Source organism: Anabrus simplex, chromosome 3 (genome assembly GCF_040414725.1).
Source record: "Anabrus simplex isolate iqAnaSimp1 chromosome 3, ASM4041472v1, whole genome shotgun sequence".
Classification (NCBI taxonomy): Eukaryota; Metazoa; Arthropoda; class Insecta; order Orthoptera; family Tettigoniidae; genus Anabrus; species Anabrus simplex.
Genome location: NC_090267.1, coordinates 403,793,693 through 403,865,781, shown reverse-complemented (window position 1 = coordinate 403,865,781; position 72,089 = coordinate 403,793,693).

The window sequence follows — 72,089 nt, the reverse complement described above, 5'->3', positions numbered from 1 at the left end:
GAAACCTTCCCCGGGATGCGTATACTCTAAATATGAAGATTCGTTGAGATCTATCCAGCCGTTTCGACGTGATGGTGGAACAGACAAACAGACAAACAAACAGACACGAAAAGTAAAAACCATCGATTCTGTCTTTAGTTGACCCAAAACGGATAAATATCTGAAAAATTGCCAAAACAAACGAAATTACAGACAGCGGACTCCCTACAGCTTTATTTATATAGATAATCTATATTCTCAAAATTTGTATATAAAATACCAGGTGAAATTAGCATTGCGAATATATTGGGTACCAGCTTTACTTGAACCTGTTGAAGATTGGACTATTAATCTAAGACCCATGAACATCCGTGTAAACGAATAAACGTGCATACGTGTACTAAGCTATTCGTATCTCAGTTACGTGTACCAGTATGATTCAGGGTTTATTGATTAAAACGATTCCACGGAGAGTTTTAAATGTGTAGTCAGGTTTTGAAGAACGTTTATCCAAGTTGAGGCGGGGAAAGGGGAGGAGGTTACGTCTCCAAATTGTTGCATTCCCTTTTCTTTCTATATTTCTGTATCTATCTTAAAACTTACACCGTTATTAAGCTTGCGAGGCAACGTTGTACTCTCTTGAAATATGTATATTACGAAGTGTTTGAAGAACGAGAACGTTATTAAAGTTTAAATTTTCGTGCACCACTATTTACTGAAATGTAATGTCTATCGTTCTGTTTAAAACACTGTAAAAACGCGTTAAATATTCCGTATACTTGAAGTATAAGTGTTGTGGTCTTTCAACCTGTAATTCGGCCGTAGATTCACTTATAATTGAATTGTTTGTTCTGAAAGGGGCACTTGTCCACATCAGTCAATTTTTCAGGAGAAACCAAAACTGAGTACATTTCACATATAATAATTTTTACATTATATTTTACTTTCCCCGTAAAAAAGTATAGTACATAATGCGGTATAAGGTATTATTCATACAAACAAAAAATTTTCTTTCCAATAAGGGGTGTTAAACTCAATGGACATGTGTCTCTTTTTAAATAAACAGAAATATTTACGAGTTACTCTTTAATATTATCAAAGTCCGTAAGTTCACAATCAGCTGCTGACCGTATCAGAATGTCCTTGTAAAATTCTTCATGCTCGTGAGGGATATACTGCAACACCTTGCTGATATTTTGCAGTTTCTTTTAATTAATAGGTGTTCTCTGAGTGTAAGCTTTTGAAATTGTTAACTGTATCTTAACAATATCCCTTCAGAGGTTTTCAACAGTCCGAAGATGTTCCTTAGAAGTCCACCGTTTTACGTGTACGACTCTGCGGTTCTTCGTGCCTTTTGGCAGTACACACAGTTTGAAAGTTGGCTGATTGCAAAATATTGTTTTAGATCTTTAGGAATACTTTTCTCCAAAGACTGTACAGAAAGTATAGGCCTATACTTCATATAATATTTTCTTCCACCATCGTTTATAATCATTCATGTATTCAGTTTTCATCAGTTTTACAATAAATGCAGATTTACTCCATTCTACGATCTTTCGAGCATATTCTTCTGGTGTATAAACTCGGTCAGTTTGTCGCAAAGATCCTTTTATAACTCCAAAATCTCTATCATATGGGAGGAATGTGTGACTCCTAATTGGAACTATGTTATCATTCGTTTGTTTTTAAAACGGAACAAATGCGTAAGGGGTGTCTTTTTCAAAATAAACATGGTTTTGCTGGCATGGACAAACACATAAGTGTTGCAGGTAGATTTGCTTTTCTTCACAAAATAAGTATTTAAGCGTAAATTGCGTACTAAAGATGTTAACTTCGCGGAATTGTGGACAAGTTCCCTTTTAAAAACGAACGATTCAATTCTAGTTGCTCCCTTCTAAATAACTTTCCATTCTAATGACGAGAAAAGTATAACGAAAAATTCTTTGGTCAAATTCTATTATAATTTTAACAAGAATATAAGAGTTTGAAAATACTGTAGTAAAAAGAAAAATGTGTCGTTTCTACAGGTTTTTGAAGTGACAAGTTTTATAGATCGAAAAGATACAGCTTTATGAAATGCACAGATAAGTAAACTGCTATCTGCAAACGTAAATGTATACAAATAAAGGAAGTACATGACACAACAATCCATTAGATGCTTGTACTGCCAAGTTGACTACTGCCCCGTCGGAAGGACTGAAGATGTTGCAATGCATGACTTCACCCCCAGCCATATTCGTTGGCTTCCTTCACTGGTTACACTACTAGCCTATCCGGCAGCACCTGATTTGGTCACGTGAGTCTGAATGAGCCCCGTTCCAGCCCTTAGTTTAAGATTGAAATCCCTGTATTTTCCAGGATTCGAGCTCGGATCCTCCGAGTAAGAGGCAGGTACGCATGCTCTAAACCACGAGTCTGGCATAAACACGTAAAAGCATATTTTCTATACACGGAGGATTGGTACAGTTTTGCAATGAGGCTTGATAACCGTTAACCTTATCCCTATACTGAGTCCGGCAACTGAAGCTCCTAGGACAGCCAAAGGGTATATTTCAGATTTAAAAGATGTAAAGAAACCTATCTAAATTCCAATATGGAAAAGGATAAACTGATTGGTTTAGCGCTGATCCATATCCACCTCAATACTGAGGTAACTTCAGAGGAAGTAATTCATCTTTTCGCAAGAAAATACAAAGGGATCACAGCTTCATTCACATATAGGCCTAAGTTACAAAATTACGAGTATAAATCTACAGTAAAATTATTTCCTTCGCGTGCATAATTTCTTTGTTTTTAGAATGTAGACAGTATAACTCACTGATGTACGAGGGCGAATCCAAAAGTAAGTTACACTTCCAAGTTATTGTCATTTATGAAACCGCCTACACATAGGCAACTCGGCTATGACAACATACAAGGTAAGTTCACTTTTCCATACAGCCCCCAAGAGACTGCAAACATTTCTCGGAACGGTCAACGAACATTTCCATTCCGGATGCGTAGAAATCTCTTCCAGCGGTATGTAACGACCTGCAGACAGCTGCTTTCACCTCCTCATCGTTTCGGAATCGTCGTCACCGAGATCCTTTTTCAGCTTGCCGAACACATGACAATCACATGGCGCTAATTCTGGACTGTATGGAGGATGTTCCCATACCTCACACCTGAATCGTTGCAGCAGTTCCGAAGTTTGGCGGGACGTGTGGGGTGTTGCGTTAACGTGCAACAAAATCACACCGACCCTCGATTTTCCCCGCCGCTTTAATTGCCTTACGCAGACGTTTGAACGTTTAACAATACGAAGCCGAGTTGATTGCCGTGCCTTTCGGCATGAATTCCACGTGTAACAGACCCTCCATGTCAAAGAACACTGTCACCATTACCTTTCCTGCTGAAGGTTGGACCATCTCCTTCTTTCGTTGTCATGATGTGGGGTGCACATTCCATCGATGTTCTCTTTCTCTCAGGGGTGAATTGGTGGACCGACGTTTCATCCCCTACGAGGATTCGACGCAGAAACTCGTTGTCCTCCAGAATACCGTTGCAAAAATGGCGGTGACGATTGGAAATGTTGTTCCTTGTGAACATCTGTGAACAGATGTGGGACCTATTTTTGACGCAGTCTACGAAAACCAAGGTGCTGGTGAGCAATGGAGAACACACTGGCATACGAAATGTTCAGTATACCGGCAATTTCCTGCAGTGTTATGCGCCGATTCTCTCTAATGATCCCATCCACACGGTCAACATTTGCAACGGTACTGGACGTTGCGGGCCGGCCTTCGCGAAATTCGTCCGTGAGATCCGTGCGTCCTGCGTCGAATTGTTCACGCCACTTTACATTACCTGGGTGAGAAATTGCACGCTCACCATATACAGCAGTGATTTCACGACGAATGTTCCTGAAATTGAGCTTTTTAGCCCATAGAAATCTGATCGCTGCACGGACTTCCAGTTTGGAGTAAACATCCAGTTGAGGCGCCAATGAGCCTAGCCCGCTTTGCACACCCGACACGACGGGATACCACACCAACCTTTCTATCGGACGTGTCAGCAGTTATTGTAGCTTGCTCCGAATTGGTCACGGTCGTGACACACAGCGAGCTCTCACGGCGAGCTAGTGTAACTTACTTTTTGATTCGCCCTCGTACTTTGTAAACACTGGATATTTGCCAACAGTCTCAAAATAAGCTATGAGAGTACTATTCGGCATTGATGGATTACTCACGAAAATTATTTTATTGCACACATCTATTACCGCATCTTCACATTTATATAATTTGCCTCAAAATATAAAACAAATAGCTAGGAATTGTATTAAATTCACAGAATGTATTCAGGAATAGTGAAGTATTTAACGAGTCAACTCTTCACAGTATTAAAACGCTTAATTAGATATAAGATGTTTGCTATATGTTTAAGTTTTCAAATATCCTACCATAATAATAATAATAATAATAATAATAATAATAATAATAATAATAATAATAATAATATTAATAATTAGTGTGTCTATTGCGAACGTGGTGCGGCTCGTGTAAAGCAGACCGTCCAACGACGGCGAGGGACGTCTGCCACTTGTAGGCAACTGTATACTTATGTTAAGGAGGATAACGTTGTGTGTGGCGTGCGAGTTCTATGAATATTGGGAACAACACAAAATCCCAGTCCCTAACCCAGGGGAATTCACCGTTTATGGTCGAAATTCCTAGACACGGCGGGAATCTAACCCTGGGCCCAGAGAACCGAAGGCAAGGACGCTGATCACTCAGCCAATGAGTCGAAGAATTAGGATAACATCAGGTAAGTAGTGCAGTGACATGTATGAATACAGATTTTAATACCTCATTGAAAGAATAGCATTAACTAGCCATGAATATGGTCTTGACATTAATATAAAGAAACCCCAAGTTATGGTGATAAATTCAAACGTTATCCCTGAATGCCATCTAGTAATTGACCATAAACCTGTTGAACGAGTCCGGAAATACACTTATCTAGGCACCATCGTTAATGATCAATGGGATAATTCGATTGAAGTGAAGTCCCGCATTGGAAAAGCAAGGATTGTGTTCAACAAAATTGGAAAACTGTTTAAAAGTCGTGACTTAACACTAATTACAAAACTGAGACTCCTTTGCGGCTATATAATTATATTTTGTTCTCTATTAGAGTGTTGAAACATGGACTTTAACGAAGTCGCTCAGTAAAATATATACAAGGCCTTTGTGATGTGGCTATACCGAAGGATGCTAAGAGTGACGTGGACAGATCATGTCACAAATGCAGAGATTCTTCGAAGAATGGGAAAAGATAAGGAACTACTGACCACAGTAAAAACGATAAAGCTACAAAACCTCGGTCACATCATGAGAAACAGAAGCAGGTACCATCTACTGCAAGAAATCCTACAAGGAAAGATACCTGGAAAGAGAGGTGTTGGTAGGAGATGAATCTCCTGGCTAAAAAACCTCAGAGACTGGACTCTCAAGACATCGGCAGAATTACTCTAGGCAGCTCACAACAGAGAAGACACTGCCAAGATGGTTGCTGACATTCGGAGCGAATAGGAACCAAAAGACGAAGAATATCCTCGGCTGAAAAATGTTTAGTTTCATGATTATGATTACGTGCGCAAGTAACGTAATCTCTATAATTTTTCAACGTACACTGAGATTCGGTTTGGTTTCGCAATGTCTGTTAATTTTTATACGTGGATATTCGATTTGTTTGACTGCAATGTTTTACTTTGCTTCAATCAGTCATATTTGCTTTTAAGGGACAAATTATGTATTATTTCAACAATATATATAACTTTTAAGCGGAATGTGTCTATTTCGCAGTCAGATTCGTCTCTCCTTGATAGAGCCGCCAGTTCGGTGGCGGACAGTACGTAATGAAACCACTTCACCGAGGAAAGCACTCGAGATATATTTCTTGTTCCACTACTTGGAGAGCTAGTCCTGTCACGTTCCGATGTCATCTTCCTTATGACCACAGTCTTGGCCGCCTCTAATTAAATTGTCTTCTTCCTTCATCCGCTTCACTAACTTTCGAGCGACTATGAGGCGTGGGTGAGGTAGAATGTTTCGTAATAGAGATAACGATACCGGAAAACAAATATGTCCTTTCCAATTACAAGCATATCCAGGAAGTTCGATATTTCTTGGAAGATGAGGATCTTCGTTTGTAAACAAATGTATACACTAGTAGGCCGTAATATCACACTAAATCACATCTTTCAAAACATACAATACTCTACTTGATTACGTAATTAAATCCTTCAATACGCATGATAATTCACTATCCTGAAAATTCATTTTGTGATTTGATGTAATCTGACTTAAAATAAAGTTTATAAATACCGATATGGCTAGTGAAACTGCTGACAATGTCCATCGTTACTCTCTCTGCAATGCAAAGAACGTTTTACTACAGATTTTCTTATCACACAGTTGTGGATTATTATCGAAAGTGTTACTGAACACTTCGTCAATCAAGCAGCTATTCAAATGTCGGAGTAAGGTCTGGTGATTTCGCAGGCCACTCCGTAGTGTCATGTCAGTCTAATAGAACTGTAAAATTATTATTCAGAAATTATGGAAAGGGCCGGTGCTCCACCTAGTTGGCAGATAATTTGGTGCCCTTTATCTTCAAAAATTGAATTGTGTAGATTAATAATAATCCAACATATCCCTGTATTATTTTACAAGTTACTTCACGTTGCACCGACACACATAGGTCTTATGGCGACGATGGAATTGGAAAGGTGGGAAAGAAGCGGCCCTGGCCTTAATTAAGGTGTTGCTTGGTGTTAAAATGGGTAAGCATGGAAAATCAATGTCGAGGATTCCAACGGAGGGATTCAAACAAACCTTCTCGTGAACGGAAGCTCATAGCTACACGACTCGAACCCTGGGGCCATCCCACATGGTGATAATAAAATGTATGTACGTAACAAAGCTTTAGGAACATACAATCAAATATCCAAAATGGATAGAGGCTAAGGAATCTCACGTGCTACTCTGTACAAAATATTTTAATTATGAATAAGACCGGGCGAGTTGGCCGTGCGATTAGTGGCACGTAGCTGTGAGCTTGCATCCGGGAGATAGTGGGTTCGAACCCCACTCTCGGCAGACCTAAATATGGTTTCCCGTGGTTTCCCCTTTGCACACCAGGCAAATGATGGGGGTCTTAATAAAGGCCATGGTCGCTTTCTTCGTACTCCTAGGCCTTTCCTATCCCATCGTCGCTATAAAACCTATCAGTGTCGGAGAAACGAAAAGAAAATTGTAATAAATAAGGGATGAATCAAGTTACTCTTTATACTATGTTTTTCGCAAGCATTAGATTTTGCAGGAAACACGTTTTATGTTCTATTTAAACATATTTGTATTGGATAACTTAGTACTAGTGGTAGAATATATCTTATAAAGTAACATACCGGTTAAATGTGGTCACAAAAGCGACGATATCTTCAGGAGAATGATTCAAATTAACACCAACCAACTGCTCACCTGAAAAGGAAAGAAAATCTCAATTAATAAATTAAACATTTCACAGCACGGGTTATTTGCAGGTCAGAAAATATTCAATCTGATTATAGAGGGTATGGGAGATGAAAGAGAAACTAATGACATACAAGAAAATGCGTTTTGGAAGAGAAATTGTGTAAAAACTGACCTGATTTCCTGAAGACCTGAAGTTTCATGACATGTCTAAGATCCAGATCCTAGTTGTGGATTTATATGAGTGTGATCCTGTCTCTTTTTTTTTCTATTTTCTTTACGTCGCACCGACAGAGATATGTCTTATGGCGACGATGGGATAGGAAAGGCCTAGGAAGTGGAAGGAAGCGGCCGTGGCCTTAATTAAGGCACAGCCCCGGCATTTGCCTGGTGTGAAAATGGGAAACCACGGAAAACCATTTTCAGGGCTGCCGACAGTGGGGCTCGAACCCACTATCTCCCGATTACTGGATACTGGCCGCACTTAAGCGACTGCAGCTATCGAGCTCGGTTGATCCTGTCTCAATTCTTACCGGCTATAAACAGAGCTATCTGATATCTACCGCCTTATCAATACGTTATGAGCTAAAGCGACGAATTACGAGCGAATTGATAATATTGTTATTTGTTGTAGTACTAAAACTGTTTTCATTCCGTACCCTAAAGGGTGACGGCGGGTCATCCATGGCCACTTGTTGGTCGAAACCTGCTCTGCATCCGCCGACGTTATTTTGTTTAATGTCCATTGAACTGCTACAGAGTTTTCATCCAACTCAACCGAGATCCATCCTCCAGTCTTGGGAACAAAGGATCAACAATTACTGCACCTAGGACATCACTATTATGGGCTCTCAAACTAGCTGCCGTGCATCCGCCGCTAACGGGTTATGTTTTCTTATTGTAGTGGAAATCCATATAGCGGGGATGAGCGTTAGCAGAAGATTCCAACAATAATATAATACTAGTGTCGATAATTGAAGACGTGGGTGCAAGAATCAGATAATTCCACTTTTTTCTGATGTTCTCTTTTTCACGTATCCCTATACGGAAAAGAATCCTCTATCCATTGATTCGTAAACCAAACAACTCCAAGCAGTAGCTACAGAGACAAAAATGAAAAGGGGCTGTACTATTGTCCCAAACAGTGCAAGAAACGTACAGCTCCAGGAGATATATAGTTTTTCACTGAAATAGTTAACCACTAATAATGATTATTTCTAATTCCTAATCACCTTCCCAGTGATCCAATGAACAGTGTAATAATAACTGTTGCCGGGCTGAATGGCTCAGAGAGGCGCTGGCCTTCTGACCCCAACTTAGCAGGTTCGATCCTGGCTCCGTCCGGTGGTATTTGACAAGGTGCTCTAATACGTCAGCTTCATGTCGGTAGATTTACTCCCACGTAAAAGAACTCCTGCGGGACAAAATTCCGGCACCTTGGCGTCTTTGAAAACCGTAAAAGTAGTTAGTGGGACGTAAATCAAATATTATTATTATTATTATTATTATTATTATTATTATTATTATTATTATTATTATTATTATTATTATTATTATTATTATTGTTACGGAGTTATCCGTTGTAGTTAGAGGTGAAAGAAGGTGCGGGCGGGAATAGGTCTCAACTACAAAATTAAAGTTAATTTAAAACTTTAACGAAGGTTATATTTTCAAAACTTAACAATGATGACATAGAATTTGTCAACTTAACAAGTCAACAACAAGCCAAAATTAGATACAAAGAAATCACAAGATTTAGGGGGTTATTACAAGATCTGGGCTTCGAGCCCCAAAAATAATTTCTGAGCTCTCAGCTCCCAATAACAAGATACCAAAGGGCAGAACACCCTTAATTACATGGAGCATTAGCTCCTAATTTTACATCTCAAGCCTCTCTAAGGCACTTTTACCACAACACTATAAATAGCTGTCCCGCTTTCGATTTTACCAGCCTATCAAGGGCTACAACAAACTTCATTTCTATCTGCCCTTAAGGCACACAAGGAAACAGGGGTAATTAATACCCAACCTACGGGGCCTTCGCATGAAGAAAACAAACAGGTTAAGAAAAATGGCCCAAAATATACAAAATGAATGGAGGCGATAACTTGCACTCCTACACCAAGTTTTGTCTAAAAACCTATGTGGCGCTAGGCCGATGATACAGGGGCTAATCCCAATCTATGGAGGTGACTAGTAGGCAAAATAAGTTTAAGACTTTAAGAAGGAAGAGAAAAACGGTTACGAAAACATAGTCACCTCAAATTCAAAATGAAGGGGAGTTCGAGAGGGTGAAGCACTCTCTATCCCCGCTTTACAGATTTGTAATTTGTAGATAGACAGAAAAGAATTTACATTTTAAAAGGGTAGGTTACATACTAAAGGTTTCGAACCCTCCCCGAGAGTTAAACTGCTGAGCTAGCAAGAAATGAAGATGTTAACAGGCTATTACCTTGTAGATGAACTGCTGCCTTGGAGAAAGAGGCGCTTCCCGCCCCCTGCTACCCATCCACATACCAAGAAAGATGTTACTGAAGTGGCCCCGAGACAAGAAAATCACCAGTTTTTATACCCTCGTGGAGAATTCGAGACCTTTCAAGAATGAGTAGACACACCCCCTCAATTTTATTGGGTCGCTAAAAGTTACACATCAACATCGAGAAGGAAAGACACTATTGGTCAGAAATTAATTACAAAAATTAGTTATTGGTTAAATTCAAAACAGGCGGAAAGAAGGATAACTGTTGCCAACCCCCAAACCACAGAACAAAATTTAGTAAAAACAAAACTTATGAATGCTAAATTTCTTAAAGAAAGTTCATTCCTTAACACCAGAGTGCGTTATCAAATTTTGGTAGAGACATCTGTTAGAGAATGTCCAAACTTCTTGATACGGAGCAAACGAACACAAATCAAAATAGACACAGTTCAGAACACTTCAAAATTACCAAATTTACAGTAGTGACATCTTCCAAAAAACCGTTTAGTTAATTCAGTTGTTAAAGTTCAGGCTTTCTCCTGTAGAGGAGTTTCCACTGGGGCAATATTTGAATTAGCGGCGTGGAGGTGTACCACCCGGTACAATTATTTTTATTATTATTATTATTATTATTATTATTATTATTATTATTAACTGTTGTTTCTAAGTGAATTTGGTCAAGTACTTTTGAAAAATATGGACAAGATTTCATGATTATTTTAAAATCCATTTATGGATGCTATTGTATAAACGTATTGCAAGTTTATCCTTGTGCCGTACAGTTATAATCTATATATATATATATAAAGTAACTTGTCCTGACTGACTGACTGACTGACTGACTGACTGACTGACTGACTGATTCATCATCGCCGAGCCAAAACTACTGGAATAAAGAAATGAAATTTTGGGGATATATTCATATTAACCTGTAGGTGCTCGCTAAGAGAGGATTTTTGGATATTCCTTCGTTAAAGGGGTGAAAAGGGGGGTGAAATTTTAAAATGAGTGTATCTATATCTCAAAACTTTAAAAGTTTACAGATGTAAAAATCGGTATTTATAATCTTCTTTAAAAATAAGGAAACACCTATTTTTTTGTTTTCGGTAAACCCCAATAGGAGGGTAGAAAAGGGTTTGAATGCCTTTAATGGGGATACTTATATCTCAGAAACTGAGAATATTATAGACCTGAAAGTTGGTATTTGGGATCTCCTTTAAAAATAAAGAAACACATATTTTTGTTTCTCGAAAATACACTTAAGGGAAGGGTGAAAAGGGGGGTGAATTTTTAAAAATGAGTGTATCTATATCTCAAAACTTTGAAAGTTTACAGACGTAAAAATTGGTGATTAGAATCCCCTTTAAAAATAAAGAAACAGGTATTTTTCTGTTTTCAGAAATTCCCAATACAGTAGGAGGGGTGAAAAGGGTGAAAAAGGGGTTGAATGCCTTTAATGAGGTTGCTCATACCTCAGAATCTGAAGATACTACGGACCTGAAAATTGGTATTTGGGATCCCCTTTGAAAATAAAGGAACATGTATTATTTTTGTTTTCGGAAAATCCCAATAGGAGGGGTGAAAAGGGGGTGAAAAGCGGGTTGAATGCCTTAAATGGTGATACTTATATCTCAGAAACAGAATACATTACAGACCTGAAATTTAGTATTTGGGATCTCCTTTAAAAATAAAGGAATACGTATTTTTTTGCTTTCGGAAATCCACCTAAAGCGGGGAGGGAAATTGAAAAATTAGTTTAATTATTTGTATGAGGTTACCATTATCTCAAAAATGAAAGATTTTTCAGACGTGAAAATTAGTATTTGGAATCTGATTTAAAATGAAAGAAACACGTATTCACGGAAATACCAATGAAGGTGAGTGGGGAGGAGAAAGAATTGAAAAATTAATTGAATTAACTGTATGAGGATACTTGCCTCTAATAAAAACTAAAGATGTTACAGACGTGAAAATTGGTATTTGGATCTCCTTTCTAAACAAAGAAAAAAGCGTTTTGGAATGAAATCATCTTGGGGGGCGGTGGTGAAAAGGAGTTGAATTCCTTTTATGAGGACACATATCTCAAAAACTGGAGATGTTAGAGTCATGGTAATTGGTATTTTCCTTTACTGTTAAAGAAACAAGTATTTTAACGGGAAATTCACTTAAGGGGGAGTGTGAAAGGACCATAAGGAAACACGCCTTCTTTTTGGGGGGACGGTAAATGTATTTACGGCGGTTGGGTGAAAAAAAGAGTTTAGACCAATTGGTTTTACTGTTCATAATGTATTTATTCTGAACATTAATCTTTCCTGGGTTCGTTTTCAAGAAATATCTTTTCCTTTGGAGAACATAAAGTTAAATTACAGTATATTCTCCTGGATAAAAATAAAAATTTAAACACATTTGAAATAAACGATAGGAATGAAATTGGCCGTGCAATTGTTCACCTCTGTAATAAGGTCAATAATGTACGGAAGTATATCATTCGTGCACTTGCCTACGCGTGACGATGGTGCTGGTCACATTGTCAGCATTGACAATGGCTGCAGATGTAATTTACCGCCAAGTGGCGGTCTTGCATTTTGCTGTGGGTTCCATCCCATCAATAATAATAATTAATCCGACAGACCAAAAGGAAATTCGAGAAAGATCAACTACTGGAAATTGAAAAGGACTTCGAAAAAACCACACACGAAATTTCTACAAGAACTTCAAAACAAAGCTAACAGGGTATCAGCCACAAAACCTTTGCTTTAAGAAAGTAAATGGGCAATTTGCACTGAACAATCAAGAAAACTGCACTGAACTTGCAAGGTATTTTGAAGAACTGCTTAACTGCCCAGAGCCAACACAAAGATTTCCACAATCCCAAATTCAGTACCACCGGATGAAGAAGAAATTACCAGACAGATAAAACGACTTAAAATGAATAAAGCTGCAGGTGAGGATGGGATCATAGCAGAAATTCTCAAATCAGCAGGCCCAAATACTATAAAAGAATTCACCGGTATCATCCAAGAGATTTGGGAAACAGAACAAATTCCAGAAGATTGGAAAAGTGCACTAATTCATCCTTTACATAAGAAAGGAGACAGAACGGATGTAAATAACTACAGAGGAATCTCATTGGTATCTGTTGCCTACAAAATTTTATCTCAGTGCCTTCTCGATAGAGCCCAACAGCAACTAGAACCAAAAATTGGAGAATATCAAGCAGGTTTCAGACCAGGCCGTTCATGTCCAGAGCAAATTTTGAACCTAAAGTTAATCCTAAGGCATCAGAGAATTTGTAGAAAAAATGTAGTTTGTACTTTTGTTGATTTCAAAAAGGCCTATGATTCAGTTGATCGTCAATCACTGTTTCAGATATTAAAAGAACAGGGTCTAGACCGGAAAACACTCGCAATTGTAAAAGAGACATTGACAGACACAAAATCTAAGGTTAAATTCAGACCCTTTTCCGATCAAAACAGGAGTAAGACAGGGAGATGGGCTCTCTCCACTACTCTTCAACTGCGTCCTTGAAAAGGTAATACAGGAATGGCGCAAACAGAAGTCTGCCCTCAAGATTGACCAACCAATCACTCTTGGTAGGGGCAAATTAGCAGTAGACTGCCTGGCATTTGCGGACGATCTGGCAATCTTAACTCGTGACGTTTCAACAGCCATAAACCAGATCGAACTCCTGAAAGAAACAGCGGAAAAAGTCGGCCTCCAAATATCGTTTGAAAAAACTGAATACATGACCTGCAGCAAAGAAGCCCCTAAATTCATGGAGACAAAATATGGCAAAATAAAACGGGTCCAGCAATTCAAATATCTCGGTGAAATAATTCAGGAGAATGGAATGGAAACAAAAGCCAATGAAGTTAGATGCCAAAAAATGGAAACTGCGTATAGACTCACCCAAAATATCTATAACAAAAAGTGTCTCTCCAAGCATGCTAAACTAAGACACTATAATACAGTTATTAAACCAGAATGCCTCTATGGATCAGAGACACTAATTTTGAACAGGAAAACTGATCTAGAAAATATTCAGAAAAAGGAACGCAAGATCATTAGAAAAATTTTAGGCCCAAAACTCGTAGATGAACAGTACCGCCTTAGAGGGAAACAGGAAATCAAACAATTTTCTAACATTCACAGCGACATCAGAAAACGCAGATTAAGATTCTTTGGACATATAAAAAGGATGAACCCAGATAGACTTACCAAGCAAATAGTTGAATTTTATGAAAACCGAAGTAAAGCTAAAACGGACACAATAAAATGGATTGGCGAAATTAAAACAGATCTCAAACTGGCAGGAATTACACCTGAAGACATCCAAAGCCGGGTTATCTTCAGAACCAAAGTTCATAAGTGGCAAGTTGACCAAGAGGAAAAACCAAAGAAGAAGACCGGAACAACATGGTCTCAAGAGAGAAAAGAAGCACACAGCAAACGAATGAAGGAAGTGTGGGCACAAAGAAAGGCAAATGCCTGTCTCTAAGTACTTTGCGTAGTCCTAATGGGCTCATTCGCAATATATATAATAATAATAATAATAATAATAATAATAATAATAATAATAATAACGTTCTGAACCGTAGTCAAAATGTGCGGACCGCGCTGGAAACGGTTCCTGGCCGGGTAATGCAGTCCGGCCGCAGGTTCAGTACCGCCAAGGCACCCACGCCATATCTCCTCAAGGATTTGAACCATATTAAAATGCTTATAGGAAAAGATGGCAAAGATATAGGGACCCAACTGACCGGGTGGAGTACCTGGACCTAGCCCGGGAAGTACGAAATCGATTGCTGGAAAGAAAGATTGAAAAATGGGAGGAACTTTGCCGTAATCTCTCAGAAAGCGAGTCAGATTACGAATTTTAGTGGATTCTCTCAGAAAACGAGTTAGATCTCGAATTTCGGCGGATTATATATAAAACGTTGAGCATTCAATTATAAACATTATAATACCGTGGCGAAGCACGGGTATCTTGCTAGTTTGTTCATAAAGAGTTTTTGAATATCTACCAGGATTTTGTTGGTAATCCAGTCGAAAGATTTCCGGTGTTAGGCGGAAAAATCCAGACAGCTCCAATTATTTAATTTATTTCTTCTCGGTATGAAAGAAAATCGGAAAAAATTAAAAATAAATCCGGTGAGTGGTTCTTGCACTCAAGTCTTCAGTTTTAGGGGCTTACGACGATGTAGGCCATCACGTTTTTACTTCTTCCAGCTGGGAGATATTAGGGCAATCACAGCCTTGGTTGTAATTCTCCCCCTCCCTCCCTCACTGTATGATTACTTTTTCCCGCTCATTCTTAGAGAGGATGGTTGCGTAGTTGTACTTTCTCTTAAAACAATAACCACCACCACCTCATTCTTAGAGTTTTTTCTTCTCATTTTGATCATCATCTCCATTAGTTTCCTTATTAATAGTGGCAAATGTCCACCTGGTATTGAACCTTTAACAATTACCACTACTACGGTCAGTCAGTTCGTTACCATGACGACTGAACAAACAATCAATCATACACCACTGATCTGCACTTAGGACAGTCACCCAGGCGGCAGATTCTCGACCAGTTGTTGAAACAGTCTTTTCTTAAATATTTTCAAAGATGTTGGGAATTTACAGAACATCTTCCTTGATTCCAATCCCTAGATTCCTTTTCTTTAACCGAATATTTACTCAAATTGTCCTCTAGAATTCCAACTTATCTTCACACTGTGACCTTTCCTACTGTTAAGAACGCTATCCCACCTTATTCAATGACTAATGTCATTTCACACTATTTCTCTACTGACAGGTCGGAACGTCCTGCGTAATCGAGCAGCTCATCTCCTTACTCCCAAGCCCTCCCAGCCCGAAGCTTGCAACATTTCCGTAGAACGCAGAATATATTGTACTGCTTTTTCTTTGGATCGTTTTCCAGTTCTCGAATCAAGTAGTTCTGATGTAGGTCCCATTCACTGGAACCATACGCTAATTATGGTCTTAGCAGTTACTATCACGCCCTCTCCTTTACATCCTTACTGCAACCGCGAAATATCCTCATAAACATGCGCAGAGAATTTGTAATCTTGTTTTTACAATCCCGTTTATGTGATTACTCCATTGAAGATCTTTTCTTATACTAATACCTAAGTACTTACAATGATACCCGTGCGGTACAATCACCAAAGTAACATCATTTCTACGTCAACGGTGCTCGCCGTAGTTGGACTTACCAGTGAAATTCTGAAATGCAAAATATCTAATCTTGTACGGTGAAAACGTATGATGCGTAGATCATTCGACATCGTCGTTCCTGGAATGTTTGTCATATACAGATTGTAGATAAAAGTTATATTTGCGGAGATATTTACAAGTTTGTGATACATGTAGTAGTCACGAATATCCCCGTTATTATTCTTCAAACAAATACAGAAATGATTAAATTGTGTTGAAAGTTTTGCTCCGGTTCTTTTATCATGACGATCATCATTTCTCACACCTCATAGTATGGTTACGCGGTTACAAAATGGTTAGATACACCATAATGGTTCTAACGGCAAGCAGTGACGTTCGTATTTCTGGCACGTTCAAATTTAATTCCTTATCGAAGGTGTGGCACGAAATTATGTAATTATTACGGACGCTCATGGACACCTGTTTAGATCTTCTGTAAGGCTTTCTTGATGTTACGCCCCTGATCTTCGACGGGTATTATTAATGACTTCCTGTGTTAGATGTTATGCCTTTGATCATCTTTCCAGTTCCGTTGGAATATTCTCTTCAGTTATGGGGCTGTCGGGGAACCAGCAGGTTATCATAATATTGATCTCCACTGTACAATCGCTTCTAATGGGATGTAATATCACTGAACTAGAATGCAACATTGTTCACTTGTATTTCCAACAATAATTGACATTTGTGCACTTGCGCCTATGGAAATATTTGCTTGTACGTGCTCCGGTATTGTTTATTTCATCGGTGGCTACTGTACGTAACAATGTCCTTACTTATGAAAGGGACTAAAATTGCGCCATGTGATCACACATAATCGTCAACAACATTGTCCGACTCGTTAGCTGAACGGTCAGCGTACTGGCCATCAGTTCAGAGGGTCCCGGGTTCGATTCCCGGCCGGGCCGGGGATTTTAACCTTAATTGGTTGATTCCAATGGCCCGGGGGCTGGGTGTAGACCTATGTGTTGTCTTCATCATCATTTCATCCTCATCACGACGCGCAGGTCACCTACAGGCATGAAATAGAAAAACCTGCACCTGGCGAGCCGAACCCGTCCTGGGATATCCCGGCACTAAAAGCCATACGACATTTCATTTCATCGACAACATTAAAGCGAAGAAACAGAACACGTTTTAGACATTTTGCTATCGATATAAGTCAATGACAGCGCATAGCTAACAATAACGCACTGCGAACATTGCGTAACGACATTGTTTTCAGCTTGGCGAGTCCCAGACTTGCCAATTGCTCCGCCTTTTCTCAAACCCATTCCAAGCTCAGTCGACTCAAACAATACAGTGCGCTCGAGTTTACGCGTTTATCCAGGCAAACCGAGCTTGGTTTGGCTTGTTGTGTTCCGTGCTGTTTTACAGCTCAGTCGCCGTTGGAGCTAACGCCAAGCTCATGGGCGCCTTCGAGCTCTCTCGTTTGCGCAGACTGAGCCGCATCCGAAAGTAGACCATCAAGAAGCTTACCAGGTTCAACGTACGTTTTTACCAAAATCGCAGGAACCCACCATTCTACGGAATACCCTGTTTTTCCATGCCCCAGAAAACCGTACAAGAAATTGTTCACCGGGAGTTTCTTCAACGAACTTGCTGTTCCCTCCTTCCCTGCCTCACAGTGTACGCTTCAACAGCTACATGAGATGCTCTACAATTGCTTTTACGTACTGACACAGATAAGTCTTATGGCAACGATGGAACAGTTAAAGGCTAGGAGTGGGAAAGAAGCATCTGTGGCCTTAATTAAGGTACAGCCCCAGCATTTGCCTGGTGTGAAAATGGGAATCCATAGAAAACAATCTTCAGGCTTGCTGACAGTGGGATTCGAACCCACTATCTCCCGAATACTGGACACTGGCCGCAATTAAATGACTGCTGCTTTCGAGCTCGGTGTGACCTCAATAAGGTACAGCCCCAGAATTCAATGGTGGGAAAATTTGAAACCACGGAAAAGCCACCTTCAGGGCTACCGACAGTGGCGTTCGAACCACTATCTCCCGAATCCAAGCTCACAGCTGCGCGCCCCTAAGCTGAGAGAACTTTTATATTCTTTAATAAAATGGCCAAGCAGTCATTTGGTCATTTGGCCACGTTTATATCTCCAAAACCCTTTTTTACGAAAGCCTGTGTCATATTTTATTGTGAGCTTGTCAGTTCTAGCCAGGTCGAGAAGCTCATGTTTGTGGACTCCATCCTGACTCAGTCCAGTAGTAATTGAAGTTGCTTACATACACCAGCCTAGTGTCGGTAGACTACATTTACCGGCATTTAAAAGAACTCCCGTTGGACAAAATTCCGGCACCTCAGTGTTTACAAAATCGTAACATTAGTTCCATGAATATAAAGCCAAAATAACATCAATTAAATAATTTTATCAATTTTGTAAAATTGTTTCGTAGATCCGCCGCGAACAATATTCATTTTAATACTGTTTTTTTTTAGTTATTGGTACTTACACTTAAAAACGCCAAGCGTCCATTGTGACCGTTATTACTGAAATATTATTCAAAATTTATACTGATTGTTGCAATGATAATTCATTTTTTTTAAATCTAGTGAAAAATAATACAGTCAATCATATACTGGATGATTTCGATTGTTGGCTGTCTTAGTGCAGACACAGTTCATATAAATAATTACAGCCTAAGGGAGATCGGGATCAGATTCCGAGAACGAAGAATTATCTAACTTACAATCTGTATAAAAATCAGTCTGCAGTGATAAGAATCGAGGGATTTGAAAAAGAAGCAGCAATCCAGAAACAAGTGAGACAAGGTTGCTGTTTGCATCCACCTCCCCCCACCCCTCCCCACCCCTCCTTTTATATGTTTAGAAAGAACAGGCACTAAAGGAAATCAAAGACACATGTGGGAAGGGAGTCACGATCTAAGGAGAGGAAGTCAAAACCCTGAGATTTGCTGAATATATTGTTATTTTATCTGAGACTGCATAAGATGTGGAGAAATTGCTGATTGGTATGGACAGAGTCTTGGGTAAGGAGTACAAGATGAAAATAAATAAGTACAAAACGAAAGTAATGGAGTACAGTCGAACGAAGTCAGGTGATGCAGGAAATATTAGATTAGGAAAGGAAGTCTTAAAGGAAAGAGATGAATATTGTTACTTGGATAGTAAAATAACTAGCATCGTGAGGTCAACTGAGTAAAGAGGTGTTCGAATCCCCCCTCAGTTATCCTCGAAGTTGTTTTCCGTGGTTTCCCACTTCTCCCCCAGGCAAATACCGGGATGGTACTTAAGGTAAGGCAACAGCCGTCTCCTTGCACATCCCTTCCAATTTTCCTATCCACAACAAGGCCCTTGTTCGGCATACCAGGTGAGGCCATTTGGGCGAGGTACTTGTCCCCATCCCCAGCTATATTCCCCCGACCAAATGTCTCACGATCAAGGACAATGCCCTTGAGGCGATAGAGTTCGGATCCCTCGCTGAGTCTGCAGGGTAAGCCAGCCCTGGACGGTAAACGGATTAAATAAATAAATAAATAAATAAATAAATAAATAAATAATAGTAACAATAAGAGTAATAATAGAGAAACGAAAAAGAATAAGAAATATATTATTATTATTATTATTATTATTATTATTATTATTTACACAATTATGACATAACTCTAGTATTCATAATATGTTAATTTAGCTCATTTCTATCATACGTAATAATAATAATAATAATAATAATAATAATAATAATAATAATAATAATAATAATAATAATAATAATAGTAGTAGTAGTAGTAGTAGTTTAACTACCAGTATATAAAGTCTACAGTTTGAGAAAAGGATAATCTACAATATTAACTAAGCATTTGAAATCCGTTGTCTACCATTTGAAAGTCAATAATATATTCCTCACCTGAAAGTTAGCATCATTGAATCCTGCCACTACGTGACGCCAGACGTCATCGAGATGTACGTCAAAACTGGCAGAAACGTGTTGAACTTTCCTGCAATCTCTTTTATAACTAAACCCTATGGCGCAACAGCCCAGAAGGGCCATGGCCTACGAAGCGACCGCTGCTCAGACCAAAGGCCTGAAGATTATAAGGTGTCGTGTGGTCAGCACGACAAATCCTCTCGGCCTTTATTCTTGGCTTTCTACACCGGGGCCGCCATCTCACCGTGCGATAGCTCCTCAATAAAACTGTAATCACGTAGGCTGAGCGGACCTCAAACCAGCCTTGAGATCCAGGTAAAAATCTCTGAGCTGGTCGGGAATCGTACCCGGGGCCTCCGGCTAACAGGCAGTCACGCTACCCCCACACCACGGGGCCAGTTCTGTCATTTAATGGCCAACATATTAAGAACGATCTGTGAAGTTGTACTATTTAGTATTACAATCTCATTTGAAAACTGAAATATACTGAAATATTCAAACTGAAATGAAAATTCCCTATCTTTGGGTACACACTGCAGTTTCGGAGATACTGGCTTACTTAGTTCATCCTCCTCTACCTTGCAAAGTAGAGGTTTGGTAAAGAATATGCAGCGCCTTTTTGACCTTCGCTTGGGTATGGGTCTGTTCAAGGTCTATTCTTCGTGATTCTTTGGTGATGTCCATGCTTATAGTTCTCTGGTCTGACCTTGGGCCTTTTGACGTGAGAATGTCAATAAAATCATGCTACATGCATTGAAATCTCAGTGTACTGAAATATACGTGCTCACATTCAGATTTATAGCCCCATAAACGACAACCCATTCCGAATGTACATTAGAAAGGCCGACAGTCAGTGTGTCTCAGTCAGGCGACCAATGGGGAAGGGGGGAGGAGGTTTAATAGTTGTAATAGAACACAATGAAGGTGTTCAGGTGTGTGTAGTGCGCGCGTGCAGGAGTACCATTAAAAGGACACTGATAGAAGTGAATTATGTTGATATTCATATTACAGTACACTACAAAATCTTACATTAAAATACAGAACCGGAACAATATGATCAATGTCAACAGTTTTCAACAAATGGTATGTACAGATTACAATCTAATAATAATAATAATAATAATAATAATAATAATAATAATAATAATAATAATAATAATAATAATAATGTTATTTGCTTTACGTCCCACTAACTACTTTTACGGTCTTGGGAGACGCCGAGGTGCCGGAATTAAGTCCCGCAGGAGTTCTTTTACGTGCCAGTAAATCTACCGACATGAGGCTGTCGTATTTGAGCACCTTCAAATACCACCGGACTGAGACAGGATCGAACCTGTCAAGTTGGGGTTACAAGGCCAGCGCCTTAACCGTCTGAGCCACTCAGCCCGGCAGATTACAATCTAAATTCCAACCAATTATGTCTCTGTGAATGTTCAAAAGAGCAACCCATTGAGTCGAATTTTGCTTGCTTATTGTTAGTTTTCGTTTATTTTCTGTTGTAAAAATTCCATGGTGGCGGTTGGAGTCCTAACCTCCGGTAAAACCACCCCAGCCCCGGCTATGCCCCTGTTCTCGGTTAAATGGATGGGATATGGCACACATAAAAGTAAATGAAGGTTTTAAGTAATATGATCCGGTTTGCGATTCATTACTCCGAAACCAAAAGACCTAAGAAAATGTTCATGAAGGATGGAGTATTATCGGCACACTTTATCTTGGTGCATTTGTGTACGGGGGTGAGGAGTAAGGAGGGAGCTGTCCCGGTTCCGATAGTGCTGCCAACTAAATGAAAATGAAATCTGAATTGAATCGAGAATAAGATCGATCGATATGAAGTTTCTAAACCGTTATTATCTTAAGCCAACAACTATGTCGCATACACATTATATAGCATTATATAACATTTCTCGATGCGAATCTTGTTCCTAGCATGAATTCTACTGTTTGGCTTTGCTGTGTAAACAACAACAGTACTAGTACGTAAAGTGTACGCCAGATGTCGCACAACGATGCTTAAGCGATTCTCAGTTTGTGTTTCAAAGGTTACCGGTACGAATCTCGAAGATTGCCGAGGTCGACCTATTCAGCACTAGGGTGTAAATGCACCAAGATAAAGTGTGCCGATAATACATACCGCCGTATCATCGTATAAAAGAATGGTTTGAATTGCAAAAGAATAACAAGGCAAGGGAAGAGTCAACGAGTTGAGTTGAAACATTTTGTAGAATCGAGGGTAAGCACAAGATGACTGATTGTACCACATTCATCGCCCCTGCAACCCTCAGGGACAAAATTATGCATGGTTCAGGAACTACAATTACCAAACGTTTTCATTCCTTCTCTGAAGGGGGAGGCGGGCGTCGTCGACGGTGACGCCGTCTCTCAGGCCAGGAGATTCGTATCGGTAATATGCGGAGAAGGTTGGCGGCCGTGACCACTACTAGGAACTGTCCCGGCATTCGCCTTAGTGCAGAAGAATGGAAAACCACGGAAAACCATTCTCTGGACAGCCGACGGTGGGGACAAGCTCCTGCCCGTTTCCCGAATGTAGAGGTGTAGAGCCACGGTAGAGCCGTGGCCATGGGTCAGGAATTTCAGAATTTCTTAATTAACGCTATATCGACTTATGAATGTTAACAGATGAATAGATAATTTTACATCTGACATAACAGTATCAGTGGAGTAAGATTACAACAATTAGGGCAGAAGTCGTTTATTGTACGATATTCCGATGATTTTGCTTTAACAAGCCTAACAGCTAGGTAATCGGCCCCGTGTGATATTTCGAAAATTATCTAATGTTTTAAAACAGCACAGTTTTTTGTATCGGTGGAAGCAATAATCACCACAGAAACGCGGAATAGTGAAAAAATACCTCCACATAAGTTTGGCGTCGGGAAGGGCATCCCACCCGACATCTGGATCTACCCCCCCCCATCCACCCACTCACAATACATTATTGGTCCCAATAATTCGAGAAAACGCTCAGGAAGTATATTATTATTATTATTATTATTATTATTATTTATGTCAATACAGCCAACTGTGGACTACGGTTACACAGACTACCTGCCTCTCTTTCTTAGTCTGACACCATTTTGTTTACATTGTAACCAAAGGTTTTTTACCCTCAAGCTCCTTTTTCAGCCATTCTTCCGCCGAGATGTTCCGCGGTTTAGCACGTTCTTTCTCTTCTTCATCCCTCAACCCCACAACTTCCTTCCCAAAGATGGTCCTCTGCATTATCCTTTTGTCATATATCATTTATCCGCATGTATTTGTGCATCTCCTTCAGCCACAGGAGATGAGATTTCCGTTTCTCCCGTAAAGTGAGCAACTGAGCAATTTCTGCGCCAGTCTCTCCGGCTTCATTCTCTTCAGAGGGCCATAAATGGTTAACCTTCGTTTCTTCATCTCGGTGGTGATCTTTTAGACTCTCGCATACAGTTCACTGTTTGACCTCACGTGGAAGACAAAACCCTCAGGCACTTTCTTAGGACCCAAAATCTTTCAGAGGAAGTTCCTTTCCTTTTTCCTCAATTATTATTATTATTATTATTATTATTATTATTATTATTATGCGTGAATCGTCCCTTTGGGAAGAAACTAAGCTTTATTTATGATTTTGTTCGCGGATTATCCAGGTTGCTTTCATCTGTTCACTAAAGATCCTCTCCCTTTCTTCCGTCTACTTGGTACCTGCTCTTTTTGGTACTTCATTCTCTGGAGTAACTCTCCACTTGTCAATTTTCTTTCTATATAGGCCTATATCTCGATTCAAAATTTATTCAGGTTGAATTTGTGCGTTCTTCATGTCCGCTTTTATTTGTTGTGTCCAAGGGAAATTTTTCAATTTATCAACTCTTTCAAGAATTTGGTGGGTTAGTCTGGTTTCTGGAAGCCTCTTAACATGTCCATAAAATTTTAGCCTTGTTTTCCTGAGGTCTGCTGTAATATAAGGTAATTTTTCTGTGGATACCCTTCTTCCGTGTGTCTTGGCCCTAAAATGTACTTCATGATTTTTTGGTCTTCTTTTAGCATATTTTCGAGCTCGCCCTTTTTATGAAGCGTTAGAGTTTCCCCTGCATGTAAAGCCTCAGGTTTGAATACAGTGTTGTAATGTTTAATCTTAATGTGTAGCTAAAGGTAAGGATGTATTCTGCCCGAAGGCAGGTCCGAACCTCTGTAGAGGTGTGCCTGAGCCGGAGTTTAGGTACGGTAGAGTGGCCAGTTCCTTTCCATCCAAATCTTGACCACGCCCAATGTTGCTTAACTTCGGAGATTAATGCACAAAGACATACTTTTATTTATTTATTTCCATTGTTCTCCCGTGTGCTCTTCTGAGATTTTGGACACGGCTGTTTTCGGCTTATTTTTTTCTCCGGTTGGTTCGAGGATTTCACCCAGGTATTTGAAGTGAGGGACTCTGTTGATTTGTCCGTATTTGGTATTGATACTATGGATGTCTAGTTTTGAACAAAATAATTCAGTTTTCTGGAAGGAGACATGAAGTCCGACATTCTTGGCACATTCTTGGAAAATTTCAATTTGCTTTATCGCTGTGACTTCATCGCTGGACAAAAGGGTCAGGTCATCCGCGAATGCTAAGCATGGAATTTCAAGCTTGTTTTTTGTGTCCCAATGTTGACTGGGTTCCAGCTATTTTGAGCTTTCAGTTCTTTTTCCCATTCCCTCATCACCTTACCTATTATTATTATTATTATTATTATTATTATTATTATTATTATTATTATTATTATTATTATTATTATTATTATTATTATTTTAATTCTAATTATATTTCTCTATAAAGCAGCATTTTTTGCATTACAATTCTTCAGAACAACGCGCATTAGTAGAAGTCTGGGTAAAAATGTGTAAATGTCCAAATACCACTGTATAGTTCATTATTCTAGAACGCTTTCAAAGCGCGTTTGGAGAGATTAAGTGTTCAAATGAATCTCACTCAACGCTTCTTATTCCTTGAAGGAAAGCCTCAGAACAAAGATGAATATCCGAGAAATGCTTTTTTGGTTATCCCTCTTTTCTCCTTAGGCCAGGAATAAGTAATTCAGCCCTGTCCTTCACCTTGAACGCCTACCACGCTATCATCTCATCCCGGGGTAAGCTTTTCTTTCCCGCTCTTAAAATGTCTTATCTTTTCTCTTCTGTTCCGCCTGCCTTCCTTCCCACCAGCTTTATACTAGGAGATTTCGATCAACTTTTTTCTTCCCCAATCAATCAAGCTTGCCCACTTCTTTGCTCACTTCTTCTTCTGCTGGTAATCTCTCCTTATGCCACTTTCATTTTCAGACCTAATTCCCTCCTCGAACCTCCTTGAACCAGAGCCTGTTCTCAAGATCCTTATTACTTCAGGAGCTGCTGTCCTAATTGGGTGCTCTGCCGTCATTATCTGGCTGCGGGCAGGAAATGCCCTGTTCAGCTGACACTACCCACCCGTCATTATTATTATTATTATTATTATTATTATTATTATTATTATTATTATTATTATTATTATTATTATTTTTATTATTATTATTATTATTATTATTATTATTATTGTGAATAATTACCCATTATAACCAATGAAAAATACTTCTGCAGATATACAGTACTTATGGAATTCGACAAACATTGCACAAATGTATAAAAATAATAAAAAAGTGCACCACCCCTCATCCAGCCACAATTTCGGAACAAGGTCAAAATCTGATGCACTCATCTATTCAACCTCATCGCACCACAAGATACACAAACTCATTAGATATCTCTTCGGCACGACATTGAACATACTACCTGTCTCTGCCAGAGGGGCCTCACCTGCTAGTTTCAGGCAATTTTGTCACCGATATCTTCTAAGTAAGAGATGAAGTCCTAAATATTGCTATTCGCATGCTAAGTTAAAATCGTAGATTAACCTTACCGAGCTCAATAGCTTCAGTCGCTTAATTGCGGCCAGTATCCAGTACCGGGGACCATACGTTCCTGGAATTCTCTCCCGGCTGAAATTAGAGACATAAGCAACCTAAAGCTATTCAAAAGAATGTGCTGGAAATTTTACCTACACTCAGATTGATTTACTCTTAGAAGTACCCTTAAATTTTAGATTATTAAGTTAAATGAATAAAATGTCGATGTAAGGTTAGAAACATTATAGTTTATATTTTTCGAGATATAGCTTCAATAATAGTAAATATTATAAATTAATTTTAAAATGTTAAAATGATTTTTATGATGCTTTACATTTCATACAAATTACATTTCACATTAACTTTAAATTATAATTAACTTATTTTATTAAGTAGTTATAATGTTCAGTATATTATGTTTATGCAGGTGCATAATTATATGGTTTGGCATAATAGCAGGCTTCATAGCCTGATCCCCGCCATGTACAGAAAGACATAAATAAATAAATAAATAAAACCCCACTGTCGGCAGCCCTGAAAATGGTTTTCCGTGGTTTCCCATTTTCACACCAGGCAAATGCTGGGGCTGTACCTTAATTAAGGCCATGGATGCTTCCTTCCCACTCCTAGCTTTTTCCTGTCCCATCGTCGCCATAAGACCTATCTGTGTCGGTGCGACGTAAAGCATCTAGCAAAGTAGATTAGCCTTTTTATACGTATACCGCTAATTAAACTATTATTGTCGATAATATAAATTAGCTGAGTTAACATTTTATGAATACTATAGTCATGTCATAATTGTGGAAATAATAATAATAATAATAATAATAATAATAATAATAATAATAATAATAATAATAATAATAATTTATTTATTTATTTATTTATTTATTTATTTATTTATTTATTTATTTATTTATTTATTTAGTTGCCCTCCATGGTTGGTTTTTCCCTCGGACTCAGCGAGGGCTCCCACCTCTACCACCTCAAGGGTGGTGTCCTGGAGCGTGAGACATTTGGTTGGGGGATACAGCGCCCAGGCACACTTATCTGCTATGCTGAACAGGTGTATTATGAGGGATGGGAAGATTGGAAGGGATGGGTAATGAACGGGGAAGGAAGCGGCCGTAGCCTTAAGTTAGGTACCATCCTGGCATTTGTCTGGATAAGAAGTGGGAAACTACGAAAAACCACTTCGAGGATCGCTGGGGAGGGAATCAAACATCCCTCCGATCAGTTGTTTCCCCGAGGCTGAGTGGACCCTGTTCCAGCCCTTGCACCACTTTTAAAATTTCGTGGCAGACCCGGGAATCGAACCAGGATCTCCAGGGGGAGAGGTTTCAATGGTAGTCTATTTACTTTAATTCTGCACATGTAAATAACGTACTTTTTATTAGATGGAAGAGGGGGTCAAATGGTCTTAATCTTGTCAGACTAAGTAAATACATTGTATTGTATTGAACAGTGAACATATTCCAAGTTCCACTTCTGATCCCGGTGCTGTTACAAGATGCACGCCCTTGTAGATGCGTAGTAGAAGCAATGAGAATGATGCTGAAATCTGGTGTTTAAGGAGTAATTCGATACGTGCTTCTCGTGGAACAACCGTGTAGCACTCGTTTAATGTTTAGAAGGTTGCTAGTTCGAGACGTGTTCAAGTCATTGTGTGTGTGTGTGTGTGTGTGTGTGTGTGTGTGTGTGTGTGTGTGTGTGTGTGTGTGTGTGTGTGTGTGTGTGTGTGTGTGTGTGTGTGTTTTACCGTACTTCAGCGATATATGAGGGCTGCAAATACAGTGGTGGCAATGCTGACAAAACACAATATTTAATTAACTGACAAGTACAATAATAGTACTACCTTACATTCCTTCAGCTAAGTCACACGAAGAGTCTATTACATTTTGCCAAATGTCGGAAGGCCGTACGGGGCCGTTAGCAAAGCGTTCTCTGTTGATGAAAAGAAATGTCGTATGGCTTTTAGTGCCGGGATATCCCAGGACGAGTTCGGTTCGCCAGGTGCAGGTCTTTCTATTTGACTCCCGTAGGCGACCTGCGCGTCGTGATGAGGATGAAATGACGATGAAGACAGCACATTCACCCAGCCCCCGTGCCACTGGAATTAACAAATTAAGGTTAAAATCCCCGATCCGGCCGCGAATCGAACCCGGGACCCTCTGAACCGAAGGCCAGTACGCTGACCGTTCAGCCAACGAGTCGGACTTCTCTGTTGATGACAGCAAGGGAGTGTCCTACTGCGCGGATTATAGCTGCCACGCCAGGAAATCGGCAGCCTCGGACGGGTTCCTTCAACTTCGGGTCACAAAGACTCAAGTCTGGTGAGTACGGAAAGTGTTCCAAGATCTCCAGATGCCACCGTTGCAATAAGATCTTGCCACTGTTCACGTTGTCATGCAACACTATACGACGATTCTCTCGCAATAAACGTGGCCGTTTGCGCCGCATAGTCGGAAGCAGATATCACTCCAGAAATCGGCAATGGTTAGTGACTGTTGACGATTTGTCCTCCAAGCACAGCTTGCGTAAGAATACGTGTAGTCGTATGCCACAATCAGCATAAGTTTCACCCGGCTGGGTTCCTGTCGAAATTCCTCCAGAGGTGGCGAACCTGGGTGACGCCTTTCATTCCATTGACCATTTAATTGAAGCTCGAAGGCTCGTGCTCACGTCTCATCAATGGCGACAATACGCTGCAGAAATGCGTCTCCTTCGTTGCGGTATCTGTTCAGGTGGATGCCAACCAGTGCAAACCGCTGCCATTACTGAAAGTCGATGAGTTGATGTGAAATCCAACGGAACGCAATTTTCCTCGTGTTAAGATATTTCGTCAGTACGTTCCCGGACAGTCCATGGATGGTTTACAGAAATGAAACCACTCACGATGCCAATCTGCGCGATGCAATTCCGCAGTCTCACTCCGACCGGCAAGAAACGCCTTGACTCATCGTGCAACTGTCCTATATGGTAATGTATTCTCGCCATAGTCTTTTGGTAGTGCTCGATAACATTCTGGTGCAATTCTGCCACGGACAAACTCGATTTTAATCTACGAATGCCGATCACTTTTGAAAACATGCTTTAGAGCGGTGAAATCGACACTCTTCACTTCAACGCCACACAGCTACAACACTCCCAACTCGATGCCCGTCAAATGCACAATACGCATCAACAACAGCACCACCTGACCGCTCCAATATCCTATTTGCGACTACGTTGTCACTAATAACAGCCCTCGTAAAAAACAGAAATATTTGGTTTGGAATAGCACAGCAGCATAATATGAAAGTTAGTTTCTTCTCCTTATATTATTATATTATACTATCGTGCAATGAATAAAATTATGCATGCTCTTGTTACAGGCACAGTTTAAGTAGATTCAGAACTATGGTGTTTCAAAAGGGGTCACTCGATATCTTCTCGTAAAATACCAAGTTATCGACACCATTACTGCAGAAGAAAACTGAACAACAGTGCCGACAACACACGAAAACGGATAACCTTTATTAAAAAATAAGGGTAATGAGAGGCACAGGAAGGATTTTTTTTGCTATTTGTTTTACGTCGCACCGACACAGATAGGTCTTACGGCGATGGTATAGGAAAGCGCTAGGAGTGGGAAGGAATCGGGCGTTGCCTTGATTAAGGTACAGCCCCAGCATTTGCCTGGTGTGAAAATGGGAAACCACGGAAAACCATCTTCAGGGCTGCCGACAGTGAGGTTCGAACCCACTATCTCCCTGAGCAAGCTCACGGCTGCGCGCCCCTGACCGTATCGCCAACTCACCCGGTCTCTTTTTAATTATTTTTTTACTAGTGGTTTATCGTCGCACTAACACACCGAAGGCTTTCGGCGACGCAGGGATGGAAAGGGCTACGATTAGAAAGTAGTAATCATGGCATATCTCCAGCAATTGCCTCGTGTCAAAATGCATCATCAGGGTTCCCGACAACGGGATTCAAAGCCATCATCTCCCGAATGCAAGCTGTCTGCTATTCGACCTTAACCATACGGCCAATTCGCTCGGTACTATTTTCCTATTTTATCCATTATATACGATTAAAAAGAAATGTTTTAATTCAAATTAAAATACCATCCTTTTTCTACAATTCTGCTTTACGTCGCACTAACACAGATAGGTCTTATAATGACGATGCATTAGGGAAGGGCTAAGAGTCTGAAGAAAACGGCTATGATCATTGTACCGGGCGGTACACCTCCACGCCGCTAATTTAAAATGTGCGCCAATTGAAACTCCTCTGCTGGAGGAACTCTGAACCTTATTGATGGTATTAATTTTCAAGTTTCTCAGAAGATGTCACTACGTGGAAAATTTGGAGTTTTTGAACTGTGTCATTTTCGACGTATTTTTGTTTTGCTTGTAGTAAGAAGTGTGAACTTTCTCTTCTAGAGGACACTACTGAAGATCAACAATAGTGCACCCTAGTGCGAAGAAAAAGAACTGTTCTTTGGAGAAAATTTTATTTCAAAAGTTGGTTTCTGGTTAAATTTCTTTCTGTTATTGTGTAAGTTGGCTGTATACCCCTCTTTTTCCCCTTGTTTTAGATTTATCCAATCCCGAATTTCTTTGAGTAATTTCCGACCAATCCGATGTATCTTCCCCCAACTTGGATATGTTTCTGTACCCTAGCCAATAAAGTGATTGTGGGCGGGTGTTCTCTTCCCTAAAACGCCTAGAACCTTCCGCGAGAGTATTTAAACTGCTGATTTTTGGGTCTCCGGGCCACTTCTGTTCCATCTTTCAGTGTGTAAAGTACATAGCAGGGGCGGGAAGCGCCTCTTTCTTCTCCAGCTGTTCAACACCAGGTAATGGCCTCTTAATAACTTCTTTTCTTGCTAGATTGGCAGTTTAACTCTCGGAGCGGGTTCGAAGCGTTTCCACCATGTAACCTTTTCCTAAAATGTAACCAATCTCTCATCTATTCTCTTTCAAAGCTGCATATTGGGATAGAGAGTGCTAACCCTCTCGAGCTCCCACTCACATTGTTTTGAGGTGAACTTATTTTCGCAACCTATTCTTCGTTAACGTAAAACAAATTGCTCTTTTCTAAAGTCACCTCTGTAGTATGGGATTAGCCCTTGCATTAGTGGCCTAGAGCCAGATTAGGTTTTAAAAACAAGTGTATTAGGAGTGCAGATCGCCTCCTCTCAAATTGTTATTTTAGAGGTCATGTAATTGCCCCTTTTCATTTAATAGACCTCAGTAGGTTGGGTATTTTACCCCTGTGTCTATGTCCAGTGAGGACAACTCGAAGGTGGAGTTTGGTGTGGCCTTTGAGAGGCTTAAAGTGAGAGCGTGTGGCTCTTTTGAAAATTGAGTGTTGTATGCCTCGTGGAGGCTTTTCAGTGTAATTTGGAGCAAGGACTCCTAGGCATGAATGGGGTTTTCTGCCCCTCTGTTGAAACTTGTGTTTGGGGTAAAACTGAGCTGATTGCCCAAGCATTGTGAAGTAAGGGCGCGAAGCCCAAATCCTGTAAATATTGTAACTACCCTTTGGACTTGCTACTTTGTACCTGCCATGCTTGTTATTTCTTTGTTTTTGAAAAGAAAATATAACCTTGTTAAATTTTACATTAACTTTGATTCCGTAGTTTGAGACCCGTTCACGCCCGCACCTTCTTTCACCTCTACCTACCACTAAAACACGGTAACAAGTGGTAGCAGAGCGTGGTTGAATGGGTCTCAATTTAGCCCTTTCTGACGGTTAAACATTGTTTTATTCCGAACTCTAACAATTTTCTCAGTTGCTGGAATTGTTTTTGAGTTTTTCAAAATTGTTCTGTCATCATGCCCGGACGTCGCGATGTTCTCCATCTTAACTATTTGCGCAAAGAGGAGTTGATATATGAGTTAACTATTAGAAATGTGCAATCTGGAGGCAGGTTGCAGTAGACACCAATAAGCTTAGAGAGTCCCTTGATTTGCCCATTTCCATCCCCACCTTGGGAGAGAAAGAAGTTGACGACTCTCTTTCCACGATCGTCGAGAATATTACTGGGCTAACATCTGTAGTTAGTTTTTTTGATGAAAATGATCCTTCTCCTAATCAAATTAAGCGTGTGCAAGCCAGGCTATATCACTTTTCAAATAGAGTTAATGATCTGTTGTCTCTGAAGTTGAATGACGTTCAGAGGAAGGAAGCTAGTACGCTGCTTGAAAACATTTCTGAATTATCTAGCAAGGTCACTCAATTGTTAACTGGGGAGGTTCCTCCCAAAACTGATCAACCCGTCACGGTGAATGTAGGTAGCGAGGAAGAGCCTCATAAGGGAGAAGTCAATAGGAAAACCATTGCTGCTCAAACAACCTCTGCCCCATTGGACGAGTCTGAACGCCGTAACTCATTAAATAATGTACGTTCTGAATTAACTACCTTGCCATTGAAACCTTTACCTACTATGTCACCCGGGTTTAGTAGCTTGCCTCATCCCTTGGCAATGTTGCTCAGAGGTATCTCTAAGTTTTCCGTTAATACCACCAGTGACGTAATTTCATTTTTAAGATTTCTAGTTGAATTTCAGGATCATGCCCTTGTTTTTTCTCTTTCTCCATGTCAAATTTTGCAAATTATCTATCCGTATGCTATTGGTATTCTCTCTGATAAAATCGTAAGAGCCATTGCCGAGCAATCATCTATTGAGGATTTCCATGCCCACTTGCTAGCTAACTTCATCCCTGCTAGGGCCAGGTCCTCCCTTATTCAGAAGTACTATTATCGGGTACAGCGCTTGGATGAAAACTTGGCAGACTTCATCCAAGATATTAAGTTTTATACTAGGGTGTTTGCTCTTCATTTCCCTGAGGATCAGATTGTACAAGCTATTGTGGAAGGGATTTCACCACCCTACAGGTCATATTTGTGTTTCGCGGCGTGCCCGCAAACTTTCTCGGAACTTGAAGCATTGGCCGTCTCAGCGGAAGGAGTTAGATACGCCGATTCTTTGCGTGTAGCGAAAGAACCCCCGCCTTCCTTTAGTAATACTCGGCCTCCACCTCGCCGAGCAGTCACCCCTCGTAAATGTTATGCTTGTGGGTCGCCTGACCACCTGCGCAATAAGTGTCCACTGATCAAGTCGAGTGGGACAAGTAATGGGGCTGGTTCATCACAAGGCTGTTTTAAATGTGGGGCTTTCTCACATATCGCCAAGAATTGCCCAAATTCGAATAGCACCCCCTCCTGCTCAACTTCTGGTGCAAATTCCACCTATGCCAATAATAAAAATTGACTAGTGGCTTCGGCTGAGTCGACTAATCCATCTTCCCGAGACTCAGCCCCTAGTAAACAGGTTGTATATTCAGGGAACGAGCAATTTTCAAATGCATCTTTTGAATGTCCCAAAGAGTGTCTTAGGATTGCGGCGGATTCCCCCGCACCTATTCCTTTTCTTAAGATTGAGTTAAACAATGAGCCTATAACCGCTTTATTAGATTCAGGCAGTGTCTGTTCAATTATTTCGGCTGATTGGTATTCTAAATTGAAATCTGTTTGTAAACTACCTGACTATGTCTCATCTCCTGTTCTATATGTTTCGGCTAATTCATCTCCAATAGAAATTCTAGGTTCCTTACTGGTTAAAATTCGTATTTTTAAATTTACATGGAAAACCAAACTGTTTGTGGCTAAGCACTTGTCTTGCCCCATCATACTGGGAGCGGACTTCATTTCTCACCCTGGTCTTGTGCTCGATCTTCAGAGTAAGTCGTGCACATTCAAATTTGCGTCCAATTGTAACATTCCCTTGTTAAAGTGTAATTCTGTATCATGTTCATCTATTTCGCCTACCCAGGATGAGATGTTGTTAGACCTTAGACATCTACCTGAGGAGCAGGCTGATAGTATTCGCAAATTGTGTCAGTCCTTTCCGGAGGTGTTCTCTGATACTCTTGGTGTTACTGACCTTATTGAATACAAAATTGAGGTCACGGATTCGATTCCTGTCCGTTTTCCACCTTATAGGCTATCTCCACCTAAAATGAAGGCTCTGAAAGAAATTATCGATCAGATGTTGAAGGATGGTATTATTAGGCCCTCTAAGTCAGCGTATTCTTCGCCTATTTTTCTAGTCCCGAAACCCCAAGGGGGCTTCAGGCCTGTCATTGATTACAGGGCTCTCAATCGGAAGGTGGTGTTACAATCTGTGCCCCTTCCCGACCTTCATTCTTGTTTTTCATGGTTTCGTAAGGCCAAGTTCTTTACTATCTTGGACTTGAATCAGGCCTATAATCAAATTCCCCTTGCCGAAGAGTCTAAACACCTTACAGCGTTTGCCACGGACTGGAATTTATATGAATACAACCGCGTGCCTTTCGGGCTCCCCACGGGAGCAGCTGTACTCACTAGGCTGCTAGATAGGGTCTTCTCCGACATCAAATTTGAATACTTGTACCACTACTTGGATGATGTTGTCGTATTTTCGGAAACCTTCGAAGAACATCTAGATCATCTGCGAGAAGTTCTCAATCGCCTTCGTAAGGCTGGGTTAACTGTCAAGTTGTCCAAGGTTGCCTTTGCTAAGCCCTCTATGTCATTCCTAGGGCATATTGTGTCACCTGATGGTGTTGCAGTCGATCATTCGAGAACACAGGCCATCCGTGATTTTAAACCTCCCAAGGACATTAAAGGCATCGCCAGGTTTATTGGTATGGTGAATTTCTTCAGAAAGTTCATTCCTAACTTTGCTAATAGAGCGGCGCCCTTAAACCTTCTTCGTAGGAAAGGCATCAAATTCGAGTGGGGACCTTCTCAACAAGCCGCTTTTGAAGATCTTAAATTGGCTCTCTGTAATGCCCCTGTACTTGCTATGCCTGATTTCTCGAAGAAATTCATCGTCCAAACTGACGCGTCGTCGTCAGCAGTAGCCGCAGTCCTTCTTCAAGAGACTGAACTAGGGAGGCGACCCATCGCCTATGCATCTAGGACCTTGTCGGCTCAAGAAGCCAAGTATTCCATCTATGAGCTCGAAGGTTTGGCAGTCTTATTCGCCTTAGAAAAGTTCCGTCTCTATCTGGAACACGTCAAATTCGACCTGGAGACAGATAATCAAGCCTTAAGCTGGGTCTTAGGTAGGCCGCGTCGTACTGGTCGTATAGCCCGTTGGGCCATCCGTATTTCTGCCTTCCAATTCGATGTCAGGCATATCAGAGGTACCGAAAATGTTGTTGCTGATGGACTCAGTCGTATGTTTTCTAACGACGTCGAGACCCATGAACCGGTCGACAGTTCATCACCTCCCGAGTCCATACTATCTGGTGTTAATGCCATCTTAACAGATGCTCCCATGCTTTTTAGGGATATTGAGAAATACCAACGTGAAGATCCGACGCTGGCTCCGATAATGGAAACCCTTTCTTCTGGGGAACATGTTGTCCCTTATGTTCTGAGGAATGGTGTTCTATGTTGCCCATCGAGGCATGATAAGATGATGAAAGTTGTCGTTCCAGCTGTTCTTGTACCTATGATCTTCAAGTATTATCATGAGACCCCATTAGGAGGGCATCTGGGTATCTTTAAAACTCGTGAAAGATTCGTGAAATGTTCATCTGGAAAGGTATGGACGGTGAAATCCGTGAACTTGTAAAAGCTTGTAAATCTTGTTTGCTCAGTAAACCCACCATGTCCACCAAGGTAGGCCTTTTGTCTTCGCATCAAGCGTCGCGCCCCATGGAACGCCTGTATATTGATTATGTAGGACCCTTCCCCCAGTCAAAGGGAAATGCCAACAAGTTCATCTTTGTATGCGTAGATGGCTTTACTAGATTTTCCTGGTTATTTCCGACTAAGCTGGCTACCGCTCAGTCTACCATTACTTGCTTAAATTCTATTTTTGCTTCTTTTGGTCCATGCCAATATATTGTATCTGATAATGCTAAGGCTTTTACATCTAATTTATTTCGTAAATTCTGTTTTGACTTGTCCATCTCTCATGTAACTACTTCTGCTTATTACCCTCAACCATCTCTGGCTGAACGAGTTAACCGTAATCTCAGGTCCGCACTTATTGCCTATCATCATGAAGATCATTCCAGGTGGGACACGTCCCTGCATTGGTTAGCTTTTGCTTTGAATTCGGCGGTTCATGAATCACATAAATTTACTCCAGCCTCGTTGATGTTCAAGTTTGTTCCCAACACGCCGCTCTCTAACCTCTGGTCTCTGAGTGACATTCTACCCGAGACAATAGATCCGGACAACATTAAAGATCTTTGGAAGAAGGCTAAAGCCAATCTTAAAGTGTCTCATGAAAAGGTTAGGGAAAGGTATGATCGTGGACGGAGACCCACCCCTTTGAAGGTAGGTGACCAAGTTATGGTCAAGAACTTTGTTCCCGCGGGCAAGCTTGCAGATTTCATGGGCCTTGTATCATTCTCGATTTTCTTACGCCGGTTACATTGTTAGTAAGCAATCCAGCCACCGAGAGGATATTTAGGGTTCACCTGTCCCAGGTGAAACCGGTGTAAATTTTGTGTCACTGAGACCAGCATTATCACTGCCTCACACACAATTCGGGACATGGTTTGCAGAAAGAAAAAAATAGTGGCGGGAGTATCCGAGGACAAGTTCGCCAGATGTAGGTCCTTTGAGTTTACTTCCGTAGGCAGTCGTGATGAGGATGAATCGAACCAGCATAGCACGTTATACTCTGTACTATAGCTGGACCTGATCAAGATACCCAAACTTGCTTCAATACAAGCTAAAACAGAGTAAATGCCAAAGGGCCTAAGTAGGAACCGAACCGTTCATCTCATGATTAGACTATGTTTTTCTTATGCTATCATGTTCCTTATACTGCGAACCTACGTGATGGGCAGAAAAATTTTGTCCGTTTTGCTCTACGATGCACCGTTTTCGAGACATTTAACATTTTGCATTTAAGCCCCAAAGTTCATGAATCGAACTAGCACGGCACGTTAGCCTCTAAGCTAGCTTTCTTGATAAGAGCAGCAGCCATCTTGCGCAAGCACCCTTAAGGTGTCTCATAAGGAGTCGTGTGTAGCTGCCATCTTGTGTCCACCAGCTTGCGCAAGCATCCTTAGGGCGTCTCAAGCCATCTTGTGCAAGGACCCTTAAGCCGTCTCATAAGGAGCCGTGTATAGCCGCCATCTTGCGCAAGCATCCCAACGGCGTCTCATAAGAACCTATGTATAGCAGCCATCCTGCGTAAGCACCCTTAAGGAGTCATGTATAGCCACCATCTTGTGCAATTAGCGTCGAGAGATGGCTGCTGTAGATTTTTTTAAATTATCCGTCACCATATTTCAAAGGTATGTAGCTAAAGAGTACAGCACTGAGGTTTGCGATGCAAGATGGCGGATGACAGCTGTGACGTAGAAATTGCCCACTACTACGATAAAGATAGCAGCACGGTTCTCTGTTGATTAAAGATGGCTGCTGTCAAAAAAGAATTTTTCAAATTGTCCGCTACCACATGTTAATGGTGGGTAGCTAAAGAGTGCAGCACGGTGCTCTGTTGATTAAAGATGGCGGATGAGAGCTGTCAAAAAAGCACGTGGGTTTGTTTCCAAACAAGAGCGAGTGGATTTTTTCAAATTGCCGCAACCACATTTCAAAGGTAAGTAGCTAAAGAGTGCAGCACGGTGCTCTCTTGATTAAAGAAGGCGGATGGTAGCTGTCAAAAAAGCACGTGGCTTTGTTTCCAAACAAGAGCACGTGAAATTTTTCAAATTGCCGCCACCTCATTTCAAAGGTATGTAGCTAAAGAGTGCAGCACTGTGCTCTCTTGATTAAAGATGGCGGATGCCAGCCGTCAAGAAAGCTCGTGAGTTTGTAAAGCAGTTCGAATTTTCCGCCACCTCATTTCAAAGGTAAGTAGCTAAAGAGTGCAGCACGGTGCTCTCTTGATTAAAGATGGCGGATGGTAGCTGTCAAAAAAGCACGTAGCTTTGTTTCCAAATAAGAGCACGTGGAATTTTTCAGAAATTGCTGCCACCACATTTCAAAGGTAAGTAGCTAAAGAGTGCAAAACGGTGCTCTCTTGATTAAAGATGGTAGCTGTCAAAAAAGCACGTGGCTTTATTTTCAAACAAGAGGACGTGGAATTTTTCAAATTGCCGCCACCACATTTCAACTAAAGAGGGCAGCACGGTGCTCTCTTGGTTAAAGATGGCTGCTGTCAAAAAGCATTTTTTAAATTATCCCCCACCACATTTCAAAGGTATGTAGCTATAGAGGGCAGCACGGTGCTCTCTTGATTAAAGATGGCGGATGACATCTGTCAAAAAAGCACGTGGATTTGTTTACCGATTCAAATCTCGCGCTAGTAAGGTTAAGTTGGCTGCACTGAGGTTCAGGCCCGTCAAGATAGCAGCACTGACGTTAGCGATGTGTTGTTGTCGGTCAAAAAGCACGTGGCTGTCAAAAAAGCACGTGGATTTGTTTACCGATTCAAATCTCGCGCTAGTGAGGTTAAGTTGGCAGCATTGAGGTTTTTGCCCGTCAAGATGGCAGTACTGAGGTTAGCGATGCGTTGTTGTCGATGATAGTTGTCAAAAAGCACGTGGCTTTGTTTACCAATTCAAATTTCCCGCGCGAGGAGGAGCGGGCCCCTGGGAAGGCCTCCCGGGAGGAGGAGGTGGAGCAGGCCCCTGGGAAGGTCCCTCGGGTGGAGGAGGTGGAGCGGGCCCCTGGGAAGGCCCCTCGGGAGGAGGAGGTGGAGCGGGCCCCTGGGATCCGGAGGTGGAGGTGGCGGCCGAACTCTCCAATTATACTACTGCCATCTCACATTACACCTTGTAATTCACTTTTTCTTCACATCTGCCTAGCTCTTCACCAGTTGTCAAAACTCATCTTAGCGAGCATTTAGGTCTTCTTCCTCTTCTCGGAGCACCCTGAAGATTCCAGTCAGGAAGTTGTTTCTCGGTGGTGGTGTCGCTATCTTCAATGTGTGTCCAAGCCACTTCAACTTTCTTCTTTTTATTTAACCAGCTGTTCCTATGATCGTGGTATTAGTTCTTCATTTATGATCTCCTATGACCAGAACATGTAATATCTTTCTGAGATAACTATTTGCAAACGCATGCTCTTATGACCAGGACATGTAATATCTTTCTGAGATAACTATTTGCAAAAGCATGCAGTATATTATTGATTTGATTGGTCATTTTTCATTATTCTGATCGATATAACAACACTGATTTCGCATTGCTTCTGAAAATCTGCAGCTTTGTTTTTGTGGTCATAATTTTGCCTTTGAATAGGATGCTACAGGCTGCCTTTAGCGGTGAACTAAGCCTGTCTTTGAAATCGAACGGCTATTGCTTGGGGGTCCTCATATGAAAGTTACTATTTATAACTCCAGTAATAGTGACACAAACCCTCAATGTTTAGCATGATAGTCTGGAGAACTAATTCATATGATATTAATAATTCTGTGTGGTTATTGCTAACCTGGTGCAGCTCTTGTAAGCCAGACCCTCTGATGATGGTGGGCGCCATCTGCCGTGTATGTGAAATTGTGTGTTTCTGTAGTGGAGAATATTGTGTGTGGTTGATGAGTTGCAGGCATGCTGGAGACTTCCAGTCCTCTAGGTACGGAAGTTAAAATCACAAAATGTAAATGGCAGCAGTAAGTTCAGATTTATTAACAACATATGCTTGCTATCTTCTCTGCAACAAAACCTACGTTTTTCCTACCACGGGGTAAGTTTAACATCTCCAATCAGGCCGGAAATCGAACCCGGGGCCCTCTGAACTAGAGGTGACTACATTGAGCATTCAGCCAAGGAGCCTGACACACCGGGCGAGTTGGCCGTGCGGTTAGGGGCGCGCCGCTGTGAGCTTGCATCCGGGAGATAGTGGGTTCGAATCCCACTGTCGGCAGCCCTGAAGATGGCTTTCCGTGGTTTCCCATTTTCACACCAGGCAAATGCTGGTGCTGTACCTTAATTAAGGCCACGGCCGCTTCCTTCCAGCTCCTAGGTCTTTCCTATCCCATCGTCGCCATAAGGCCTATCTGTGTCGGTGCGACGTAAAGCAACTAGAAAAAAAAATAAGGAGCCTGACATTCATATGATTGTAATCGGGAGAGACAAAGAGTCATTGTTTTCACAGTGGTACGTTTGATGAAATGTAATAATAATATTATCTTGGTTTACGTCCCACTAACTACTTTTACGGTTTACGGGTAAGACGTGGTGCCGGAATTTCGTCCCGCAGGAGTTCATTTATATTCCAGTAAATCTACCGACACGAGGCTGTCGCATTTGAGCACCTTCAAATACCACCGGACTGAGCCAGGATCGAACCTGCCAAGTTGGGGTCAGAAGGCCAGGGCCTCAACCGTCTGAGCCACTCAGCCCGGTTGTTGAAATCTTGCAGTCTCGTGTGCAGCCTTACCATTCTGAGAGACAAGGAACAAATTTTTTGTCATGCATTGCAGATAAGGCTCGGCGCCACATACTTGATGCTTGTTATCTTCTCAGCAACGAAACGTTCGTTCGTTTTGCCAGTCCGTTTAATGTGCTCGCATATTGCGATCACCGAGCGAGTTAGCCGTGCGGTTAGCGGCGCGCGGCTGTGAGCTTGCATCCGGGAGATAGTGGGTTCGAATACCACTGTCGGTAGCCCTGAAGATGGTTTTCCGTGGTTTCCCATTTTCACACCAGGCAAATGCAGGGGCTGTACCTTAATTAAGGACACGGCCGCTTACTTCCACCTCCTAGGTCTTTCCTATCCCATCGTCGCCATAAGACCTATCTGTGTCGGTGCGACGTAAAGTCAATAGCAAAAAAAAAAGCCTATTGCGATCCTTGCATCATAAATTATGGAATTACTATACACCAATTAAAGCAACAATAAATAACTATTTGAATAATATCAAAGTATTTTTAAAGTAGCATTAAACGAAAATTTAGTCTTTAGGATATTGATTTTGTTAGCGAATTTGCTTCTTCTTCTTCTACCCAACATTTTTTCCACTCAAGTCACTGGATCTACACTGCTTGTTTGCTGTCTCCAGTTCCATCTGTCATTCATGTCGGAGAACGTCAGGCCTGACGCCCTCATGTCGTCGTGAATAGTGTCCATCTATCGGTGCTTTGGCCTTTCACAAGATCTTTGCCCATTTTTTTTTTTTTGAATCGGAAGCCACGGTTGATAGAGAATGATGATCTTTTAACAAGCCAAAGAATTCTCGTCTCTAGCATCTTTTCATTATTAAGGGTCACTCCCATCACCTCTCCGATATTTCCATAGTACATTTTATTTTATCGGGTCGGGTGCTACCTAAGGACCAGTTCACCTTATTAATAATTTTTTTTTTTTCAAATGATTCCTCATATACGTTCAGCACTACTTTAAATATAACGCATATGTTGTTAATACATTTGAACTCACTACTGCTTTTTAGCAACAATAAGAGAAGAGACCAATTAATTGGCCATCTGTAAAAGCACAATGGTTTCATAGTTAATGTCATGGAAGGAATGATTCAAGGTAAAAGAGGAAGACCTAGACTGCAATATTCAAGACAGATCAGAGATGACGTAGGAACAGGCTCATATGCGGAAATGAAGAGATTAGCGGATTACAGAGAAGAGTGCAGAAGACGAATTGCTGCCAACCAATCATAAGATTGAGAATCAAGGAGAAGACAGCTATTTAGGCTGCACTCGTGATTTAAAGCCAACTTCGAGGATAGTCTTAATCCTGCCGTCTCACACACGTTACAGCTACTGCTGCAGGAACCCACTCGACAGATGAGTTTTACAAGTAGAGAGTGGCCTAATTAATGTGTTCGGGCCTGGGATGGGGACAAGCTCTGGTACATGAACTGCAGCTCGACAAGGTACAAGCAAGCTTAAAAGAAGAGTAATTTTCCTATCCACTCATGATGAAATAACTTGTGTCACAGGATTTTCATTAAATCCTGCCTGCCTTCTCAGTACATATTGGGTACATCGTACATTCTGAGTTTAAAGCCGCACCATTCACAAAGTAGATACGATTGAGCTAGCATTCAGTCCACAACAAATTATTTTCATTGTGTTCAATCTTACTGAAGAGACGTCATGAATGGTATAATTAAATGACCGAGTGAATTGGCCATGAGGTTAGGGTCACGCAGGATTGAGCTTACATTCGGAAGATACGCTGGTGGGTTCGTACCCCACTGTCGACATTCCTGAAAATGGTTTTTCATGGTTACCCATTTTCACACCATGTAAATGCTGAGGCTGCACCTTAATTATGATTGTTACCGTGTTTTAGTGGTAGGTAGAGGTGAAAGAAGGTGCGGGCGTGAACGGGTCTCAAACTACGGAATCAAAGTTAATGTAAAATTTAACAAGGTTATATTTTCTTTTCAAAAACAAAGAAATAACAAGCATGGCAGGTACAAAGTAGCAAGTCCAAAGGGTAGTTACAATATTTACAGGATTTGGGCTTCGCGCCCTTACTTCACAATGCTTGGGCAATCAGCTCAGTTTTACCCCAAACACAAGTTTCAACAGAGGGGCAGAAAACCCCATTCATGCCTAGGAGTCCTTGCTCCAAATTACACTGAAAAGCCTCCACGAGGCATACAACACTCAATTTTCAAAAGAGCCACACGCTCTCACTTTAAGCCTCTCAAAGGCCACACCAAACTCCACCTTCGAGTTGTCCTCACTGGACATAGACACAGGGGTAAAATACCCAACCTACTGAGGTCTATTAAATGAAAAGGGGCAATTACACGACCTCTAAAATAACAATTTGAGAGGAGGCGATCTGCACTCCTAATACACTTGTTTTTAAAACCTAATCTGGCTCTAGGCCACTAATGCAAGGGCTAATCCCATACTACAGAGGTGACTTTAGAAAAGAGCAATTTGTTTTACGTTAACGAAGAATAGGTTGCGAAAATAAGTTCACCTCAAAACAATGTGAGTGGGAGCTCGAGAGGGTTAGCACTCTCTATCCCAATATGCAGCTTTGAAAGAGAATAGATGAGAGATTGGTTACATTTTAGGAAAAGGTTACATGGTGGAAACGCTTCGAACCCGCTCCGAGAGTTAAACTGCCAATCTAGCAAGAAAAGAAGTTATTAAGAGGCCATTACCTGGTGTTGAACAGCTGGAGAAGAAAGAGGCGCTTCCCGCCCCCTGCTATGTACTTTACACACTGAAAGATGGAACAGAAGTGGCCCGGAGACCCAAAAATCAGCAGTTTAAATACTCTCGCGGAAGGTTCTAGGCGTTTTAGGGAAGAGAACACCCGCCCACAATCACTTTATTGGCTAGGGTACAGAAACATATCCAAGTTGGGGGAAGATACATCGGATTGGTCGGAAATTACTCAAAGAAATTCGGGATTGGATAAATCTAAAACAAGGGGAAAAAGAGGGGTATACAGCCAACTTAAACAATAACAGAAAGAAATTTAACCAGAAACCAACTTTTGAAATAAAATTTTCTCCAAAGAACAGTTCTTTTTCTTCGCACTAGGGTGCACTATTGTTGATCTTCAGTAGTGTCCTCTAGAAGAGAAAGTTCACACTTCTTACTACAAGCAAAACAAAAATACGTCGAAAATGACACAGTTCAAAAACTCCAAATTTTCCACGTAGTGACATCTTCTGAGAAACTTGAAAATTAATACCATCAATAAGGTTCAGAGTTCCTCCAGCAGAGGAGTTGTTATGCATACGGTAGAGGGCAATTTGAAATTCTACGTCTTCTCGTTTGTAAAATTCCACGTGCTATTTTTTACAGCTCTCATCTTTAATCAACAGAGCATCGTGCAGGTATCTTTACAGCACTAAACATCATACCTTTGAAATGTGGTAGTGGCAATTTGAAAAATTCTTTTAACAGCTGTCATCTTGAAACAATGGCGGCTATACATAGGCTGTTAAGGCTTCATCATTCTCCTCCACCTCCTCCTCCCCCTCCGCCTCCTATGTCAAGGCATAGCGAGTGTGCAGCGATAACATCATTGTGCATGTTTAGACTTGCGAAACATAACGAGAGTAGATTTAAACAATGTACTCGATGTCGTTAACCTCAACATGTGATCAGAACATTGATTGATGTGTTCAGAACACTACATAAGTGATTAAGACTAGAATCGAACACTGTACTCGATACAACATGGTTTTAGAACATGTTAGGGGATACCTTTGTTCTAAGAAGATGAGATTGAAACATAACAAGACTAGAATCGAACACTGTAATCGATGTTGTTAACTTCAACATGTGATCAGGACATTGTTTGATGTGTTCAGAGCAAAAGTACAATTTCAATGATTTGCTTACTGTACAAAATCAAAAAACACACTGTGCACGTATCGCGTAGCTAACTCGCTTAGTAAACGATATTGCAAAAGTACAACTTCAATGATTTGCCTAGTGTAAAAATCGAAAACACACTGTGCACATATTGCGTAGCTAACTCGCTCACTAAATGATATTGCAAAAGTACAACTTCAATGATTCGCCCAGTGTAAAAAATAAAAAACATACTGTGCACATACTGCGTAGCCAACTCGCTCGGTAAACGATATAGCAAAAGTACAACTTCAAATTATTTACCTTCTATCATTCGTCCTGTGCGAAAATAAACTGCAGAAAAACTATACTGCGTAGCCAACTCGCTCGGTAAACGATAATCTGATTTAGTTACGATAGAAAAAACATAGATTCAAACCCTGTTCTTTTATCGTAAACACGGAGAGTAAAATTAAACAGAACGATTGGTGCTAAAAGAAATACATTGGTTACACTTAAGTCCCTAGCAGTGGAACAAGTTATCGCATAAACATGTAACATGAAATATTAGTCAATCTGTTGGCATGGGTTACAAGCATGTAGCTCATGCGGAACGTTACAACATGCGTTTAGAACATTGCTTGATGTGATCAGAACACTAAATGAAATGTCGTATGGCTTTTAGTGCCGGGATATCCCAGGACGGGTTCGGCTCGCCAGGTGCAGGTCTTTCTATTGGACTCCCGTAGGCGACCTGCGCGTCATGATGAGGATGCAATGATGATGAAGACAACATATACACCCAGCCCCGTGCCAGTGGAATTAACCAATTAAGGTTAAAATCCCCGACCCGGCCGGGAATCGAACCCGGGACCCTCTGAACCCAAGGCCAGTACGCTGACCGTTCAGCCAACTAAATAAGTGATCAAGACTAGAATAGAACACTGTACTCGATACAATATGTGTTTAGAACATGTCACGGGATACTTTTGTTCTAAGAAGATCAGATTACAAAAGAAGTGATTAAGACTAGAATCGATATCGTTAACTTCAACATGTGATTAGAACATTGATTGATGTGTTCAGAACAGTAAGTAAGTGATCAAGACTGGAATAGAACACTGTACTCGATACAACATGTCTTTAGAACATATCAGGGGATGCTTTTGTTCTAAGAAGATTAGATTACAAACGAAGTAATTAAGACTAGAATCGAACACTGTACTCGATGTCGTTAACTTCAACATGTGATTAGAACATTGATTGATGTGTTCACAACAAATAGACTTTTCCTCAACCTCCTCCTCCTGACTGCCTCCTCCTCCTCTTCCTCTTTCTCCTCCTCCTAGGGCTAATGGGCTAAAGGGCTAAAGGGCTAAAGGGCTAATGGGCTAAAGGGCAAAAGGGCTCCTCCACTACCTCACTACACCCTCCTCCTTCCGGAAGGAGTTAGCTGAAGTTGGTACATTTTTAACACCCTCATCGATCGCTATCAGTAAGAACGCATCTACTTTGTTAAGTGTAGCAAATTAATCTTTATTGGTAAATGGTTTTGTGTTCAGAACAAGGGATGGAACCTAGGTGTCACGTCTTATCAGAATAACCTAATAAAATCCCCCGAGGTGCAATGAGTTGCGTTTTTCCAACATAAATCAGTATCTGTCCGGTAGTTTTTATAGTGTTTGGAACACTGAACTTTTCAAGAAGGCAGCAGTGAGGTTAGTGATGTTCTGTTGTTGGATTTTAAATTCCGCGCTACGACATGCATAAGGTGGCAGCCTTGGGGTTTAGCGCCGTAAAGATGGCAGCAGCGAGGTTAGCGATATTCTGTTGTTGGATTTTAAATTCCGCGCTACAACATGCATAAGGTGGTAGCGTTGAGGTTTAGCGCCGTAAAGATAGCAATAGTGAGGTTAGCGATGCTCTATTGTGCTTCAAAGTCAGGTTAGGGTCCGTCAAGATGACAGCTGTCAGAAACGTTGGTCTTACGCTCTTCAAGCGACAAAGTGCAAGAGTTACGGTTACAATAGATAAATATTACGTTAGTTTGATCTGCTAGATTCTTCTGCTGCATGGTGGAAGGTATTAAGATATTAAGGTAATTTCTGTACTGATAACACCCATCAGTGTACGATGTATTAGATTGTACTCTTATTATTAATACTATAAATGTGATTATAATCTCCTCATTACCAACAACAGAAATTATATAAATGATAAAGGCTTCGTATATTAACACTCATTTCTAGAGTTTTACGGGCCTTTTTATGTCATTTGGAAGCTCTGGTGAAGTTAATTCGAAAACATCTTTTGAAATTGCGGGTTTTGTGGAAAAACCGATCGGAAAACTGAAAAACCCTTAATTCCGTAACTGTTGAATCTATCGAATTAGGACTTTTCTCATTCAGTTCCCGACCCAGAGAACTACAGCGCCAAAACATAAATTTCGTAAACTCCACTGAATACTTCTTAAAAAAATGTCTTGAATCGATAATGGATAATATGAAGGAAGATGCTTGAAACTCTTCATCTATTGTCAGTTGGCAGTGAAATGAAGCAGCAAAAGACCAAGCCTAATGATGTGGTATCAGATATTTTTTGAACAACTATCACATTTCGTGTTACGTCAGGCCAAAACTTAATAGTTATTAACTAAGTCAACGCCAAAAATAATACCTTCCTTCTTAATTAAAAATCAGGTATTTGTGACGTAACATCACGTGATTACAACGTAACATATGGTATTACGAGCATTATTCTGCCAGTATAGTTCGAGCTGTGCTAATAGGAGGACTCAATTTGCAAGTCGTACAGTTTAAAAATCTCAGAAACAATGATATCTCACAAATGGTCATACAGATAGTGTAAATTTGTTTCAGAGTGGAAAAGTGCAAGGAATAACCTCTTTCCATATTACGAAAACCGTTTGCACATTTTTTTATGTTCAAGAAATAGCCAAGAGACCCCCTTCATGCAAAAGGGTTTTTTGTCTGTTAATCATAATAATAATAACAATAATAATAATAATAATAATAATAATAATAATAATAATGTGCCTGGATGAGTGGTTCAGACGGTTAAGGCACTGACTTTCTCTGTTCAAATTGGAAGGTTCGAACTTGGATCAATCCGGTTATTTTTAAAGGTGCTCAAATAAGTCAGCACAGTATGGGCAGATTGACCAGCACGTAAAATAACTCCTGCTGGAAAGGATTTCGGCACCCTTTCTCCTAAAATCGTCAAAGTAGTTGGTGGGTTGTAAAATCAATAACAATATTATTAATAATGTAATTTAAATGGTCACGTAATTGCAATAATAGTGTGAAAATAATTTCTGGAACAAATCTATTCGCTCAAAATTAAATGCAATGTTTGAACGTACGCTACAGGCAATGGTCGAAATTTGTTCAAGCAAGGCAGTGCGAGGCCTCGCGTTCATGACCACATGTTGAATAATTATTTAACCTGCCTCCTATGTTAGACTAACAATTACTATCATCAGAAGCACAGAGGAATTGATGTACCATCACACCTCTTATGGCACTGAGAAATTTGGTTGTATTTGAGGTTACAGTGTTAACTTCTTTTGCTCTAGTGATTGAAAAACATTTTTTTTCAGTGCAATCCTGTATCATCCTCCTTGTTTACAATTAATGGAAACCATAATCTTTGTTTACCCGACGATGAATGCAAATCTATGTGTTACTATGACCACAATAGTTTTAAAGCAGAACAATTATTTATCTAACCCTGAATACAAAGAGGATTGCGTTTGTGGTTGCTCAATGCTTTCAGTGTTTGAGACAACCACAGATTTGATCAAGCTTTTGCATATGCCTTGAATAAATACTTAATAGCCTCTTTTTTTTAGAATTTGCTTTACGCCGCACCGACACAGAGAAGTCTTATAGTGATGATGGGATAGGAAAGGGCGAGGAGCGGGAAGGAAATGGCCGTGGCCTTAATTAATGTAGATCCCCAGCATGTGGCTGGTGTGAAAATGGAAAACACTAAAATCTATCTTCAGGGCTGCCGACAGTGGGGTTCGAACCCACTATCTCCCGGATGCAAGAACACAGCTGCGCGCCCCTAACCGCACGGCCAACTAGCCAGTACCCGGTACTTAAAGGTCTACTGTACCCTTTGGGACTATTGAGATAGAAGGAATTAAAAATAACAGACAATTAATGTACATTGCCAGCTGACTGCAATAGCAAGTGTAGTTATCTGCGTGAACCGCTAGATGGTACTCAGAAGCGACGTTGCCAGTTTCTCGCGGGAGTTTCCACTCTTATCATATTAAGCTATTTGGACGGTTGGCGGATATGTGTGGTCACGGACAGTTGCGGTCACTGAAATAAACGTGTGCCCCCTCACAGAAATTCCCCAGCAGTCACAGGAGATTTGCGGTTACTGCAAGACAGGGTGTGCCTAATTAGATTTATTTCGCGGTATCCCCGCTAACCTGCCTGGGCTCCTGCTCGCTCCTTCTAAATCAACATTCTGGATTAAGTGCGATGAGAATAAGCATTTTAAAACATATAATTTACTGCGGACCAAATTATTATATGTTCTCGAGTTTGGAGGTTGTTCATTAAATAACCAATAGATCTACTGGAAAGCCAATGACGTCATATTGTCCTCGTTTCACTTTAAATTTTATTTTAGGGTAGGTTTTGAATTCATAATTATCTTAATATTTTTTATCGCAGGTGGAACGTAAAAACTGTCCGTCTTTAAACGTGTTTCGACCATGCGTCAATTTTAAGACATCGTTACTCAAACACCCCTAATGTGATCTAATCTACGTTTACAAAAACTTGACATGACTTATTCTTCTCCTTCAGACACACCGAAGTGACCATGCCATGTTAACTTCCCTTGTAGTTTCTGTATACAATATATAATCACTGTAATGTGCACAATGATTTCCGTTATTAATAACTGTCAGTTCCATTACAGCACACAACAAACACTTAAACTAGGTATAGAATGGTGTTTGTGGCTGACGGTATTAAGTCTCTAAATAATGCGCGCGTGAGAAGAATTTTGATCTGGAATCAGCGAGCAGGAGCCCAGGCAAGTTAGCAGGGATACTCCTAGATTAATCTAACGAGGTCCACGCCCTCTGCTGCAATGACCGCATAATATCCTGTGATTGCTGGGGAATTTCTTTGAGTGGGCACAAGTATATCTCAGTGACAGCAAATGCCCGTGACCGCAAATGTCGGGACACTATTTGGACTAGTGAAGAACTGTCACGACACCATCCTGAGTTGCAATCTGTCTGCCGCAATGCAGCACAGCGACACTAGGCGGTCTGACTACGTACTTAATGACTGTAGTATAAGCCATGCAATTTCGGTACCCTCTTTACAGATAAGAACATCAAGCGTTACCTGAGGAGGTCCAATACTGCCAGCAATCGATGAATGTACTTACCTACGCTTAGTTCTATCAGCATATGATATAACAGATGCAAATATAACGCACCGAATTTATGCTGCTTTATGTGTTCCGTGACAGAAGATACTCATAAGAGCAAAGTTCAAGGTATACATGACAGCAATTTGTGAATGCTGGGCTCCTAAAAATGTTCATCAGCAGAAAATCCACACCACGTAGACGTGGTTAGGAGGAATTCCGCTAAAAGACGAAGTGCGAAATGAGTATGTGAAAGGAGGTTTCAAAAATTAGACCCCTCACAGAAAAAGTAACAGGTACTCAGGCCCGATGAGTATGCAGCCAGAAAGTGTCTGTCTTATCACAACAAATTAGATTCCCAAGAAGACCTCTGGCTATATGGACGATGACTGTACAGAGGGACGTACATTTGGACTAGAGGAAAATATGGCTGTTAGGAAACCTGACTTCGTTTGGCCGGAATAAAGCGAGAATGGAAATGAAGAAGATGAAGACTATTGTGAGTTTACGTGGATGTAAATTATGGTTTTCACAATTTTGTTTCAAATTATTTAATTTAAGAGTAATTATATCTTGCAGATATGTACAGTAAGTACAACAAATTACTTATTGATTTTATAATGAATGGAAGGATGAATGAAATATTAAGCTTCTGGCGCGGTGTCCCATTGTATAAAATGAGGTATTGCTCCGGTAATGAAACTGGGTGGAAACAAGCTGCGACAAATCACCTTCTTCAGTAATTCGTACACCACGAGAGCGGCAAAGTGAAAACAACCATTAAGTTTATATGCTGGGAGATTAAATATAAATGATGGAGAAATTACTCTCGGAACTTGATGTAGGGCATAATTCTCTCTATTGTAACGCGGCTATTGTAACATTTGGGCCAAATTATTCCATCGTCGTATTTTTCTGTTAATTGAAATTTTATTTGCTAAAAGCGAAATTAGATTTACAGAAATATTTTTGTTAACTTGAATTATTACATCTACTCCTTATCTTAAGAAAATTATTCTCTAAATGATCTGTAACATAATTTCTGTACCGGTACTTAGGACGTAGCCAATAGGCAGTAACTACTGGGTGGATTCAGTAGCTTAATGTTAGATACTGCCGGTACCAAGTTCGTGTAAAGGAGAATGATTAGCTCGTTGAAAAGCCATACAAGAACCGCCAGAAAACACCTTGAGGCAATCTATAAAGTACTTTATTTTTAACACTGTGATGGACTATGATCGATAACTCTATCATCTTGAACGCACTAATATGGTGGAAACGTCTGTGAACAAAGCAACTTCCTCAATCCCCAGTAAATACACTAGGTTATCTCGGTTATCGGATTCTGGTGGACCGAGAACGTCTCGTTGAAATGTATCGGAGCTTTTGCAAATATCTTCGCGCCAACGGAAGGCATTTTATTGGCACATTGAAACTCAATACTCTTCTCAAATTTGGCAAGCTAAAGCAACTAAGAGACTCTTCTTTCTTTCTCTTTCTTTTCCTACCGATTTTTCCCACACCTGTGGGGTCGCGGGTACGAACTGTGTCGCACATATGGATATAACAATGTTTTACGGCCGGATGCCCTTCCTGACTCAACCCTATATGGAGGTATGTAATCACTATTGCGTATTTCTGTAGTGGTTGGTAGTGCGGTATGTTGTCTGAATATGAAGAGAAGGGTGTTGGGACGGATACATACAACCAGTCCCCGAGCCAGAAGAATTAATCAGAAGCTATTAAAATCCCCAACCCGGCCGGGAATCGAACCCGAGACCCTTTGAACCGCAGGCCAGTACGCTGACCATTCAGTCAACGAGTCGGACCTAAAGCAACTAAGAGATACCTTCCACAAACTCAACATACAGACCTTAGCACTCCAAGAAACGAGGTACTCTGATAAACACAGTTTGAACCAGGAAATTACAGAATTCACTGAGACCAGCCAGCTATATCACTGCCTCACACACAATTCGGGACATGGTTTGCAGAAAGAAAAAAATAGTGGCGGGAGTATCCGAGGACAAGTTCGGCTCGCCAGATGTAGGTCCTTTGAGTTTACTTCCGTAGGCGACCTGCGCGTCGTGATGAGGATGAAATGAAGAAGACGACACATACACCCAGCCTCCGTGTCAGTGAAATTCTCGGAAGAGAACCAGTGAAAGTAGGGAAAGATTAATCGGCTTTTGCAATACCTTCGACTTGAAATTAGTTTTAACGTTGGAACTTCCACGTAAAAAAATACCTGAAAATCCCGAGTTTCTATTTAGGAGAATTATAAATAGACCATGTGATCATTTCCAGGAAAAAAAAATCATATTAACAGTGTTAACTTCAAAACAGATTCATTGAATCTAATCTAACTAAACTTTCAATCCAACAACCCCAACCTACAACAATCTAGGAACTCGAATTGACCCAGTATTCCTTAAACAAAACTCCAGCACATTCCTTGGCAATATTCCCAACGAAAATCTTTCCAACGGACTATACCTCACAGAGCTTCCCAAGGCAATGGCTTCCACCCCGAAACCCCATGACGCTTATTTCCCGAAAATGAGTGGCTGAGTTGTGGTAAGTATTAACTCAACATGGCCAGAACAGCCTGTTCGCTGTGTAAAAAAAAAAAAAACCCCTTCTCAATTATTTTTCCCCTCAAAACGAGAAAATGTATTTAATTACACTTTACTGTAGAGAAGACGAATGGTTTTTAAGGAAAGAAGGCATTCAAAAACACAATGAAATGAAATGGCGTTTGTCTTTTAGTGGCGGGAGTATCCGAGGACAAGTTCGGCTCGCCAGATGTAGGTCCTTTGAGTTTACTCCCGTAGGCGACCTGCGCGTCGTGATGAGGATGAAATGAAGAAGACGACACATACACCCAGCCTCCGTGTCAGTGAAATTAACCAATTAAGGTTAAAATTCCCGAACCTGCCGGGAATCGAGCCCGGGACCCCTGTGACCAAAGGCCAGCACGCTCATCATTTAGCCAAGGAGCCGGACAAAAAACACAATTCAGCTTGTGAAGTAAGTATGTCGTAATCTATAATCTTCATTTCCGTATTGACGAATTGCACAATTAAAAGTAGGAGAGGATTTCCACCAATCAATACTTATTTATTGCACATATTAAGCTACAGGACCTGTTTCGACCTCATATACAAGGTCATCTTCAGCTGAACCATACATACATATTTGTATAATGAAGTTTTGATTAAGATTGTGTTGTTAAAGGAATGCTATATGATAATGATGTACGTTTAGTTACATACAAATGGGGCATGTCTTAGCGTGAACTGGCGTATATGTCATTATGTACAATATGTACAAAATTTACCATGGAAACCGAAAACAATCGCAAACTGAACTACCTGGACATAACGACAACTAGACATGATGACCACCTTTCTTACAGAATATACAGAAAACCCACGCATACCTCAAATACAATTAAAATTGATTCCGTTCACCCCAACACACACAAAACAGCAGCCTACTATAGCATGATACACAGAGCATTCAATATACCGTTAACAAAAGAAGATCTAAACAAAGAATTACAATTAATTCATGACATAGCTAAAAACAATGGATTCAAAAAAGAAATGGTTAACAAAATCATTCACAAAATAAAATCCCAACCCAAAACCAAACTAACAAAAGTAGACGAATCCAAGGAAGATTATGCACTATTCACTTTCAGTAATGTACACATATACCCCATAACTAACATTTTAAAACAACATAACCTAAGAATAGCATTCAGAACTACACACAATAGTACCAACATCATACACAACGTCAGGACAATCAACAGCAACAACAAATACAACAATTCAGGGGTATACCGTATCAAGTGTAATAACTGCGAGACAAGCTATATCGGACCTACCGGTAGAAACTTCCTAACCCGATATAACGAACACATAAACGCGGTGAAACACAATCATTTTTCCTCAATAGGACAACATGTCGCAGACTATAAACACAGTTCTACAAACATCGATAACGATATGCAAATCCTAAACATAAACCCCAAAGGCCCCCTGCTCAACATAACAGAAGAATTTTACATCACTCTAGACCAGTACACCAATCCAAATTACAACATAAATGAAATCATAGAAAAAACTAACATCATCTTCAATACAGTTATCCCCGCCCTAAAAAACCCTTAAGTTAATCGATAAACAGAACGCGACACGCAACAGAAAAACACCAAGCAACACACCCAACTCCACCCCTACCCCCACAACAACAACAACTCTCCCTACCCCTCCTTCCTTTCCCCTCACAGCAGCTAGTATGAGCCCAAGAAGAACACGAAGTAGTACATTACAAGCTCGCACGTCAAACACAACTCAGCTACAACAACAACAGTAAGTACATATTCCAATTCACACACGTAACCCTTAGACATTCCTCCAACACAATATAACTTATAACTCAATCTTATCTTCCACAGATAAACATAACATCATTGCACAGCTACAAATGGGATAGGAGCCACTACTTTGAACCGAATGTCATCCAAATTTACGGACGCCACAGGACAACATGATTTGGTTCCAATAAAAAGGCAACACACACAGCAGAGCTGAACATATTTTAGTTGAATTTCATCCATACATTTGGCACTTTTTTTTAAATTGGAAAGTGTTTTATCCCACATATATACATGAAGACAAAATCTTTTACCCATGCAATTTTATAAACTCCAAGAATAGCAGCTGAAGTGTACAACTGTAAATAAGACTTAAATACGGAAGTTAGTCGATGTATTGACCAACAAGCAAGAACGAATGTTCATATGCATGAAGTGCTTTTATATATTGTATTTATCTTGTACATATATATATAAGTTAGTTTAAGTAAAGATATGTTTTATACACTAATTTTAAGACCTTCAACATAATATGTTAGACATACAGTTGCAATATTGTACATAATGACATATACGCCAGTTCACACTAAGACATGCCCCATTTGTATGTAACTAAACGTACATCATCATCATATAGCATTCCTTTAACAACACAATCTTAATCAAAGCTTCATTATACAAATATGTATGTATGGTTCAGCTGAAGATGACCTTGTATATGCGGTCGAAACCGGTCCTGTAGCTTAATATATGCAATAAATAAGTATTGATTGGTGGAAATACTCTCCTACTTTTAATTAAGTAAGTATGTGTTTGTTAGGTATGGTAGCTGTTTTCGCAAGTACATTGTCGGTTCATACAGCAAGGGGAGGAAGGTAGCCTTTGCCTAGTTTCCGGGAAACAAAGTGTAATATTAGTTCGATTACTTTTTAGAACCAAACAACGTAAGTTATTAAGAAACGAAATATAAAGATCGGAAATGTTCCCTAGCATTGAAAACATATGAATATAAAATGCACTTATGATGTATTTAAAATGCATAATTATATGAAACAAAGCCAACAGAAGAATTTAAACACGTATTGAATTCCAGACTGGTGATACAAAGTTGGAACAGGTAGGTAATTTCAAGTATTTGGGATGTGCGTTCTCCGAAGGTGGTAGTATAGTAAGTGAGATTTAATCAAGGTGCAATAAAGTTAATGCGGTGAGTTAGCAGTTGCGATCAACAGTATTCTGCAAGAAGGAAGTCAGCTCCCGGACGAAAGTATCCTTACATTGGTCTGTTTTCAGTGAAAGCTGGATGGACTAAGGATATCTCATTCATAAGATAGAAGTAACAGAGATGAAAGTAGCGAGAACAATTTCTGGTACAAATGGGTGGGAAAAAATGGCAGTTGGGTGTTCGGAATGGGGGGAGTTAAGTTACGAATGAACTCGATGTATGAAGCTGTACGCATAAACCGGCTTCGGTGGTGGGGTCATGTGAGGTGAATGGAGAAGAATAGGTTACCTAGCAAAAAAATGGACTCCGTTATGGAGGGCAAGAGGGATAGAGGGAGACCAAGACGATGACGGTTATACTCAGTTTCAAACGATTTAAAGATAAGTGGTATAGAACTAAACCAGGCCACAGAACTATTTACAAACAGAGGATTGTGGCGGCGATTAGTAAAATCACAGAGGCTTGCAGACTGAACACTGATAAACATAAGAGTCTACAATGAAGATATATGTATGTGTATGTATAGAAATGTAACAAAAGCCATATAAAATGCCCTATCCAACAGAAAGAGAAGAAAATGCTGTAACCAATATGCTTAGTTCAACACCTTTTACTCTGGATCAGATTTATATACAACAAGACGACATCAGTGAATATTTATAAGTCGACATACGAAAGTGTATGCATGCTTAAAATATTGCAGACCTTCATTTACAGATTGACTGCTGCAAAACGGACGTCATATCGATAAAGGATTGTACCATGAGACGTCAAATTTAGCGGCATAAATGGCTGCTCGTATGATATCTGATCTATTCATGGGTCCGATTGAGTTAGAAACGTTGAATAGGGTAAAATTTTTGTAAGATTATCTCACATTGCATTACTTTCCAGATAATTATGTGACAGCTACATACATAGCATTTGGCTCACATATGGCTACTGGGTGGGCCAATTTTCGTGTAGGGTTTGATGATTCTATCTTTCTTATAAGTGATTGAAAGTATGAATTATGCATGTGAAAAGTCCAAATTTATTTAACGTCGAGAAATAGAGAAAAATCAAACGTAAAAGGGATACAGATACAACAAAAGGTCATAAGACCAAGGTTGTAGATCTCTCTAAAATGAATGGAGATTGTGCATTCCCTTATGTGATAGGACTTCGCGAAGATCTGCACCATCATTAAAATTGCCTCCATATTTCGATATTCTTCGGGGAAAAAGTGAAAAATTTAAAGCTCTTGGAAATGTTCTGTCCGTTACAGGCTAAAACGTATAATTTTGCCAAAATTCTGTTATCTTGTTCGTCTGGCAGATTATGCCGCAATGTGGATTTTGGGCGAGGAGGGTTAAAATTAGGACTTTCAGGAAACTAAACCAAAAAATTATGCAGATGGTTGTTATTATTACCCCTTAAAGGCGTAGCTGTGGGAACATTTCGCCAAAATAGTCAATGTACAGGCACACAGTCGTTAGGATTTTACTTATATAGATAGATAAGGTATCTGCTCCACGTACAACACCTTTTGGTCTATGTCTGCTGGACTTACCCTGCAAAACCGACCATTCATGACATCTCCCTTATTAATCTTTCTGTCGAAAAAATACGCATCAAAAATGTTTTAGAAATGTATTTCCAACAAATTTGGTCGATTTCCAGTCAGGTTGGTCATGTATTCTATATATTGTGGAAGAGTAAATTCACCATTCCGGTTCCCTATAAACCGCCAGTCCATTCCAGGAACAGGAAATGTTATTGACCTTTAAAATCTACCTTTGGAAAGGTGGATGCTAAATATAAAGTTTGGTTCAAATATCTTCAATAGTTTTCAAGTTGTAAGAAATACGCTCAACACGCGCCCGTTCTTAGGTTAAGTCCGGTTAATGATATCTCCCTCATAAATCCTCTTACCGAAATGATGCACATGAGAAAAAAAGTTTAAAAATTAATTTCCATTAAGGCAGGTATATTTCTATTAAGTTTGGTTGTGTATATTTTGTGGGGGTGCTAAAATCACGGTTTCGGTTTCGTATAAACCCCCCAGTCATTTCATGGATTTAGAAACAATATTTGCCCTGAAACCTACCCTAGGACAGGTGAATTTTAAATATCAAGTTTGGTGGAAATATATCCAGTAGTTTCCAAGTTATAGACAAACAGACAGACAGACAGACAGACAAACAGAAAAACAGACAACAAAGCTAAAAATATGCAGATGGTCATTATTACACCTGAAAAGGGATAACTGTACAGAAATGTCGCCAAGATAGTCAATGTACAGACACACTCTAGTAGAAGTGCAGACCTTTATTTTTGAGAGTTACTGCATTGAAACTCTGCGACATATCTGCAAACGGACCTCACCATCAGACGCCTCTTTCAGTGTTCTACATGGTTGGTCCCATGACATCTTCTCGTATCTCCTATATTTATGATTTAGATTGAGTTAGAATCATTGGGTGTGAAATTTTGTACAGTTTTCGCATACTACTTTATATTTGTGATACTCATGTGACAGATAGAATCATAAGATTTGACTATCAGATTGCCACTGGTCATGCCAATTTGCGTGCCGAATGTCATGATTCTATCTTTCCTATAAGTGTGCCAAATTAATGTTAACATATACGTGTGAAAGTAAAAAATTAACTTGAAATCGAGAAATACAGCTCTATTTAACGTATAAGGAATAGAAATACGATAAAAAGTCATAGGACCAAAGTTGTAGATCTCTCCAAAATGAAAGGCGATTGTGCTTTCTGATTTGTGATAAGACTTACAGATTAGCCACCAATTCCGGGGCCGAAAGTTATACATTTGCATAGCTTAGAATATTTCCTCAAAGGAAAGAGTGTCAAGCTTTCGGGATTAGCGCTCGCATACATACGGTGTAATTAAAGAAGAAAATAATTCAGTAAAGAAAGTTGAAATTAATAGAAAATGGATTAAAAACTGAGGACTGCCGGATGACGACAAATATGTAAATACCAAGTGAATGTATTGGAAAAACAAATGCCCCTCAATAAATTATGCTTGTATGAGTTATGGATATAAGAAAGAGGTAACGGAGGAGAAATTTAGGCGCAGGCATTCTTAGGTCAACAGATAAGATGGCCAATGGTGTTATTACTCAAGTTATTCGAGGACGGTTATAAACTCCAACGATATTCCGCCAATATCCCGCAGAATGTCCTATTGACGCCCTTTCTTTCCTTCTACGCAAGGAACAACCATGAATTTAAAGGTGTGATCAGGAAAATGACAATACGTTACTTCCCTGCTGGCAAGCAGTCAGAGACGTTGCCATGGTAATCTGTAGGTTCGTTGTCGGTCTGTCGGTCACACACGCAGACCATGATACCCGCAGAAAATAGTAAATTTCTCCGTCATTTCAATAGTAAGGTAAATTATGAACATAACGAAAGTTGTTTATAATGAAGAGACGTTTCACATACGGTCCACGGAGTTAACAGGAAATCAATAGTATAAGAGAAAATGGAGGAAAACCGTTCTGGTTTTCCTATAAACCCTCGTCTAATCAATGATTTTAAAATGAAATGCATATAGAAACCTTCCTCGGGGTGAAGATACTCCAAATATGAAGTTTGGTTGAAATCTATCCAGCCGTTTTGCCGTGATGGTGGAACAAACAAACAAACAAACAGACAAACAGACACGAAAAGTAAAAACCACCGATTCGGTCTTGAGTTGACCTGAAACGGATAATGAAAAATTGGCAAAACAAACGAAATTACAGACAGCGGACCCTCTAGAATTTTATTTATAAGATTCATTATTAAAATGGCCTACCAGAAAAGGAAATGCAGTCATCGAAATCCTGTTTATGCTGAAGATATATCAGACATGTGTGTGTTTCTCTACAAGGACGGGTATGAAGTGGGATGAATCTTCGTAGAGACCGGATGCCTTTCCTGACGTCAACCTCATCGACTCCTCTGAGATTCAGATGAAATTAATGATGTGATATGTGATAGTAGGAAGGAAGGGAGGGAAACCCGGTGCCGGCACATAATCTGTTCCTGTCGAATAGCACCAATGGGTCTGCTCAATGCTTGATGTCGTGATCCAACGGACGATACAACATTAACAGCGTTATATGTCTTCACTTCATACGAACAACCGCGAGGAGGCTTGGAAATTAATCCAGGCCTTTGACTCTGAATCTAGTGTGTAGATATTGCATACCACCACTACCTCCCCTACCTTGCCGGCCAACATTCCGATGGTGAATATTTTCCATCAATGGGACTCGGACTCAAACCAACTAACCACTGTATCAGATCATATAGACTTAATTAACAAAATCTATATTTTTAAAGAGTTTACTAAAACAGTTTTGGCAAATCCGTCCGTCCGTTCTACTGGACCAATTTGCTTCAGCTTTGTTTTAATCTCTCAGGAATTACCTGACGGCGAATCATGAGATATTGATAGGTCTCTAAGTTAAGCCAAATTTGAGTAATCATAAAATCAAATTATTAAATGATCACTCCAGTAATTGCAGGCGAAGGTTCACCCTAACCCGCAATACATTCCATACTGAATAGGTTGCTAAGCGACGCACACTTTCATTAATATTTTGCCATACATAATTTTCATCATTGGTAATGTCATACCGAGCTCGATAGCTGCAGTCGCTTAAGTTCGACCAGTATCCAGTATTCGGGAGATAGTAGGTTCGAACCCCACTGTCGGCAGCCCTGAAAATGGTTTTCCGTGGTTTCCCATTTTCACACCAGGCAAATGCTGGGGCTGTACCTTTATTAAGGCCACGGCCGCTTCCTTCCCACTCCTAGCCCTTTCCTGTCCCATCGTCGCCATAAGACCTATCTGTGTCGGTGCGACGTAAAGCAACTCGCAAAGAAAATGTCATTGTGTGCAGCCATGTTTGATTACTATCTGTCAAGCCAGAAATTATACACTTCCTCTGATTACGAAAGAATATTATTCCCTGCTAGATACTCTTTGATTCTCCAACCTTTCCCATCTTCCAAATATATTTTATAGATTACAGAGCGTACCTAATAACGTACATGCTGCTAAGAGAAAAAAAGTCTAGGTACAAACAGACCCCATCATGACTTCATGACATACGCCTCAGACTTTATCAGCGAATACGCCTGTCGAAGGATAACCCAGCAGCTCTAGAGAGAGAGAAGGCCATTCATTTTAAAGAAAGTTCTCTGCATGGCAAAAAGAAAAAACGCTCCTTCGAAACTAACCTATGAGCTCACAAGACAACAGTTCTATATAGAAGAACTGCTTTACATCACGAACTGCAGGATTAAAAAGAGAATATACGGATAGATTTTACCAAACAAACGGCATGATGACGTCAGAATGGATGAATTCTGACTACGAACTGCTGCATACCACAACGCGCTTCTAATTAAATGTTCATAAAATCATTGAAAAGGGCAGGAACAACAATATAACAACGTCAGGCATATCAAGACGATCTGATCTATTTATAAAGAATGATGCGGAGCAGCACGGGTTCTATGATTTAATCCATTATGTTGTTCCTTTTTTTTCAGGTGTAATACTGTTACCTCATGTTTTCTCCTTCAGGTAGTTTATAAATTTATTTAGTGAAACATAGTTTCAGCCCAGCGTAACAGTTATACATGTCTTATACGGACAGTAGCATCCATTAAATACTGTTGTAAATTTACGAACAATTACCACAGCTAGTTTGTAATAAAAATCGATCTTATTAATGATTTCCATCTACTGTATTTGGACGTTAATTTAGCTTGTGCTATAATTTACAATTCTGTTGAAATGATAAGACGTATTTCACTGCCTGTACATTGTAGAATCGACATTGTTAACAGTTACAGTGCATTTATCAGCATCGCAGTCTGTGGATCAGGTGGCTGTGAAACGAAGGTATTGCCGGCAATCCATCTCCTTACCGCGCCTGTCTCATCAGACCTGCAATAGATTTAACAGACGTCTCCTGATTCAAGTAGCACTGAGATTCTGAGATATCTCATCCTCCAATAACTTAAACCCTTCATGACATATTCCAGCCGATGCCTTTAACCAAGTGAGTGCTGTCATTCTTAACTCATCAACATGGGTGCAATGCCGGCGGAGGTGACAAATCCACATCACCCCATACCGTTCACTTACACCTGTGAAATATCATAGCAAGTTCACTAGGTATTAATTCGGAAAATTTACCTTGATATCCCTATCCATGTACGTACGTAGAATTTGTGGTTTTGCTACTATTAACTATGACTGAAGGAGACCATGGAGGCATTATCTATTGGCAGGAGAAAACATCCAAACTGACGTTCGAATCACTCGGTTGGTGTCAGTTCATTTAAAGAACTTATTTAAGAGGAGTTTGGAATTGACAAGAAAACTAGAGAACTCATTAAACAAACCCTGACGGATACCATCTCGAAAGTCAAGTTCCTCGGAGATATATCTGACCCGTTCGAAATCAAGACAGGGGTCAGACAAGGAGATGGACTGTCCCCGATCCTCTTCAACCTAGTTTTGGAGAAAATAATGAAAACTTGGGAAGAAGATCTGAAATCGGAAGGGATAAGAGGAAATTAAATGTCTAGCTTTTGCCGATGACCTCGCCGTCTTAGCTAAAAATCGAGAAGACGCTATAAAGATGATAGAGACAATGCACGAAATCGCCGGAAAAGCAAGTCTTAAAGTTTCTTACGGAAAGACGGAGTATATGGAGTATACGCACCGAAATAAGAAGTATATGGAGATAAAGTATGGGAAGAATAAAAGGGCAGAGAAGTTCAGCTACCTGGGAGAATAGATCCAACCCAATGGGCTAGACAAAGAGGCTATCAAAGGAAGAATCAGAAAATTATAATTAGCCTACAAACTAACCCAGAGTTTGTACAACAAACGGGCAATATCCTACATGGCCAAAATCCGACACTATCATTCAGTAATCAAACCAGAAGGATTGTATGCCTCAGAGCGTCTTATTTTCAAAAAAAGGGGGAGCTACAATTACTGGAAAAGAAAGAAAGAAAGGAAGATCCTAAGGAAGATTCTGGGACCCCAGAAAACTACTGATGGAACCTGGAAAAAAAAAGGAAAAACAAGGATCTTTATAAACATACGGAAAAGATCTCAGACACAATGAGGAAGCGAAGGTTGAACTTCTACGGACATCTCGTAAGAATGGATGAAAGCAGACTGACCAAAAAGATCTTTAAGTACATTGTAGGATTGAAGGCCACCACTAAGTGGGTAGGAGAGGTCAAAAGAGATGCAGAAGAAGTTGGAATTACACTAGAGGTGATCAATAAAAGGAAAGAGTTTAGAACCATAATCAACAAAATCAAAATTTTGAGGACAAACCACCTAAAAAGAAGCCAACCGGATAATCTCTGAGGAGGAGAGAAAAATACGAAGCGAGAGAATGAAAAGGTTCTGGGAAGAGAAGAGAAGAAAGGCCAACAAGCCTTAAGTTCTATGCTGTCCACAAATTGGCCAAATTCGGAATAATAATAATAATAATAATAATAATAATAATAATAATAATAATAATTTATTTGTATGTGTACCCCGTGGTCCCGCTTCCTGATACAGGGTGGAGGATGGGGTGAGATTAATTTCCATGGCATGTTTTTACGGCTGGATGCCCTTTCTGACGCCGACCTCAGCTGAGAATCTAATGTAGAAGAAATAATGATAGTGAACGAAACTGGGTAACGAGGTGGCAGGCATCGATGGAGGCCTATGGATAGGAACCATCCGGGCATTTGCCTGAAGGTGAAAATGGGAAACAATAGAAATCCATGCTCAGGACAGCCAACGGTGGGGTTCGAACCCACGCGTCTCCCAAATGCAGAGCTTGGCTACATAGCCGTAGCGCGGTAACACACACTGCCACTCCACTCAATAATAATAATAATAATAATAATAATAATAATAATAATAATAATAATAATAATAATTAGTATTTCGTTCCTTAGAATAACTATGGGGATCTGAAACACAGATGCAAACATGCATACATACTAGAATCATACCTGTCAAAACAGATATATTTCATGGAGACTACCAGAGACATAATTAGATGACCAACAGAAACCATATTATTTTGTTCCCAAAAGTTATAAATGTGTTTAATTTGACTTAAATATGTAAAATGTACAGGATGAAATATGACATGTCGTAGAAAACTGACCCGTAATCAAGACATTTTTACAATATCTATCAATCCTGCACTTGACATTAACCTCTTCTTCTTCTTCTTCTTTTCCTACCGCTTCTTCCCACACCTGTGGGGTCGCAGTTGCGAACGGCATCGCACATGTGGATTTGGTTCTATTTTACGGCCGGATGCCATTCCTGACGCCAACCCTATATGGAGGTATGTAAGCACTATTGCGTGTTTCTCTGGTGGTTGGTAGTATGATATGTTGTCTGAATATGATCATGAAAGAAGAAGGAATCAGAAGCGACCCGGCCGGGAATCGAACCCGGGGTCCTCTGAACCGAAGGCCAGTACGCTAACCATTTAGCCAACGAGTCGGACCTGTACTTGACATTAACATACACATTACAAATTCGTACACAAACGTTGTATTGGAAGACAATATAATTAAACTTAGCGTTCAGAACACCTGGACATCGGGATTTACTCAGACATATCACTTCCTGAACTTATCACACAATTAATGCAGAATGGTGGATTTTTGCCTTTCTTGCATAAAAATATATAAAATTTGTTATATTTCGACAGAATAAATGTAATCCCAATTCTATTAGAAGAAACATATCTGCATCGTATCTTCAAAGGTGGTTTCCCTATATTATAATTTCTTCTCAACTAAACATTTTCCGAAATACCTCGATAACCTTTAAATATACATCACTCTGGAAACCTTAAAAGTAGTTAGTGGGACGTAAAGCGAATAACATTAAATATCCCGTACCGTACATCAAAATTCAAGCAATTGATATTTGGCAGCAATTCACTTACTAAACGAGAATCTCGAGAAATTCTGATCGACTATGTATTGCTGTATGTTACTGATACCAGTAAATGCTCTCCGTGCGAGTGGTGGTAGTGATGGTGGTTAAAGAGGAAGTACAACTGGGTAGTCATCCTCCATTAACACTAATCAGAGGCAAAAGACAGAAGAGGTCCAACACTTCAAAAATGAAGGTATCGGCCAAAGAAAGATAAGGGCTACGAACGCCCTCGACACAAATACAGTCGGGGTTGGAATGAACAAGAGTTGCCCAAGGGAGGTCTGATAGGATAGACGAAAAGGAGAAGCCTGGATGCAATGGCTGGAGTCGCCTAAAGGACCATGGCTGCCAAACAACGCTCCCAAGTTTAGAGACCCTGGGGTTCACCGTGTGACCAGAACTATGCATAAACAGACACCCAATGTGCACTGAAGGGGTACCAAATCCGTACGTCAAGGATCTTTCTGAACTATAATTAAGACAATTTATTATTACATTAATAACACTCTATGATTGGACCCTACGTATAAACATACTATACACATTTTCTGTTTATGTGCTATCCTACTAGCGACCCATGAATCGGGTAGTACATGTTACAAAACTTTGTCTGTACTCCCTTCGATGGTTAGAGCTCCACGTGGAGGCTGGACAGAGATCAACAAGCACGCCCGGCGCCCAGCGTCCCGGCGCCTAGCAGTCACGCGTTAACAGTAGTCTTGCCTGAATTCTTCACGTTCCTCCACATTTCTGAACGTGTGACGGAGATATATCTTGCTTATCAAGCTTGGAGGTGTCTAATATGTGCAGTTTTTTGAGAATATAAGTGCGTGTATGCTACTCTAATCGGATCATAGGACTTAAAAGAGGAAATAAAAGAAAAGAGAAGTTTGTAATTTTTAGCAAATAGTTAATCTCTCTCCTCATTTATGAACTCTTCACTTTCAAGGGTCACAAAAGTACAAAAATTAACCTTTTAAGATACTCATTCGCTTTGGAAATTATTAGTGCTTTATATTATTAACAGCACCGTATGATAGGATGAGCGATTGTGGTATGTAGGCGAGTAACATTGCCATTTTACTGTACAGCTGAAAAACACTGTTGTTTCTTATAATTAATATTTGGTTATTATTATTATTATTATTATTATTATTATTATTATTATTATTAGACCTATTATTATTTCCGTTCATTTATTACGTATTGCTTATATTTTGCAGTTTGTACGTTGCTTGTTTTTCATTATGATTTTTTCTCTTTTTAACTTTTATGCTGCGAATTTCCTTCATTTTCTTTCTTAATCCGTTTACCCTCCAGGAATGGCTTTTCCCTCGGACTCAGCGAGGGGATTCCACCTCTACCGCCTCATAGGCAGTGTCCTGGAGCGTGAGACTTTGGATTGGCGTTGGGTCGGGGGCTACAACTGTGGAGAAGGACCACTTCCTCGCCCAGGCTGCCTCACCTACTATGCTCAACAGGGGCTTTGCGGGGGATGGAAAGATCATAAGGGATGGACGAGGAAGAGGAAAGGAAGCGGCCTTGGCCTTAAATTAGGAACCATCCCGGCATTATCCTGGAGAAGAAATGGCAAACCACGGAAAACCGCTTCAGGAAGGCTGAGGTAGGAGACGAAACCCCCTCTAATCAGTTGAATTCCCGAGGCTAAGTGGACCCCGTTCCAGCCCTCGCACCAGTTTTCAAATTTCGTGGCAGAGCCGGAAATCGAACACGGGCCTCCGGGGGTGGCAGCTAATCACACTAACTACTACACCACAGAGGCGGACGCCAGGTGTTTCAATAGGTGATTTTCCTTCGACTGGTCCAAAAGGGATTTGGCGTTAATTGACAGTTTACATAATCCTTCTGACCGTCAATTAAATCTCTTAACAGTCCTTTCTATTTATGATGCACATTGGGTCGAGGATGTATTTCGGAATGTAGTCGAGTCGTCATTAAACACGATCATTCCCTGAATAAAATTATTGTCGATAAATTAATTTTGTTTTAAGACAATATCTTATTTTAATGACCGTCAATATACTTTGAGTTCTATATGCTTTCCCCGTCAAAGTTAATTTTCAGCGCGTTTCCAGCTATATGTTCGTATCTGTCAACTAGCTCGGAGTGTAAGTCCCCACAATTGGACTTAGCCTTCAAATCGCTACCTTTCTTATTTGTACCGAGATGAGTGGAGTTACTCTGAAATCCTTGAAAACAGTGTCGATAATTCAGCATGGCTACCCTGGTTTCATTACCTCAACTGCCCCTTCCAAGCTCGTATATCGAAGTCACAACTTCAGAAATTTTCACGTATAAAGGACACCCAACTCCATCCAACTGGCGTGGAAAAATGTGACCTCCAAGGACCTCGTTTGAAAACAATTTTGATGGTATGATTTTACCATGAAATGCGTGGTTTTAATGGCATTAAATATCATTCTTCCATGACGATCATAGTAGCGTGTTTGATTTGACGAGCATCTCCGAAAATCCTTCTTCTTCCGAAAATTTGGACAATTCCATCACATTTCTAGCTTTAGTTTCCACCAGGGCTAAACTGCTATAAAAATAGCTCCACGTTAAATTTTCTCGTATGCCTCCGCGCCCTACACGTGGCAAGGACATCATCATTCTTCTCATGAGAACAGAGTCAAGATTCCACCTGGTCGCTATTGCACAGTCCAGATATAAAATAAAATGGAGCTCCCCATTTCAATCTGCATTAAATTATCTCACTCTGCATTAAGATTCTCAAGAGTTTTAGGCCTGGTTCAGTCTGCACCAAAAGTTATGGGTTCGGTACAGTCGAGAGTTATCTCATTGATGTACAGTAATACGGCGAATACAACGAGGAGATCTATTATACTTCCCGGCTTACTTCAAGCCTCAACTTTGAAGAGAACATTATTATTATTATTATTATTATTATTATTATTATTATTATTATTATTATTATTATTATTATTATTATTATTATTATTATTATTATTCCAACAGAAAGGGAAATCTCCCATGGTTTCCTCCCTAACGCCTTGACGCATGAAATATTCTACTCGTTGTTCTTGTTTGCACACATTTCTGTAATGAGTCCACAGGATGTACAATGTGATTCCTTCGTTGTTGACCATACCATTTCTTAACTTAGTGAAATTGTATACTTTCAATACAAGAATATAATTAACAATGACATTTTCTATTCTAAAATTATCTTAGTGTATATTACCCAGATCTCTTCAATTTAACATTGCACTCTCAAATTTTCTTCGATATAACCCAGCGACATCATTCCAGTGGTGGCGCTGGTGGTGATTAGTGTTTTAAGAGGAAGTACAAACTAGGCAATCATCCTCTACAGCATATAACACTCATCAAAGAGAAAATTGGAAGGGATCCGACACTTCGAAAATGACGCTCTTTTTTTTTTTTGCTAGTTGTTTTACGTCGCACCGACACAGATAGGTCTTACGGCGACGATGGGACAGGAAAGGGCTAGGAGTGGGAAGGAAGCGGCCGTGGCCTTAATTAAGGTACAGCCCCAGCATTTGCCTGGTGTGAAAATGGGAAACCACGGAAAACCATTTTCAGGGCTGTGCCGACAGTGGGGTTCAAACATACAATCTCCCGAATAGTGGATACTGGCCGCACTTAAGCGACTGCAGCTATCGAGCTCGGTACTTCGAAAATGAAGATATCGGTCAAAGAAAGACAAGGGCCACGAAGGGCGTGAAAATGAAAGACTTTCTAGGCCTCGAACATTCTACTAGCGTCGGGATCAGAAAAGAAGAAGAGTTGACCTAGGGACATCATGCCGAAAACGATCAAAAAATGTCTGGTGTTGTGCGCACTGTCTGACAGGTTGCCACAAAGCGTTCATGGAGAGTTGACTCATCACCAATCATCAGCCTAACCAGAGCCACTACAGTTAAAGCCGGACGTACGCTTGGCAACGCTGTGCCTATCTGTCAAGCTGAGACCGAGAGAAAAGGGGGCGTGTCTGACTCTGAGTGACTTCACACATATTCACTACATTTAGACCAACACGATGGTTATAATAAATGCACACTCTTCGTAAAATGATACTAAGAAACCCACACATCAGTGAACGCATTCACTGAAGTTAGAAATACACACTCTTCATGAATAAAAACAAATACTTTAAGAACAGTGTTCACAAGCTCAATTATTTTGGGGCTTGACAGCTTCCTTGACTTATTGTTTTTATCTTCCCTGCTGATATAACTCTTCTTCATCTGCTTTCTATAATTATTAAAGACGACATTGGAAAATGTAGACAATAAACAATCTATCAGACCATTATTGCCACGCCCACAATGAGTGCGTTCAAACCAGAACTATTAATTTTCGTCTGTTCATAAAGCAGTTCTGAAGAAATCCCTTTTGATTTTCGCAATGCAGGTACCTAGTCTGCAGATACCAAGAAGGTAAATATTCCTGTCACTGTTATGGAACGTCCGACTCCTTGGCTGAATGGTCAGCGTACTGCCCTTCAGTTCAGAGGGGATTCGATTCCCAGCCGGGTCGTGGATTTTAACCTTCATTGGTTAATACCAATGGCTCGGAGGCTGGGCGTTAGTGCTATCCACAACATTCCTGCACCTCACACCGCACATTACACTATCCTCCACCGCAATCACACGCAGTTACCTACATATGGCAGATGCCGCCCAGTCCCATCGGAGTGTCTGCCTTATAAGGGTTGAACCCGGCTAGAAATAGCCACACGAAATTATTATTGCTGTTATGCAGACACACACACACACACACAACACACACAACACAATCTGATGGCACCGCTAACCCACCTCTCTGAGATCTTCAAATCAGGGTTCATCTGTTTCATTACTCTGCAGGAGACCTAAACATTTGTCACAGCGTATCATTCTGGATATTGTTCTTACTATATACTCTGAAATGTGTATTACCCCTGACATCTCAAAATACCCACCAAACACTGCACATGATAAAAATGAGTCTAAATCGTTTATTTCTCCCATATTTGGCCTAACAACACCTGTCTATATGGAATTAGACATTTCTAATTGGCTACAGCCAAACTTCACTTTTCCACACCACCACCACCGCAAGTCTAGAACACCGTTAATCCTAATTTTCATCTCACTTTCTAGGACTTTAAGTGTAGTATCGTTATAGTTACAACGAGTAAGCTATCGGTACCTCTTTCTAAGTTATCACTTTGAAACTTCCATAACAGTAAATAACTTGCTTTCACAGTTAAGAAAGAAACATTTTTAGTAACTCTTCTTCCTTTAAAGCAAAGTTAGAATTGTTCCCTTTAAAATATGAGGTAAGACAAAGAGTCTGTGCTTTCACTGATTACCTCACAAAACTATGAGCTTGTCGAACATTTTAATAAATTTATTTCTACACATTCAGCACTAACACTACTAGGTGTGGCTCCTATATAATTTAATAAATATTCATTTTGTTGAGGCCACTTGGATATTTTACCATCAGCTAAACACTTTTTACCGACACTTGATAACTATTAACATACACAGCGACATTCATATCTTGGTGAATTTTGAGTAAATCGCTTACATTTGGCAAATCATACAACTTCTTGTTTTCCTTACTCTTCATTTACAGTCACCTGTATATGACAAATATTTTGGCAAATTTGGGAAAATAATTGGACATGCATCAACAAGAATTGCATTAGGTTTAGGTGGTAGTATAGTTACGTTGCCTTTACTATCATAAATATCACCCCCTGTTAAAAAATCTTTCGTATGTGAAATGTTTTATGCACATGACTGAATCTTTCCAAGGTTACTAATTATCCCGTTTAAAGTGAAAAATCTATTTTTGTTTTAATTACTCGTCTGAAGGAAACACAAACGGGGTAACGAAACCTTCTTTTTTGATGCTATAGTTGCTACGATACTTGGGAACACAACATTTTATGGGCGTCTGCAAATACATGAAACGTTTTATTAGTAAACCAAATTCAGTCTGCGGATTCACAAATAAAAATATTATTGATTTAACGTCCTAAAAATATAATACTGTTTATGGGAGACGCCAAGGTGCCGTAATTTTGTCCAACAGGAGTTCCTTAATGTGCCAGTAAATCTACTGACACGAGACTGGCGTATTTGAGCACCTTCCATATCACTGGACTGAGTTGGGCTCAGAAATCCAGCTCTACCGTCTAAACTACTCATCCCTGTTGCGCCTTCACATTATTTCGATAGTAGGGTCTATGTATGAATATTCAATCACTTATCTTGTTATATATACTTGAACATATAAGTGAAATATAAAACAAAACACAAGACGAAGTTCACTGCACATCAACATACACGGATAGTTCCCTTGCTTTCACCTTGGTCTCCGGTGCACGTTGCCTAACGTACATGACTCCGGCTTGTAACTTACGTACGACAAATTTTCCGTGTCCCCTAAAGTAAACGTCCAGGGCATCAAGTTTTGAAAATTAGCGGGGGTGGTGTAATTCACAGTCCAGAAAGGTTAGACCTCGGAAAAGTCGAAATTTAACCATTAGGAAAATGCAGTATTTAGGTGTTTCTGAATGAGCAAGTTCCTGGTGGAAAACATGAATTTTTGTTTTTACAATGCGCTCATTAACGCATAATGAATGAGTATAAACAAAAAACCACATAAATCCATATGTAATCGACATAAAATTGCCTTAAAGGAAAAGGCGAATTTTGATCATGAAAATAAGAGATTTTCATTGTTAAATATATGTGAATTCAAAGGGTGCAACCCGGAAGAAATAAAAATTATCTAAAATATTAAGTTTTAGTTAATTTTTTTCGTAGAGTAACGAAAAATTTAGTTCTGAAACAAAATACCTCAAATTTAGCTCTTATTATTGGTATAATAGAAGAAAAACTGAAATCCTGAAGTGTCCAGAAAAAAATGTAAATCTTTGCGGAATTTCTAATTCTCACTCAGAAAGAGTGTGTTCGTACGAACGGTTCGCCACAGTTTCGGGGTTTATTTTCTCTTATTATGGACATGAAGGATTTCGTTGTCATTCAATATTCCTTGCGTCATGGTACTTCTCAGGTTAAAATGTTAATCTTCTCAGGTAGAAAAAATAACGCTCTGGTGTGCATGTGAAAACTGGTGTATACCTAACTTATGATTGAGAATAACGCAATCAAACATTTCTTAGTGGGACTACCAGCCCCACTCCCCCCGCGCGCCCCCACCTCCACGTTGGTAATAGATGGGCCAAAAACTTGGTATTGCTAGGGTTAACAACTACGATGAAGAAAGTAAGATTTCCCTTTTTATTTCTAATATATTATTACCTCTTTTGATATATTTATTTTCCCTGTTTATGGGAGGTTCTCTTGCATCGCAGCACATCCGGAGTCACCGCCCCTGCAAGGAATTAAATTCAGGAGAGTGTGGTGGCCAACAAAATGTCGGATAGCTTTGCAGCTATTCACCTCTGAACCCATGCTGTCACACATTTAGTTTCTTGTTCCTATATGAGGCATCCATTCCTGAAGTCCTCTGTCCAGTCCTTGAACATCCTGACCGGGGGCGTCCAAACCTTTCGGACAAGGGGTATTATCTTCATCATGGATTTATTTACGGGACGCGATCTTATATTTAATAATATGTATTGGTTATAGGATATGAACGAATGGTCATGTAATTACGTTATCACTTAATTACTACAACTCAAATGTAATTGCACCTATACAGTGTGATTCAGCACAATATCGTTTGCTGCAGCCCAACTAACGTGCACATGCTTATAGGGGTTCTATTCCCCCCTTCAGGCGTT